Source organism: Carassius auratus, chromosome 9, assembly GCF_003368295.1.
Source record: "Carassius auratus strain Wakin chromosome 9, ASM336829v1, whole genome shotgun sequence".
Taxonomy (NCBI): Eukaryota; Metazoa; Chordata; class Actinopteri; order Cypriniformes; family Cyprinidae; genus Carassius; species Carassius auratus.
Genome location: NC_039251.1, coordinates 3,710,307 through 3,782,395, shown reverse-complemented (window position 1 = coordinate 3,782,395; position 72,089 = coordinate 3,710,307). Strand labels below are relative to the sequence as shown.

General features: G+C 37.4%; 1 protein-coding gene and 3 long non-coding RNA genes across 6 annotated transcripts; 3 read left to right on the top strand and 1 right to left on the bottom strand.

The window, feature by feature from the left end:
- Positions 1 to 38,926: 38,926 nt before the first annotated feature.
- On the top strand, positions 38,927 to 40,896 carry LOC113109245 (uncharacterized). The gene is made up of 6 exons (XR_003292898.1): positions 38,927 to 39,466; positions 39,776 to 39,806; positions 39,915 to 40,057; positions 40,157 to 40,207; positions 40,470 to 40,640; positions 40,871 to 40,896. It is a non-coding gene; the product is annotated as an uncharacterized LOC113109245 (long non-coding RNA).
- Positions 40,897 to 41,453: 557 nt separating this feature from the next.
- Positions 41,454 to 45,699, top strand: LOC113109249 (uncharacterized). Its single transcript, XR_003292902.1, has 3 exons — positions 41,454 to 41,749; positions 43,939 to 44,019; positions 45,275 to 45,699. It is a non-coding gene; the product is annotated as an uncharacterized LOC113109249 (long non-coding RNA).
- A 3,035-nt stretch (positions 45,700 to 48,734) lies between these two features.
- On the top strand, positions 48,735 to 55,191 carry LOC113109244 (uncharacterized). 3 transcript variants are annotated; one of them, XR_003292897.1, is made up of 5 exons: positions 49,637 to 49,816; positions 49,897 to 50,032; positions 50,170 to 50,291; positions 51,984 to 52,102; positions 55,087 to 55,191. It is a non-coding gene; the product is annotated as an uncharacterized LOC113109244 (long non-coding RNA). The 3 variants fall into 3 exon arrangements; XR_003292896.1 differs by having other exon boundaries at positions 49,637 to 50,032; XR_003292895.1 differs by lacking the exons at positions 49,637 to 49,816; positions 49,897 to 50,032; positions 50,170 to 50,291 and adding an exon at positions 48,735 to 48,883.
- A 4,070-nt stretch (positions 55,192 to 59,261) lies between these two features.
- Positions 59,262 to 61,198, bottom strand: LOC113109206 (uncharacterized). The gene is made up of 2 exons (XM_026272864.1): positions 59,879 to 61,198; positions 59,262 to 59,401 (listed from the first exon to the last, which is right to left on the bottom strand). Exon 1 carries the CDS (start codon positions 61,095 to 61,097, stop codon positions 60,129 to 60,131), a length of 969 nt encoding a protein of 322 aa, XP_026128649.1. The 5' UTR covers positions 61,098 to 61,198; the 3' UTR covers positions 59,262 to 59,401; positions 59,879 to 60,128.
- Positions 61,199 to 72,089: the final 10,891 nt, after the last annotated feature.

Sequence of the window (72,089 nt, the reverse complement as noted above, 5' to 3'; positions counted from 1 at the left end):
GAGCTGAAGTGCTGTTTGTGTGGTTAAAAACCCTGTTTCCAAAAGACTGTTGGAGTGTAAAGACTGTGTCATACTTTCTGTGTGAGCAATCCAGACACGTACACGGACAGCACAGACACAAACTACTTGTATTTATAATACTGAATGCGAATGTGAAGAGTATGTTATTACCTGCTGTTCTGTAAAGCACTGCAATACATTGAGGTGTAAGTACTCTCTGACACAATTTACACTAAATATGAATAATATCTCACAGTGTAGGAGATCTCAGGATTTTATATCTTGATTGATGGAGAAACACACACACACACACACTCTCACTCTCACTCTCTCTCTCTCACACACACACACTCTCACTCTCTTTCTCTCTCTCTCACACACACAAACACACACACACACTCTCACTCTCACTCTCTCTCACACACACACAAACACACACACACTCTCACTCTCTCTCACACACACACACACACACTCACTCTCACTCTCTCTCTCTCACACACACACAAACACACACACACTCTCACTCTCTCTCTCTCACACAAACACACACACACACTCTCACTCTCACTCTCTCTCACACACACACTCTCACTCTCTCTCACACACACACACACACACACACAAACACACTCTTACTGCAGATACACACACACACACACTCTCTCCACTACTCCATACATATTAATACAGATTGAAAAATAACACTAAAGCTCAGCTGTGTAATGAATAGTGTAATTAAATAGATTTGCATGAACTTCTACATAAGACATTAAAAATCCTGAGAGTGTAAAATAGTTGTTGTTTTTTTCTTTTTGAATGAGGCTTTAAATTATTTATAATATTTTGATTTCTTTTTGACATTTTAAATCTGAGTCCAATGATTCATCACACATTGATTTGTTCTTTCTCTTTACTAATGGATTCACAGCTAAACTGATCTGATCTGAGAGAGTGAAGAGTGTGTCATTGCTCTCTACAGGTTGAGATATTGTGGCGTCACAGATGAAGGTTGTTCTGCTCTGGCTTCAGCTCTGAGATCAAACCCCTCACACCTGAGAGAACTGAATCTGTCTTGGAATAAAATAAGAGATTTGGGAGTGAAGCGTCTCTGTGCTGGACTGGAGGATCCTCACTGTAAACTTGAAAAACTGGGGTAAGATTATATATGACACACTGTAAAATATTTGTGAAGTGAAAAACAAATCACCCAGAAAGTCAGACAAAATTAAACAAAATTAGGTATCGTTTGTGAATGTAATACTTCCTTCTGATTGGATGAGACTAGGGGTGTCGTGATATACCGGTATTGATGATAACTGTGATATTCAAAGCAACAATTATCGTTATCGTGTTAATGTAGTGTGTGACGATATATCGTAATATTAAAAATGAACAGTTCTCTTATGATAACAGCACATGTAAATACATTAAACATTTCTTCATTAAACTATAAAATGTTAAGTTCTTCTCAGTGCTATGCTTCAATAAGGTTCATTAGTTAACGTTAGTTAATTACATTAGTTAACTCTTATAAATAACATAAATAATAATGAACAATATTTCCACAGCATTTATTAATCTTAGTTCATGTTAATTTCAGCATTTACTTATGCATTATTAAAATCACAAGTTGTGTTTGTAAACATTAATGCACTGTGAACTAACATGAACAATTAATAACTGTTTTTATTAACATTAACAAAGATTAATAAATTGTGTAATAAATGTATTGTTCATTGTTCATTCGTGTTCGTTAAAGCATTAATGTTAACAAATGACATTTTATTGTAAATTGTTATCATTAATATTTATTCATCATACTGTTGAACTGACAGTATTTTCTCTCTTGTTATTTCATATGAGCTTTAAAGAAGTGCCCTATGATTATCAGTATCCTTGCTCAGCAGGATTGATTCTGATTGGCTGTCAATGTTTTTATCGTTCATCAGAAAAAGAAAAATCATTCTGAAAGTGATTCCAACTATATCGTTTCTCTGTGCCTTTATCGTTATAGCTTTGGTGTGGACTCTGATAATATAATACGAAAATATTCAAAACATGGAAATAAAACATCTAACATGTGTATAATTAAATATATATATATGTGTTGTCCTCGTGTTGATCAGATGTTCTGGAGAATCAATCACATGCAGCTCATATTGTTCCCAAACTCAGAAGCGTGAGTCTCTTCCTGCAGCTTCAAGAACAGCTTTACTGATCAGCAGCTTCAGTGTGATTAGGAGCAGGTGTAGGGGGCTTTAGGAAGAGACACAAGGAAGGACACTAGAAGACACCATCTGTTTATAATCAACAGAATCAGAGAAAGAATATGTTATTACCTACTGTTTAGTAAAGCACTGCAGTACATTGAGGTGTGAGTACTATCTGCAAGTATGAATAATATCTCAGTGTAGGAGATCTCAGGTTCTGATATCCTTGAGTGATGGAGAAACACACACACACACACACACACACACACACACACACACACACACAACACTACTCTGTACATATTAATACAGATCAATATAAAGCTCAGCTGTGTAATGAATTAACACTGTGTCATTGTTCTCTACAGGTTGAGTAATTGTGACGTCACAGATGAAGGTTGTTCTGCTCTGACTTCAGCTCTGAGATCAAACCCCTCACACCTGAGAGAACTGAGTCTGTCTGGGAATAAAATAAGAGATTTGGGAGTGAAGTGTCTCTGTGCTGTACTGGAGGATCCTTGCTGTAAACTGGAGAAACTGTGGTAAGATTATGTATGACACACTGTAAAATATTTGTAAAGTGAAAAACAAATCACCCATAAAGCCAGAAAACACAATAGTTGTATCAAGAGACAGAGATACAGAAAGTAAAACATTGTGTGTCTTTGTTTCTTGTTCATGTGTGGACTTCTGTGCTCATGTTAAAGCTGTTTCTGCATTAGCAACACCTTTAAATGGGGGCTAAGTGCTAATAGCTCATCCTGTTAAGTACTATCTGCAAGTATGAATAATATCTCACAGTGAAGGAGATCTCAGGTTCTGATATCCTTGAGTGATGGAGAAACACACACCCACACACACACTCTCTCAAACACACACACAGAGCACTACACACACACACACACACACACTCACTCACCCACACACACACACAGAGCACTACACACACACACACAGCTGTGTAATGAATAGTGTGGTTTAACATAAGACAGACTATTTGTAGGGATGTGATTTTCGTGTCAGAGTTTATAAAGACTGTAGTGTGACGCTCCATGTCTGCTGTTACTGTACTGTTTCTGGTTTTGATTCACTGTTAGTGCTGCACTTGGTTTGAGACACTTTAATTTTAGTGATGTCCGATTCTTGAACGAATCGTTCAATTTAATCGGATCTTCTTAGTTGAACGGTTGAACCAGTTCACCAAATCAAATTAAATCGTTTGAAACTGTTTGCGTCTCCAATAACCATTAATCCACAAATTACTTAAGCTGTTAACTTTTTTAAAATGGCTGACACTCCCTCTGAGTCAGAATAAACCAATATCCTGGAGTAATTAATGTACTCAAACAGTACACTGACTGAACTGCTGTGAAGAGAGAACTAAAGATGAACACCGAGCCGAGCCAGATAATGAACGAAAAGCCACCGAGAACCGTTTCTGTCTGACGCGTCCATAGACAGTAAAAGAAATGGACAAAGCGACCCCATTGGAACTCAATTGAGACAAGTGAAGCCCATTTTTAGCATTTTTTAGCACTTCCGTTTCTGACGCGCAGACTCAAACGAAGCTTGACGACGTCAGCAACCTGTCTGACAGATGTAAATCTTCTAGTAGCTGTGAGTGCAAACTGCCATCGTTAATCTTGCAGAGACAGCAAGCTTGAGCGGGGAGTTCTTTGGCGTGAGTGAGCAGGAGTAAGTATTCTGATTAATTATTTTGTACAGTATTTTAAAATGTAACGCCAGTATGCCATATTAAGTTAATTGCCTGCGAGCTTCTCCTCTTATCTGTACGGTAATGCGACAGAGAGCCGAGTGGTTATGACGCAATCGTTAGCCTATTTTTACAAAAACTGTTTCTACGGGGCCATAATGTAACATAGAAGGTAATGGAGCCCTTTATACATTGTTGTGTATCTTTAGAAATAAATAATGGACAAATGGAGTCTTTAAACGCCTCAGATGTAAAGTTATTCGCTGTCAAAGTGACGACAAAATGAATGCAAAGTCAATGGGATGCTAACGCAAGTGAAGTTCTGCTACAAGATGGCAGCTCGCGGCCGACTTCAACTTCCGGTCGACTTCCTTCCCGCCTGGACGCGTCCGATTTGAGAACCGATGAACTGATGATACTGCGCGTGTATTTTTTTAAGTATTTTGTTAAACATCGGAAAGTGTGATAAAATAACTTTTATTTTGCTTTTTTTTTTTTTTTTTTTTTTTTAAGATGAATGTTTCTAATCTGTATATTGTAGATAATGTATAGACCAAAAGGGGTTTTCAGGGAAGTTGGACAACAGTTAAGACTCTAAAGACTCTGTTTAATAGGAATAAGAGATGATTTATGAAATATCTGTACTGTATTTATAGTTAATGATGACAGATTCACAAATTGAGTTTGTAGTAAACAGAACATGAACACGAGCAGAGCAGCTGATGATACTGAACTGCAGCACGTGCTGGTTAGAGCGATTCTCGTTCTCGATTCAAGAACCGGTTGCATCGGTTTTCGGATCATCAGTACACTGAACTGAAAACCGTTTCTTTCGGACATATCCGATTCGAGAGCCGAGGAGCTGATGATACTGCGCATGCGTGATTCAGCGTGAAGGCAACTGACTCACAGCGCGTCTGAACCGAACTGATTCTTTTGGTGATTGATTCTGATTCTGTGCTAATGTTATAAGCGCGGGTAAAACGAGGGCTTGAATGAAGGGCAATCTGGCGACACATAAGTTCATTTAATAACAAATACATCGCAATAGATTATGTATAGTAAGTCGATCATGGTTTCGGCGCTGATGACACCTAATTTATTTACTTTATATCTTCAAGACTTAAATTCTCCTATGCACATTATTGCTGTTGTATTTGGGTGCGTTGTTGCAAAACTTAATTGTAAACGTTTCATGATTATGAGGTTTTTAACTGACTAAAGTTGATTACTGACTTTATATATTTGAATGTTTGATAGATGTGACGCCATTACGTCATCGAGCGTAAAAGAACCGCTGAACTGGTTTTTTCAACCGGTTTATTGAATCAAACCGTCCGAAAGAACTAGTTCGCCAAAAAGAATCGAACTTCCCATCACTATTTAATTTGCATTTGGGAACACAATATTCGTCATTAGAAACATTTATAAATCTGTTGTTGTTTACAAAGAAGTTTCAGTGTGACATAATCCTTCAGAAATCATTCTGATTTACTGCTGTAGAAACATTTGTTAAAAACCGTTTTGCTGCTTAATATTTTTGTGAAAACAATGATACCACTCAATTATTTGTAGAAGATTTTATAAAAGAGAGAAATTAATAATTGTATTCATTCATGAAAGCGACAAAAACTGAGTGAAGGCATTTAAAATGATTTCTATTTAATAAAAGACCTAAAAGATAATGTGACACTGAAAACTGGAATAATAATGAAGAATATTCTGATTTGCATCACAGGAATAACATTACATTTTATATTAAAATTGAAAACTTTTCTTGTATTTGTAATAATATTTCACAATATTTATTTTATTTTACTTTATTTTAATTAAATAAATTCAGCCTTGATGAGCAGAAGATAGTTTGTAGCTCGGCCACATAAGAGTTATACGTTTATAAAGCTGCTGATTAAATGTTAATCTGATTGTTGATGTGGCACAGCTGTTATTTATGTTTCTTTGTTTGTATTGCCCCGTTGAGAACTGTGGACTCTGTTTCTTCTCGCGAGAGTTCGCTCGTGACGCGGGAATCCCGTGACGTCACCTGGATCAGCTGAGTAACACGTCCGATAAAAGAAGCCGGTTAGCGGCGTTCAAGAGCGTTGCTCAATGTGCTCTCTTTAGGATTTAGCGATCGATCGCCTGATCCTTATTACCTGTTGTACAGGGGCGATTCTAGGATTTAGAATGTAGTGAAGTAAAAGTAAAAGTTACTCAAAATAAAACTGCTCCAGTAAAGTACAGATACTTGAAAAATGTACTTAAGTACAGTAACGAAGTAAAGCTACTCCGTTACTGTCCACCACGTTTCTCTTTACTAATGGATTCACAGCTAATCTGATCTGATCTGAGAGAGTGAAGAGTGTGTCATTGTTCTCTACAGGTTGAGTTATTGTGACGTCACAGATGAAGGTTGTTCTGCTCTGACTTCAGCTCTGAGATCAAACCCCTCACACCTGAGAGAACTGGATCTGTCTGGGAATAAAATAAGAGATTTGGGAGTGAAGCGTCTCTGTGCTGTACTGGAGGATCCTCACTGTAAACTGGAGAAACTGTGGTAAGATTATATATGACACACTGTAAAATATTTGTGAAGTGAAAAACAAATCACCCAGAAAGCCAGAAAACACAAACTGTGATATTCAAAGCAACAATTTTCGAATTTGTGTTAATTTAGTGTGTGATGATATATCGCAACATTTAAAATGAACAATTCTCTTATGATAACAGCTAGGGGTGCTCCGATCATGATCGGCCGATCGTTAATGCGCATCTCGTCAGTAAAGCCAGTTCTCTAATCAGCTGTTAATTCCCTCAGGTGCGTGATTTCACATAGAGCAGCTGTTACTACACAGAGCCATTGTTAACTGAGAAGATGCGCAAATCCACGTTCATTTTCAGCGTTTATTTGTGCATCTTCTCAGTTAACAACATAAATAATAATGAACAATATTTCCACAGCATTTATTAATCTTAGTTCATGTTAATTTCAGCATTTACTCATGCATTATTAAAATCACAAGTTGTGTTTGTAAACATTAATGCACTGTGAACTAACATGAACAATTAATAACTGTTTTTATTAATTATTATTTATTAATTTTTATTAACATTAACAAAGATTAGTAAATTGTGTAATAAATGTATTGTTCATTGTTAATTCATGTTAGTTAAAGCATTAATGTTAACAAATGACATTTTATTGTAAAGTGTCACAATTAATATTTATTCATCATACTGTTGAACTGACAGTATTTTCTCTCTTGTTATTTCATAGGAGCTTTAAAGAAGTACTCTGTGTTTATCAGTATCCTTGTGTTCGTTGGGTGAAAAAGAAAAACTTAATAAACAAAGTAAAAAATAATTTTGACTGATATCCTTTTCCCCCAAGGTTTCTATAGATATCACAGTATATCGATATTGTGAATTCTTATGGCAACAATAAGCGTGATATGAAACATCTAATATCGTGACAGCCCTAGATGAGACAACTGTCAATCAAGAGACAGAGATACAGAAAGTAAAACATTGTGTGTCTTTGTTTCTTGTTCATGTGTGGACTTCTGTGCTCATGTTAAAGCTGTTTCTGCATTAGCAACACCTTTAAATGGATTCTGTTACACTAAGTGCTAATAGCTCGTCTTGTTAGCAAAGGCTTACATTTACATTTAATCATTTAGCAGACGCTTTTATCCAAAGCAACTTACAAATGAAACAACAGAAGCAATCAGACCAAAAAGAGAACAACAACAGTATACAAGTGCCATGACAAGACTAAGTTAGAATAGTACAGAACACAGAGCCAGGGTTTTTTATAAGAATATGATAGACAAGAAAAGGTAAGTGCTAGTATTAGTTGGTTAAGTGCTGGTGAAAAACATGAGTCTTTAGATGTTTCTCAAAAATGAGTAAAGTATTGAGATTGGGAGGTCATTCCAGCAGCTAGGCACAGTCCAGGAAAAGGTCCTTGAGAGTGATTTTAAACTTCTTTGGCAGAACACAAACTTCTGGAGGACACATAAGACTGAACTAGTGAGTTTAGGTATGTTGGTGCCGTGCCAGTGGTCGTCTTGTAGAAGCATCAGTACCATGAATTTGATGCGAGCAGCTACTGGTAGCCAGTGTAACCTGATGAGGAGAGGAGTAACGTGAGCTGTTTTTGGCTCATTGAAGACAACCCTCGCTGCTGCATTCTGGATCAGTTACAGAGGCTTGACAGTACATGCAGGAAGAGCCAGGAGAGTGTTACAATAGTCCAGTCTGGAGAGAACAAGAGCTTGGACAAGAAGTTGTGTGGCTTGCTCTGACAAGAACAGCTTTACTGATCAGCAGCTTCAGTGTGATTAGGAGCAGGTGTAGGGGGCTTTAGGAAGAGACACAAGGAAGGACACTAGAAGACACCATCTGTTTATAATCAACAGAATCAGAGAAAGAATATGTTATTACCTACTGTTTAGTAAAGCACTGCAGTACATTGAGGTGTGAGAACTATCTGCAAGTATGAATAATATCTCACAGTGAAGGAGATCTCAGGTTCTGATATCCTTGAGTGATGGAGAAACACACACACACACTCACACACACACACACACACAAAAACTGAGTGAAGGCATTCAAAATTATTTCTATTTAATAAATGCATTTACCAATTTAATTAATATGTTGATAAATGCAAATAAATGCTGTTCATTAAACTTTATATTTATCAAAAAATAAAGTGCATCATTTCAACACAAAATATGAAGCAGCAAAATGTTCAACATTGATAATAATCAGAAATGTTTCTTGAGATTAAAATGAATTGTAATGACTTCTAAAAGATCATGTGACACTGAAAACTGGAATAATGATGAAGAATATTCTGATTTGCATCACAGGAATAACATTACATTTTATATTAAAATTGAAAACTTTCCTTGTATTTGTAATAATATTTCACAATATTTATTTTATTTTACTTTATTTTAATTAAATAAATTCAGCCTTGATGAGCAGAAGATAGTTTGTAGCTCGGCCACATAAGAGTTATACGTTTATAAAGCTGTTGATTAAATGTTAATCTGATTGTTGATGTGGCACAGCTGTTATTTATGTTTCTTTGTTTGTATTGCCCCGTTGAGAACTGTGGACTCTGTTTCTTCTCGCGAGAGTTCGCTCGTGACGCGGGAATCCCGTGACGTCACCTGGATCAGCTGAGTAACACGCAGAGGTGTGGACTCGAGTCATGAATTTGATGACTTCAGACTCGACTAGACAAAATGTACAAAGACTTGCAACTCGACTTGGACTTTAACATCAATGACTCGTGACTTCACTTGGACTTGTGCCTTTTGACTCGAGAAGACTTGCTACTTCTAATGAAAACCAGGGGGGAAAAATGTTCACACGGCCGCGCCGCTCTCAGAGTATCTGCATCTGTGAAAAAAATGTGCACCACCTGTATGTATGCAGAGAGCATGTGCGCTGCTTGCACGACATACAATCACTGTAGTCCCACGTTGGTTTGATTCGACAGCATCTAAGCAGGAACATTGCAAGACAACCACTGAAGCACAACAAGCAACAACGCACCAGTTGGCAAAATGATACCAAAGATAGTTTCGTTTGGCTATAAAATTTCGAGGTAGCAATTTGCAAAACATGCGGGCCAAAGATTACAGACGGAACTGCCACAACGTAAATTATATGAGGTACATGAGTGTAGCACACTCAAATGGAAAACCTCGCCAACATAATGTCAACGTCCGCTTTAAAGTACAATTTCTACCTTGCTGCTAGACGGATAAACACAAATGTATATCTCAGTCTCTCCAACAAACACGAGAAAAAAAACAGGCCTTCCAGTTTTACTCTTTCAATTATTCAATTTCAGAGTTGCTGGTGTCCACACATCTCTCTCTCTCTCTTTCTCATATCACGTTGGTACAGTTTTTCAGAAGTGATAATTTTGAGGAGTCAGGATTTTATTGATGACATGTTTAAGTTAGCCCTAAGTTTGGGCTAAAAGGACCCATGTCTATTTGAAAGTTAAATTGTTTTGCAATATGAGGTCAATACAATATAGGACTGAAGCCGCTCTGCATTGTTCTAGTGCAATATGCTGTTGCAAACATTTTTTGTGAAAATTAAAATGTTCTGTTTTTTACTGTATTAATGTCATTGTATAAAAATAGGTTTCAATAAATACAAATCTGACAGACATACATGATTTGTATACAATTTATTTCTGTGGTAAGAGGACTTGAAATGACTCGAAACTAAAATGTTAGGACTTTGGACTCGACTTGAGACTTGCCTCATCTTTGACTCGACTTGACTCGGGACTCGAGGGCAAAGACTTGAGACTTACTTGTGACTTGCATAACAATGACTTTGTCCCACCTCTGGTAACACGTCCAATAAAAGAAGCCGGTTAGCGGCGTTCAAGAGCGTTGCTCCATGTGCTCACTTTAGGATTTAGCGATCGATCGCCTGATCCTTATTACCTGCTGTATTTACCTGTGACTTTGAGTTGCTTCCTCGTGGAAATAACCTGACGCCTTTGGATTATTTTACTGAGGACTTCGTCACAGGACAGCGCTGTTCTCAACCTGCTCCCGGACTCCAAATATTGCACCGGTGAGACCGAACCGAACACACACACACACACACACACACACACACACACACACACACACACACACACACACACACACACACACACACACACACACACACACACACACACACACACACACCATTGGTCTTCCAAGGACATTACTCACTCATCCTCATACATTTATTGTATATATTGTGTATATCTAGTATTTTTCTTGTATAATACACGCTGGGTTGGCCTTCATTCTTTATTGCGGTGGTTATTTATAGTTCCTGCATTCCTTCAAACAATTAAGAGGTAACTCAAAAGTTTTATTTCTGTGTTGTGCAAATTACTTCCAAACTGTAAAACATTATAGATTACTTGTTACTGTCATTTAAAAGTAATTCCTTCCATTACAATATTACTGTCTCAGAATTGTAATGTGTTACATGACTCCAGTATTACTTTTGAGTTACTTTCACCAAAATAACTACAGAAATAGAAGTTAACGTTCTGAAATGTCAAAATGTACTGCAGAGTATTTTAGCTCCAGTAGAGGAGTAAAATAATGACTGTGGGCGATCCAGACTACTAACAATAGAGCTTATAATCGACAAAGTGAAGGATCAAGACAACACAAGACAGGATGACAGCCAGAATCACAAACGATCCAAGTCTGTTACAAGTATGGTAGAGGTAAAGAGATTATCTGGTAATATCTGTGAATTGCTTGGGTCTATTCATATTAGACACAACAGGACTATATGTAAACTCTAATGCCATATACAATTGTAAAATGACAAGATGCGCACACATCCATCTCGTGAATGTACAGTCTTCTGCTGTCTTCACTCATTAGCCTCTTTTCCACTGTCCAGTGTGAGCCGAGGCTAACAGCGAGCCGGACGGAGCTAATAGCCTCGGACCTCGAGCACAGAGGACGAGATCATTCTGTGTCATGACAGTATCCTCACACACTCCTGTAAACCCCGTCCTAAACACACCTTCACCGGACTACGTCACACAATACAGAGTTACACCAGCGAGAGAGAGATGAATGAAAAAACATCACTAAACAAATATATCAGAAGCTGACGTTTAGTCTTTATTTCCAAACGTGGACACCACACGCAGCTATTGACTGACCACAAACAGGAAATGGAACTAATTTGCTGCATCTTTGATTCGTTCATGTTTTGCTGTTTTATTCTTTTCTCTTTTCTTTGAACAATTCAATTTTGGGCTAAAAGTGTGTTGTAAAGCGTTACTGAACAAGTACGGAGTGAAATATTACTGAAAATTGATTAGTAATGTGTTACACTACTGTGTTACAGCTAAAACTAATCTGTTACTGTAATGCATTACTCCCATTACTGGTGACAAGTTATTTCAAAATCATTAATAATTGTACTGTTTCCAATCACATGCCTGTATTTGGTTAAAAATCCTTACAGTGTAATAAAGAATTATTTTCTTTTTTAATGAGGCTTTAAATGATTTATGATCATGTTTTTTTAATGTTTTTAATCTCAGTCCATTGATGCATCACACATTGGTTTGTTCTTTCTCTTTACTAATGGATTCACAGCTAAACTGAGCTGATCTGAGAGAGTGAAGAGTGTGTCATTGTTCTCTACAGGTTGACTGATTGTGACGTCACAGATGAAGGTTGTTCTGCTCTGACTTCAGCTCTGAGATCAAACCCCTCACACCTGAGAGAACTGGATCTGTCTGAGAATAATATAAGAGATTTGGGAGTGAAGCGTCTCTGTGCTGGACTGGAGGATCCTCGCTGTAAACTGGAGAAACTGGGGTAAGATCACTCAAATATATTACTGAATATTATAATAATAATATTTATAATAATACTAGATACTACTGAATTCATGACAAATATAACAAACTTAATGTATTTGTGTCACATATAAATGCACTTGACAGTAAAGCATTGATTTTGAGCTAGAATGCAGGAAATCTATTGATAAATAAATTCTGTCATCATTTCCTCACCCTCATGTCAATCCAAACCTGTGTGACTTAAGCCGGGCTCACACTACAGGAGTTTTAAAATCATAACCGATTTAGAAATCTGGTTGCAGCACACACATGAGGAGATTATCTTCCCTCAAATATTAAACATGCACACACTAAAAGATTTGAGCATCGTGGCACATCACACACTGTAAGATATTATTAAGATTATCACGCCAGAGGGAGCGCCTCACGTGATCTCACGCAGAAGATCGTCAAGGTTCTTTTTTTTTTTTACATTCTATCTTTCTGCACTCACCTGGTTTACTCCAGCACTTCTATATCTACTTACAGTTGTGATGCGTTTTCGCACACATTACAGACAGTTGTGTTTGTCCAGTACAGTTTTCTCTATCTCCACTATCTTACGAAGCCCTGCAACAGCTGTTTTGCAGTTTTGAGCATTGGCTGTGAAAGTACTGACGTAATCATATAGCCATCATCATCCTGATTTAAATCCTAAATATCAAACATGTTGATAATAATCAGGGCTGCTCCGATTAGTGTGCGAGCAGATCGGTAGGTGCGAGATTCGATCAGTGAACGCTTCACATTAGCAGATAATCTGCGCTGAACATCGGGACAGATCGAGGAGCTCGAAAAGATGTTTGCTCCGATTCTCAGGAGGGGGAAATTGGGGCTAAATTGGCTAAAAATCCTGTAGTGTGAGCCAGGCTTTAGTTTCTTCTGTAGAACACAACAGATATTTTGTAGAACAATACAATACCCTTGATTTCTGTATGGACAAACATTTCTTGAATTTCTGAAATTATCTTCTTTTATGTTCCACAGAAGAAAGAAATTCATACAGGTTTGAAATTACACGATGTTGAGAAAATGACCATTTTTATTTTTGGGTGAACTGTTCTTTAAGAGCTTGTTTACCGGTTATATTTAATATTTAAGCAGGCTAATAACAGTAACATTTATAATAAATATATCTCTATTGTACAGTGTTAATAACTGCAAGTTAAATTACTATGGTGATGAATTTACAAGTCTATGTTTTGTAATTTTCCAATTGACCTCGTCATGAAGTTTAGATTGTGGTGTGTGTTTTCAGCCAGCATCACTACAGAAGCTTTAATGTTCTCATATCACACGACTGTAAAACACAATTCTGTGTCACATCTGAATGGATCAAGACACTTGTGTTGTTGATCACTTTACTCCTGATGACCAGTACATCCCTGTCTGTGGGTTACAAGTCAGACTCTCTGACCATTAGACCACGACTGCCCCATATACAAAGCTGCCAACTCTCACACATTCAGGGTGAGACTCACACAATTGACCCAATTCTCACGCTCTCACACCCCCATATTCTCACGCAGACTCGTGCAGAAGTGAGGGGAAAAAATCGTGCCTCATGATCTCGCAAGTAACGTGCAGAGAGACCAGACAGACAGTATAGTGAGTTTTTTGTGACAGTTGTGAGGGAAATACACAATTTATTCCCATATAAACTTTGGCCAGCACTAGGATGGTTTGCAGTGGGCTCTATTAATTTAAATGGAGAATGTATATTCACAATAGTTTAAGTGAAAAAAAAATGCAGCACAGGCTGCAGCCACCAAGAAAGATTTGCAGATATTTGCTCCAACAGAGTAGCTGCCCTTTTCCCCCGTCCAATCAAAACACAGAGTGTACGCATACATCACGTGATGGTCTAGACTAGTGCGCATACGCATTTATAGTGTGTTTTTTCACTTGAAATTTAGAATTATAACATTTTTTCAAGATATGGGGCAGAAAATGTATAGGTCTATATAATTTATATCATTTCAAATGGTTACCATCGCACGAAGAGTGACGTTTTTCTCCATATAATTACAATTGTGATATAGATGTTATAGAACAGTTAAATAAACAACAAGTTAATATCAAGAGACTTATGTTTTAGACAACATATTCCCTGTTTTTGCTCTATTTCTAAAAACTAAAATCATTCCAAACACAGCACTGTTTTGTGTCTCTGAGCAACATGACAGTGATTCGTTCCTGAATGAATCAACAGTTTAAATGATTCGGTTCAATCGCAATGACTCACTTATTAACAGTGACTCGCTGCCAGCTACTGGTGGTTTTAATTTCACATTTAAGGTACCTTTTCATTTTTTTTACAATTTTAAACATCAGTTTTCAATGTTTTATGTTTAAAATATCAAGACATTATTTATTCATTTGTAACTTCAGGTTAAAGTATTCCATGTCCCTCAGAGCTGTATTAAACAGTGTGTAAAAACATCTAAATGGCTCTTCAGATGCAGCTTCTGTTTTCTCTGCATTGCAAAGATCAATTTTGTTGATACTGATTGCATTTGCTTGGTAACAGCCCAAATGCAAATATTTGTCCTAAAAGATGGTGCTCACTTAAAAAAAAAATGGCATAAATGTAAAAATAAAACCTTTAGGAGTCAGCTGTCAGCACAATTAGAAATAAGATATCAGCACAATAACACACTCAGCAAAATATTGTCTACTTATTGATATCGATAAAATCCCAGAAATCACGGAGATATCATATTGTCAATATTGCAAACCCTTTATTTATTTACTGTGGCCTCATCTGGCCACCCCTATTATAATTTTCTGGGGCTCCACTGCTCCCATCTGCACCGTGTGAATGGTGAACGCAGGCAGGTCAGTGACTTACAGGGCGCTCCGTGTCTCCGTCCAGTTCAGGCTAGTAACTAATAGACCTATGCTGTTATATAGTTTATATAGAATTAAGTTAGCATTAGCAGAGTTGATTGTGTTGCAGCACTGAGCAGTTATTTTACATATTTTTATCATAAAAAAAACAGTACAAAAGCATTTCCAGATGACAAATATCTGGACATACCTAGTAGGTAATTTTAATAATTGTTAATAATAATATGAATATTGTTAATGTTAATAAATGTTTGTGAAAATAAAATGTAATGTAAATCTCCCAAGAAATTATGTACAGATACCAAATACTTTGACAATCAATATATACTTAATACACTTCTGCTAATGTAAAGATTTTTTGTTTGTATTTTTCGCCACACCAGGCCACGCCCCTCCATAAGCCCCTCCCCATATCAAAGCCCCGCCCCCAAAATCACACTCTAATGCCGCGTTTCAACCGAAATTACCCGGAACATTTGTACCAGGAACTTTTTTCCTCCCAGGCCTGTTGCTTTCTGTGTTTCCACCGTGGTACGGGGAAGTCGTGGCCTAATGGTTAGAGGGTTGGACTCCCAATCGAAGGGTTTTGAGTTCGTGTCTCGGGCCGGACGGAATTGTGGGTGGGGGTAGTGCATGAACAGTTCTCTCTCCACCCTCAATACCACGACTTAGGTGCCCTTGAGCAAGGCATCGAACCCCCAACTGCTCCCCGGGCACCGCAGCATAAATGGCTGCCCACTGCTCTGGGTGTGTGCTCACAGTGTGTGTGTGTGTGTGTTCACTGCTCTGTGTGTGTGCATTTCGGATGGGTTACATGCAGAGCACAAATTCTGAGTATGGGTCACCATACTTGGCTGAATGTCATTTCACTTTCACTTTTTTCACTTTACCGGGAAGATTAGGCAAATAGACTGGTGACGTAGGTCTGCGTGTGTTTCTAAATACAAAGTACTCTGATTTTGGACGTGCATCCTCGGTAGTGCGGACTTTGCTCATTCGACTCGGAGTGTGATGTCCGCGACGACGCAAGTCTGGTAATTCTGCAAACAGCAGCGTACTTGATAACTTCAGTCAGCTGACCTTGACTACTGCAATTTTCCTCTGGATATTTACAATAAAACGAAATAGGATATCAAATACCACTGCCTCCTTTCGTTTTCATTTAAACATAATAACAGCTGCAGAAATGCACCTAGTTCAGGGATATGTGTATATGTACAGCCATTACAATGAAACAAAATATTTTTTATATTCATTTTAACATATAGATAAATTGAATACAGACCAAAGATAACCTGCTAGATTTACCCAAAACGAATTATATCTTATGTTTAACCACTAAAGAGACATCAGAGCCAGCGGCACACATCAGAAGATCTGCTCTCGGCGGATACATGAGGATTGATCTCTCGCTGATTGCGTGGAGCTCACTGTCTCCGAGATCGGTGAAACACAACACATTTTTAAATAGGAGCTGTCTTTATAAATAAACCACAGATTTGAGTTTTAAACAACTACATTCTCACTTGAAATACTTTCAAAATTACATTTCATGACACAGTAACAGTAATATTTTGAAAATGATCCGAATAAAAGGTGGTTGAACCCAACCAATGCTGCGTGAACTCAACCAATCAGGATGTTTAGCGCTCAAGTCCCGCCCCCGAAAGTTCTGGAACTTTGAAAAAGTACCACCTCACCAGCAGGGACTTTCTGAGGGGCATTTTTTTACCCGGAACTTCATTTAGTTCCTGAACTCAAAAGTTGGCTGCCCTGCCATATAGATGATTGATAGATTAGAAATATTAGACAGAATGGAAGGTTAAATGAGTTTGAATGGTCTAGAAATAGAACATAGAATGGCAGTTAAATGGAGTCTAAAGGCCTTCAGTTTGTTTACATTTGAATTTTGACAGTTGGAGTTTGAATAGTCTTGGCTCATCTGAACATTTCCTCAATGTAAGTCTGTGGGATTTTGATGATTTTTAATCTTCATTTTTAGGTAAACTGTAAGTCATAATTAGAGGAGCAAGTGAGTGTTTCTCCAGACAGATCTGTGCTTATATCACTATGAAACAATATCTCACATTCAGCTCTGTGTGTCTGTTCAGTCCTGAAGCACATGACAGTTTCAAACAGCAGCATTGAGCATCAACATGCAGAAATCTCATTCTATCAGCAGCAGTTTGTGGCAATGCTTGTCATTATATCTCCTCTCCTGCTCTGAGACCAGAGTCAATAACAAACTACACACACTTCAACTACAATTAACACTGTGTCATTGTTCTCTACAGGTTGAGATGCTGTGACGTCACAGTCGAAGGTTGTTCTGCTCTGACTTCAGCTCTGAGATCAAACCCCTCACACCTGAGAGAACTGAATCTGTCTCGGAATAAACTACTACTATCAGAAGTGAAGTTACTCTCTGATCTGAAAGCTGATCCACGTTATAAACTGGAGAATTTATACTTCTGTGAGTATATTATTATTTAAATCTTTTAAAATAGCCAAAGTTTAATAACAGACATATTTGGAGAATATAAGATAATAATTCAGCTCCACTTTAGTTTCTGTACTTTAAACTGTTTAATTCTGTGATGATCTATGAATATATGAATATGTTCATCTCCTCCAGTGTCTCTGTGTGTAAATGATAAAGAGAGAGTTGTTGATCGTTCACTGTTATTAATCTATGATCAGTTGTTCATCAGATCAGAGTATGTGAGCGGAGTGGAGCGTCAACAATTTCTCCTCCGCGCTCCGATCATTTAATTATCACTCCGCTCCGCTCCACTCCACACTCACTGATATCAGAAACACCGCTCCACCTTCACTCCACGTCTAAAGTATTTCAGCTAAATATGTTTAACATGTGATTTCTTGCTAAATATCCAGTTATATTACGGGCTGTTGGCATGAATTGTTCTCGTGACGGAGCGGTGCTGGAGCGCTCTTGGAGCGAGTGAAAACCACGACGCTCCGACTTTTAAAAGATCTGCTCCTCGCTCCAGTCAAAATCACACGCTCCACTCCGCGCTCCGCTCACATACTCTGATTCATATCTCTCTGACTGTAATATGAATATACTGTGTGTTTCTGAGCTGGATCTACTGATGTGATGTGACAGCAGTAATGTCTCATACTCATATCTGACTGTCTGTGTGTTTTATTGTAGGACTCTCAGTATTTAGACGTCAGTTCAGTTTCCTCAGGATCAGCTGATGGTGAATAAGAGCCGCTACAGGAATCAGTGATGTGAAGTTAAATGAATGCATGGAAGTGTAATGTGTGGAGCAGTGTTGATGAACAGAAGAAACAAGCTTCAAGGAAACTAAACTAATTCAGCAAAATAAGTTTTTATCCAAAGGACATTAAGAAAATAGTTGATATGTTTATACAGCACTGAAAACCAAGAAAATCAATGTGATATTTTCAGTGATGGGCTTATATCCTGAGCTGTCCAGATTTAATATAGATCATCATAACTGTGTATCCTGAAATTCAGAAATAGAAAACTTATCACTTGTACATTTTCTTATATTTTAATCCAGTCTAACATTTGAGTGTGTAACCTTTGTATGTATGTGTTTATTTTTATTAAAATATGTGTCATCTCGAGAAGAGGGATATCGTCATGAGATTTAAATACAATTCAAATACAATTTTTTTAATTGGCACGGTATGAAAACATATAAATACATAGTAAATGTAAAAGTACCTATTCAAATAAAATGACAATCAAAGCACAATATCAATTAGAAATGAAATACAGAATATAGACTTAAAATTCACCAAATAAATAAAACTGCAAACAGAAATGTAATTGTTTGATCAAAATGATTGCTACTGACAATAGTAGGAACTGGATATTGTTGGTTCAGCTGTGTTTGATCAGGGTTGGAGCCAGTGAAAACTTTTTGATTTGAAGTTCAAGGTAAATTGTACTTTATTTTGTGCGTCAGGAAACATGCAAGTATCTTCTGCTGCATCCAAAAAGTTTTCACGCCCCGGCTCTTAATGCATCGTGTTTCCTTCAGGAGCATCAGTGAGTGTGTGAATCTTCTGTAATAGTTGTGTTTGAGTCTCTCAGTTGTCTTCAGTGTGAAAAGATGGATATTAAAATCATACAGTCACTGCTGGAAAGAGTTCAGATACGCAAAAGATGCTGGTCAATTGAAGAATCTGCAGGAGCTGGAGGATTTTTATTATTTTTAAACGTAATTATCTATTATATAAAATATCTTACTCGGGTCAGTACTAATAAAATGACCATGCATTTTGTATGATCTCTTACTTTGTTAAAATGATTCACTATTTCTCAGATTCTGTAACATTCGTATGCCGCTGTAAATATCAGCATCTGCAGCAGATTACAGCATATATTTGCTGTGTTTGATTCTTTAAATCTTCCTCTTAAACATGTCTAATAAGGCTTTCAAAACAAAACTATTCTAATGCAAAAATGCTGATGAATTTGAAATGATTATGGGGATTTGTTTCTAACTGTTTAAGCAACGTAATTAATTATATATGGTTAGTAAACATTATTTTAAACATGCACTTTTTTTCAAAGATAGTAGTGTTATTTTATTGCTTTGCAGAAACGTGCATTAGTAATATTTCACTTGATGTGTCTCTTGTGTCCTCGGGAGAGAAGACAAAAGCATCCCGCCAACTGAAATTATGTCTTTTAAATTCCAATATTATTAGAAAATGTATTATATTTAAGAACAAAACTCGAATTAGGTTTTTCAGCTCTAGTGTCTAATACACTGAGTTCCAGTTAATCTCAAAGAGAGTTTCAATGTGGTTTACTGGAGCACTAGTGTGATCTTCATTTTATAAAATTATTATAATCACAACTATTCATTTTACAGTCCTGCTACTAGCATTTTATTCAGACTAAAATATTTATTTATTTTTTTCCTCAAATGGCTTTTGCACATAACATTAATACAAAACTATCTGAATTTTTGATTGTGTAAATTTTAATTATAAACAAGTGTAATTTAACAAAAATGAATATTATATGTGATTTCAAACAGTTTTTAATTAGATTTAGATTTTTTTGTTTGTTTTTTCACTTTAATATTTAACATTTGAAATTTAACACAATGGATTTTTAAGGCAAAGTTTTCTAGACATGTATTTTCAACAGATTTTTTGTTCTGACTTCTTAGACTGCAAATATCCAGTTTTTAAAAATACAGCTTTGAGTTTTCAAAACGAAGAAGAAATTCGGAACATCAAATCAAATTTTCTAAAATTCAAAGCGCAGAAATTCAGATCGTACAGAAAGTAGGTCAGAGGTCATTCACAGGGAGATCATCTCCGAAAGGAACGAAGCGTTTTGTCCAATCACAGAGCTGCAGCAGATTTCTGGCGCGAGCGTCCGGCTCAGGAGCTCATTCTTCTGCTGATCATGAATCCAGAGGTAAGTGATTTTTAAGCATTTATGGTTTATATTTAGATATTATGCTAGCATTCCCAGCATGTGACACATTTGTGTAAGCGGTCTCTGGTGTTTGTTTTAAAGTATATTTGGTGTAAAAGTAGCATCACGTGTCTATACGGGAACGCAACAGCTTGAAGTGACAAAGCGTCCTGTAAAGAGCTCGGACTCTGTCAGAAATAGAACAGGAATCCGTTTGCTGTTGGAGATTTCACATTCAGTGTAGACACTATCACTGATTATAATCCACAGGTTCTTCTGTCTTCAGTCTGGACGAGGTGTGAGCGTCATAACTCCAGGGATGAACACACGGCTCTACTGGACACGTACTCGGAGAACTAGACCAGAGGGACCCCGCCGAAATACTGCTGCTCCCAGAACCAGATTTCAGACAGACACCTCAGATTTCTGAGACAAGTGGAGCTTGAATGTAATTTACCAAAGACTAAAGAAAGAAAATATGACTCCTGCTAGACTAAAGGTCAATGATAATGTTCTTGACTTTGATGATTGATTCTTTGCTCTCTTTACTTACAATGTGGACAGATGGGAAGACTTCACTGAATGAGTTTAATCTATATTTAATTCACTGGTCTGCATCATGCTGTTACTTTAGAGAGACAAAGAAACGAGACGCATGTTGTGATGACACATTATTATGTAAAAATAGTTTGTAATTTTAATTTTATGAAATGATCCTTGTTTACAATTTAAGTGTTTGTATATAAATTTAATTTGAATCTACAATATTATAGTAATGTAGTAGCAACTAAGCTGCTATATACCACATACATATAATATAATAAAATTCAAAAAGCAAGACAAGCACAAGAGATGCAATTAAGTTTCATTTATAGTGCCTTTTTTCATAACTTCACTGCATTTGTTTATTAGTACTGGAAACTTGCTTTTTTCACAGAAATGATGGCTGTAATTGAAGAAAGATTATTTGAGGGAGAGAGCACTGGGAACAATCTGAAGTATTCAATTACAGACTTTCAGAAGGACAATTTCAGGAAGGTTTATTATCATTACAGCTGGGTAAAATAATATTGATGTCTCAATTTTAATCGAACCAGTCTCATCTTTACAAACTGATTGGTAAATCCCAAGGATGGATCGCCTCTTTACAGCTGATGAATGAACAGAACATTATAGCACATCTCTCATCCATTAAGCCACGATAGACTTTGTGCTTTGTTACTTTTGATAAGAAACAAAGTCTCAGATTTGAATTCTGTCCATATTATCTTGAAATGTAACCAATAAATCTGACTGTGGTGCTCTATATCTAATGCAGTGACGATCACGCAGTGTGTCTCAGGTCAAGTGAAGCGACAGCATCCAGCACACTTGAAAGATCACGTCTTCCTCTGTTTTTAACACCAGTTACGGGCTACAGCGCCAAATAAACATGAATGAATGCCAAAGGGTCTGTAAACAGATACAGGACAATTTACTGACATGAATCCTGTCACATGTAATCGCTCAATCAGTGCTTCAGCCGTACTTCAGAGACGTCACAAACAGCTCGTCAACAAGATGTCATGTTTCTCATCAAATCCATATTCAGGGACCATCAACTTGGTATTCAGCTACAAAATTACTTCTGGAGAGGAGCATTTTGATAAATAAATACACCATATTACATTCATTGTAATGTTTAATCAATATTGTTGTTGTACTTTAGGATAGTTGGTGAAATAATGGCAGTGAGCATTACTCAGGACGGACCTATATCATGGAGTGGATTTACAATTTCATTTCTTCCGGGAGATTAATAAAGATGAGCTGACATAACAGATGCAGACCTGCTAGATCTGATTGACAAGGTTTTCTAATTCAACTCAATTCAGATTTGTATATACAGTATTGTTCAAAATAATAGCAGTACAATGTGACTAACCAGAATAATCAAGGTTTTTAGTATATTTTTTATTGCTACGTGGCAAACAAGTTACCAGTAGGTTCAGTAGATTGTCAGAAAACAAACAAGACCCAGCATTCATGATATGCACGCTCTTAAGGCTGTGCAATTGGGCAATTAGTTGAAAGGGGTGTGTTCAAAAAAATAGCAGTGTCTACCTTTGACTGTACAAACTCAAAACTATTTTGTACAAACATTTTTTTTTTTCTGGGATTTAGCAATCCTGTGAATCACTAAACTAATATTTAGTTGTATGACCACAGTTTTTTAAAACTGCTTGACATCTGTGTGGCATGGAGTCAACCAACTTGTGGCACCTCTCAGCTGTTATTCCACTCCATGATTCTTTAACAACATTCCACAATTCATTCACATTTCTTGGTTTTGCTTCAGAAACAGCATTTTTGATATCACCCCACAAGTTCTCAATGGTCTGGAGATTGGGCTGGCCACTCCATAACATTAATTTTGTTGGTTTGGAACCAAGACTTTGCCCGTTTACTAGTGTGTTTTGGGTCATTGTCTTGTTGAAACAACCATTTCAAGGGCATGTCCTCTTTAGCATAGGGCAACATGACCTCTTCAAGTATTTTAACATATGCAAACTGATCCATGATCCCTGGTATGCGATAAATAGGCCCAACACCATAGTAGGAGAAACATGCCCATATCATGATGCTTGCACCTCCATGCTTCACTGTCTTCACTGTGTACTGTGGCTTGAATTCAGAGTTTGGGGGTCATCTCACAAACTGCCTGTGGCCCTTGGACCCAAAAAGAACAATTTTACTCTCATCAGTCCACAAAATGTTCCTCCATTTCTCTTTAGGCCAGTTGATGTGTTCTTTGGCAAATTGTAACCTCTTCTGCACATGCCTTTTTTTTAACAGAGGGACTTTGCGGGGGATTCTTGAAAATAGATTAGCTTCACACAGACGTCTTCTAACTGTCACAGTACTTACAGGTAACTCCAGACTGTCTTTGATCATCCTGGAGGTGATCATTGGCTGAGCCTTTGCCATTCTGGTTATTCTTCTATCCATTTGGATGGTTGTCTTCCGTTTTCTTCCACGTCTCTCTGGTTTTGCTCTCCATTTTAAGGCATTGGAAATCATTTTAGCTGAACAGCCTATCATTTTTTGCACCTCTTTATAGGTTTTCCCCTCTCTAATCAACTTTTTAATCAAAGTACGCTGTTCTTCTGAACAATGTCTTGAACGACCCATTTTCCTCAGCATTCAAATGCATGTTCAACAAGTGTTGGCTTCATCCTTAAATAGGGGCCACCTGATTCACACCTGTTTCTTCACAAAATTGATGACCTCAGTGATTGAATGCCACACTGCTATTTTTTTGAACACACCCCTTTCAACTAATTCAACTAATTGCCCAATTGCACAGCCTTAAGAGCGTGCATATCATGAATGCTGGGTCTCATTTGTTTTCTGAGAATCTACTGAACCTACTGGTAACTTCTTTGCCACGTAGCAATAAAAAAATATACGAAAAACCTTGATTATTCTGGTTAGTCACATTGTACTGCTATTATTTTGAACAATACTGTATTTATTTCTGAGGAGGGTCTCAGGAAGAGGCCCTAATATGTCGAGTGCCACTCGTTCATAAGGACGAGACGTTACAGAAGGAATAAGTGGGGCCCGAGGAACCGGACCGATTTCCTTATGAACCGCACATTCAGGACATTCCTGACACCATCGTTTCACATCCCTATACCATCCCGGCCAATAAAAACGATCCCTCACCTTTTCTTGTAGCTTTTGCACTCCCAAATGGGCTCCAGTTGTAATATTATGCAATAACCTCAACATTTCTGGTACCATAGACCGTGGAACAATAACTTGAGTCTTTGCGCTCAGACCAATTTTTGGAGGCAACACCCTCACCAACCTCTGCCCCTGAACCTCTATCTGCTCCCAGACTAAGGCATACTTCTTAAGGGATGGGTAGGCATTCACTATCTCCTGTCTACTACCTTTCTGGCTCTTCAGTTTTAGTATCAAACTCAACTCTGGGTCACTGTGCTGGGCTCTGGTCAACTCATTCAGTCCTCCTTCCACCTCCCCCATTTCACAATTCAATATCTCTCCCTGTTCCATAACACCACCCTGAGGTGAAGGTTCTACTTCTACATAGCTAACAGAGCTAGCCATAATCTCCCCAGAATAAGCAGGTAATCGTGATAGCGCATCAGCATTAATGTGCTCTTTACCTGGTCGGTGAACGATTTTATATTGGAAAACAGCTAGCTGTTCCAACCCCCGGGCCAACTGGCCTTCCAGGCCCTGGAAATTATGCAACCAACGAAGGGAATTATGATCTGTTCTCAGCAAAAACTCTTTCCCTAACAGGAAATGTTTGAAATACTTGGTAAAAGTAACCAGACTAAGAAGTTCTTTCTTGGTAGTGGCGTATTTACGTTCTTGTTTACTCAGGGTTCTACTGGCATATGCTACCACTTGTTCTAAACCATCAACTTCCTGTGACAAAACAGCCCCAATCCCCACGTCACTGGCATCTGTATCCAGAATAAATGAACGCTGCGGGTCTGGATAGGCTAAAACAGGAGCAGTAGTGAGACATGCTTTCAACTTCTCAAAAGCAACCTGGCAATCATCATCCCACTGAAATCGCCTTCCCTTTTCTGTAAGCCGATGCAATGGTCTAGCCAACTCAGCAAAACCCCTTACAAATCGCCTATAATATGAGGCTAAGCCCAAAAAGCTTCGTACCTCAGTCTGATTTTTAGGGATTGGCCATGATTGTACAGCTTCCACTTTACTGGGATCGGCCATAACCCCCTCAGCCGAAATAACGTGACCCAGGTATTGCACTTTGGTAGCAAACAGATTGCACTTAGATGGTTTCACTTTAAGATTGGCAGCCTGCAATTTGGACAATACTTGACCTAACCGCTGAAGATGTTCCCTAAAATCTTTTCCAAAAACTATAATGTCATCCAAGTAGACTAAACATGTGGACCACTGCAAATCTGCCAGAATCAAGTCCATAAGTCTTTGGAATGTACTTGGACTATTGGATAGTCCAAAAGGAAGAACATTAAATTCAAAGAGCCCCTGTCTTGTTATAAAGGCTGTTTTAGGGCGATCTATAGGGTCCACTTCAACCTGCCAGTAGCCACTAGCTAAATCTAAAGTAGAAAACCACTGTGCATGAGTTAGGCTATCTAATGCATCGTCAATACGTGGAAGAGGATATGCATCCTTTCTAGTAACATCATTTAACTTCCTATAATCGACACAGAACCTCAATGACCCATCTTTCTTTCTCACCGGAACAACAGGAGCAGCCCAAGGACTACAGGATGGTCGTATGATACCCCCTTCCTGCATCTGCTTCACATGATCTGCCACCTCCTGCTGCAAATGAAGTGGTACCCGACGAGGAGCCAATTTAATGGGCTTTGCATCCCCAGTGTCAATCTGATGTAGAGTCCTATGGGTCCGCCCTAAATCCGTGTCACTTTGACTAAAAACAGGAAGATAGTCATTCAATAATTCTTGAACAGCTTGTAACTGTGTCGGTTCCAGGCCCCTATCATTCAGCCCCAGATTTTGTAGCAAAACTTCAGCGGTCCATGGCTGCTCCACTAAATCTTTCAGTGAACCCAGAGAATTGACTGCACTATCCCCTATCTGAACATCGGTAAACAAAGCTCCAATAGTCATCCGTTTTCTTAGGATAAGTTCCTCACTGGTCACATTAATAACCCTTAGCGGCAACATTCCATTTTCCACTCTACATAACACCCGGGCCACCAGAACTTCAGTAACCAATCTATCCGAAGGTTCCAGCATTCCTTCCAACCACTCTTGCCCCACTCCTTCAACACTACCAGGAATTATAACCTCAGTTCTCGAGGGCACAATCCCACCGCTGCCACCAGTGTAATAAATTTTGCCACCGCTAGGGGCCACTGGTAATGCAGACTAACACCTATTCAGCCACCACCTTTAATTTCACCCCGGTCTGGTCCGGGAGGAGCACTCAAAACACTCAAGACCAAGAATTATCAAAGAATACACTTTTTATTAACAATAGCAGCCATTTGGCATTGTCTCACTTAAATATCCTGATTACACACACTGGTCATATTTCATTAAACCGTGACACACATTTAAAAGAGAACCCAAGTACTCACTCCAAATTCACAGCACACAATAAATTAGGTGAAATCAAATACACAGCACACTTAATTAGAAACTCCAAACCTAAATCACATGCTCTATGTGAAACAACCAGCACAGGTAATCAACATACTTCAGGAGGACAGTAATCACAAATGACTGAGTACAACCATAACCCACACAACTCCGTAATAATAAAATAACTTCGGACTTCTCTGTCCACGTCCAACGACACCCTGCCGTCACTGTGAGGACTCAACCTTCCCCTCCGCGGAAATGCTGAGAAGGTTTCTTTCAAACAGCCTCCCAAGTCCACCTACACTCGCTTCCCTGTCTATCTAAGTTTACCCCCCACTGTCTACCTCCGGGCCAATAAGTGGGACCCCGGTTTTCTTCACGCCGGTGGTGCTAGGCAACCACGAACGCAACGGATCCCTTGCTTTTGTGAACCCGGCAGGCTTTACAAACACCGCGTCTCAGTCTCTTTCACAGTTCATTATTAGGCATCAGCGCGCCCTCACCTTTCCCCGCCCCCGTATTTAAAAGCCTCCCAAAATTGTTCATTGTCCACAGGTGTACTCACAGACATCGTTCCTTCCGTAGCAATGACGTACCACCATCAATAGAATCATAATCATTACAGTATAATAATTAGCAAAGATGATTAATTTAGCGCTGTAAACGCGCGTGTCAGGGGCGGAGATGCGCCGCGGAGCGTCAGACGCGCGTGAGGACCAAACACAGCAGAACTGTAGGAAACTTCACTCCTCTTATTATTTATCTTTTACAATAGCGATTTATTTTTAGATACGTGGTCTGAGTCTTTCATAGAGTTGTAGAGTTATTAGAGTTATTAGAGAAATAGAGTTATTTTTTACATTCTTTGGTCGAAGTTTTCAGATCGGGACTTCGGAGCCTGTTCGCGACTCGGTTGATTCAGATCGGCACTTCGGAGCATGTTCGCGACTCGGTTGATTTAGATCGGCACTTCGGAGCATGTTCGTGACTCGGTTGATTCTGATCGGCACTTCGGAGCATGTTCGCGTCTCGGTTGATTCAGATCGACATTTCGGAGCATGTTCGCGTCTCGGTTGATTCAGATCGACACTTCGGAGCATGTTCGAGACTCGGTTGATTCAGATCGGCACTTCGGAGCATTTTCGCGACTCAGTTGATTCAGATCGGCACTTCGGAGCATGTTCGCGTCTCGGTTGATTCAGATTGAGACTCCGGGAACTGTTTGTGATTTTTTTTTTTTTTTTTTTTTAAATTCAGATCTGTACTTCGAAGCAAGAAGTGTTTGTCAAACAGTTCATTATATTTGGGCATGAGGCTTTTTTTTTTCTAACCTGTCGATTTGATTTTTAAATGATTTCAATGACAGGAAGTTGCATGTGTTGTGTTTTATAAATTGTGGATGGATTGATCAACTGAGAAATAAAGTTGAACAGAAATGATCATGAACTCTTAAAGATGATGATGAAAAGAAAAGGTAATATTGCATATAAAATTATATCCAAGTATGAACTAACTTGCACAATACTTTAAATATTCTTACTCTACCCTAAATCAGTGAAAATGTTTGGCTCAGTTTACAGAAAGTGTACGTCACACATCCTTTCATTATTATGCAACATAGTTTTCTCCTCAGATGAGTATTTAACATCTTTATTCTTGTGGGGATTAGTGTGTAAGTGCTAAACACACACACACACCGGTCAGAGTTTGGGATCAGATTGATTTTTTATGTGTTGTTGTTTTTTTACAGGAGTTTACTCGTCAAAACTGCATTTATTTGATCAAAAATACAGGAAAAAAGTGAAATATTATTATGAAGTAAAACAACTTTTTTATTTTAATATACATTAAAATCTATTTTATTTCTGTGATTGTCAGCATCATTCCTCCAGTCTTCAGTGTCACATGATCTTCACAAATCAGAATAATATGATGATTTATTATCAGAGTTGTGCTGCTGAAACTGTGATACTTCTTTCAGGATTCTTTGATGAATGAAATGTTAAAAAGAAGAGCATTTATTTAAAATAGAAGTATTTTCTAAAAATAAACAATATAGTTCAAAAGTTTATAAATCTTTTAGGATGTATTAAATTGATAAGAAGTGAAATCAAAGATTATTATTGTTAGAAGAGATTTATATTTTGAATAAACGCTGTTCTTTAAAAAAATATATATACATGGAAGAATCCGGAAAAAAGTATCGCAGATTCCAAAATAATATTTGGCATCACAACTATTAATAATTCTAATAATAAATCATCATATTAGACTGATTTCTGAAGATCATGTGACACTGAAGACTGGAGGAATGATGCTGAAAATACAGCTGCACATCACAGTAATAAATTATATTTTAAAGGATATTAAAATATAAACCATTATTTTATATATTTTATTTGGATAATTTTGAATTATTACTGAAATACAACCATTTTTGTATCAAACAGTTCAATGAACAATAATAAAGGAATTACCTGAAGCTGACAATGGAGTAAATGTATAATAATTAGCAAAGATGATTAATTTAGCGCTGTAAACGCGCGTGTGATGGGGCGGAGACGCGCCGTGGAGCGTCAGACGCGCGTGAGGACCAAACACAGCAGAACGGTAGGAAACTTCACTCCTCTTATTATTTCTCTTTTACTATAGCGATTTATTTTTAGATACGTGGTCTGAGTCTTTCATAGAGTTGTAGAGTTATTAGAGAAATAGAGTTATTTTTTACATTCTTTGGTCGAAGTTTTCAGATCGGAACTTCGGAGCCTGTTCGCGACTCGGTTGATTCAGATCGGCACTTCGGAGCATGTTCGCGACTCGGTTGATTCAGATCGGCACTTCGGAGCATGTTCGCGACTCGGTTGATTAAGATCGGCACTTCGGAGCATGTTCGCGACTCGGTTGATTCAGATCCACACTTCGGAGCATTTTCGCGACTCGGTTGATTCAGATCGGCACTTCGGAGCATGTTCGCGACTCGGTTGATTCAGATTGAGACTCCGGGGACTGTTTGTGATTTTTTTTTTTTTTATTCACATCTGTACTTCGAAGCAAGAAGTGTTTGTCAAACAGTTCATTAGTGATAACTGAATATTTGGGCCTGATATTTTTTTTTCTAACCTGTCGATTTGGTTTTTAAATTATTTCAATGACAGGAAGTTGCATGTGTTGTGTTTTATGAATTGTGGAAGGATTTATCAACTGAGAAATAAATTTGAACAGAAATGATCATGAACTCTTAAAGATGATGATGAAAAGAAAAGGTAATATTGCATATAAAATTATATCCAAGTATGAACTAACTTGCGCAATACTTTAAATATTCTTACTCTACCCTAAATCAGTGAAAATGTTTGGCTCAGTTTACAGAAAGTGTACGTCACACATCCTTTCATTATTATGCAACATAGTTTTCTCTTCAGATGATTATTTAACATCTTTATTCTTGTGGGGATTAGTGTGTAAGTGCTATACACAAACACACACACACACACACCGGTCAGAGTTTGGGATCAGATTGATTTTTTATGTGTTGTTGTTGTTGTTGTTGTTGTTGTTGTTGTTTTTACAGGAGTTTACTCATCAAAACTGCATTTATTTGATCAAAAATACATGAAAAAAGTGAAATATTATTATGAAGTAAAACAACTTTTTTATTTTAATATACATTAAAATCTATTTTATTTCTGTGATTGTCAGCATCATTCCTCCAGTCTTCAGTGTCACATGATCTTCACAAATCAGAATAATATGATGATTTATTATCAGAGTTGTGCTGCGGAAACTGTGATACTTCTTTCAGGATTCTTTGATGAAAGAAATGTTAAAAAGAAAAGCATTTATTTAAAACAGAAGTCTTTTCTAACAATAAACAATAGAGTTCAAAAATTTATAACTCTTTTAGGATGTATTAAATTGATAAGAAGTGAAATCAAAGATTAATATTGTTAGAAGAGATTTATATTTTTAATAAACGCTGTTCTTAAAAAAAAAAAAGTATACATCGAAGAATCCGGAAAAAAGTATCGCAGATTCCAAAATAATATTTGGCATCACAACTATTAATAATTCTAATAATAAATCATCATATTAGACCGATTTCTGAAGATCATGTGACACTGAAGACTGGAGGAATGATGCTGAAAATACAGCTGCACATCACAGAAATAAATTATATTTTAAAGGATATTAAAATATAAACCATTATTTTATATATTTTATTTTGATAATTTTGAATTATTACTGAAATACAACCTTTTTTTGTATCAAACAGTTCATTGAACAATAATAAGTGAATTACCTGAAGCTGACAATGAAGTAAATGTATAATAATTAGCAAAGATGATTAATTTAGCGCTGTAAACGCGCGTGTGATGGGGCGGAGACGCGCCGCGGAGCGTCAGACGCGCGTGAGGACCAAACACAGCAGAACGGTAGGAAACTTCACTCCTCTTATTATTTCTCTTTTTCTATAGCGATTTATTTTTAGATACGTGGTCTGAGTCTTTCATAGAGTTGTTTTATAAACGCAGTAACTTTGAAATCAGCTCTGAAAGTTCCTGTCAGTGTTTAAAAACTAATTATGATTTAATAACATGTTAAATGAATTTGGTAAGAATGGTATTCTGTTTTATTTACATAGAGGTTATTAATATAGGCTGAAATATAGTGTTTTTTATAGTGTAAAGGTAATATTATGGTGCATTGCTCGTTAAAAGTTAGGCTGTTAATATAATATAGAGAAAGATCGTTCTAAATTATTTTTACTATATTATTCAAATCGAAACCATTATTGTATATATTTTATTTTAAAAGGTTTGAATTATTACTGATTTTTGACTGTAGCATCACTACCAATAGCCGCGTGTCGACATGTATAATAATTAGCACAGATGATTAATTTAGCGCTGTAAACGCGCGTGTGAGGGGCGGAGACGCGCCGCGGAGCGTCAGACGCGCGTGAGGACCAAACACAGCAGAACGGTATGGAAACTTCACTCCTCTTATTATTTCTCTTTTACTATAGCGATTTATTTTTAGATACGTGATCTGAGTCTTTCATAGAGTTGTTTTATAAACGCAGTAACTTTGAAATCAGCTCTGAAAGTTCCTGTCAGTGTTTAAAAACGAATTATGATTTAATAACATGTTAAATGAATTTGGTAAGAACGGTATTCTGTTTTATTTACATAGAGGTTATTAATATAGGCTGAAATATAGTGTTTTTTATAGTGTAAAGGTGAAATTATGGTGCATTGCTCGTTAAAAGTTAGGCTGTTAATATAATATAGAGAAAGATCATTCTAAATTATTTTTACTATATTAAAACGCATTTATTTTTTACATTCGATGGTCGAAGTTTTCAGATTGTCACATCGGAGTCTGTTCGCTACTCTTTTGATTCAGATCGGCACTTCGGAGCATGTTCGCGACTCGGTTGATTTAGATCGGCACTTCGGAGCATGTTCGCGACTCGGTTGATTCAGATCGACACTTCGGAGCATGTTCGCGTCTCGGTTGATTCAGATCGACCCTTCGGAGCATGTTCGCGTCTCGGTTGATTCAGATCGACACTTCGGAGCATGTTCGCGTCTCGGTTGATTCAGATCGGCACTTCGGAGCATGTTCGCGTCTCGGTTGATTCAGATCGACACTTCGGAGCATGTTCGCGTCTCGGTTGATTTAGATCGGCACTTCGGAGCATGTTCGCGTCTCGGTTGATTCAGATCGACACTTCGGAGCATGTTCGCGACTCGGTTGATTCAGATCGGCACTTTGGAGCATGTTCGCGACTCCGTTGATTCAGATTGAGACTCCGGGGACTGTTTGTGATTTTATTTTTTATTTTTTTAATTCAGATCTGTACTTCGAAGCAAGAAGTGTTTGTCAAACAGTTCATTAGTGATAACTGAATATTTGGGCCTGAGGTTTTTTTTTCTCTAACCTGTCGATTTGATTTTGAATGATTTCAATGACAGGAAGTTGCATGTGTTGTGTTTTATGAATTGTGGATGGATTTATCAACTGAGAAATAAAGTTGAACAGAAATGATCATGAACTCTTAAAGATGATGATGAAAAGAAAAGGTAATATTGCATATAAAATTATATCCAAGTATGAACTAACTTGCACAATACTTTAAATATTCTTACTCTACCCTAAATCAGTGAAAATGTTTGGCTCAGTTTACAGAAAGTGTACGTCACACATCCTTTCATTATTATGCAACATAGTTTTCTCCTCAGATGAGTATTTAACATCTTTATTCTTGTGGGGATTAGTGTGTAAGTGCTATACACAAACACACACACACACACCGGTCAGAGTTTGGGATCAGATTGATTTTTTATGTGTTGTTGTTGTTGTTGTTGTTGTTGTTGTTTTTACAGGAGTTTACTCATCAAAACTGCATTTATTTGATCAAAAATACAGGAAAAAAGGGAAATATTATTATGAAGTAAAACAACTTTTTTATTTTAATATACATTAAAATCTATTTTATTTCTGTGATTGTCAGCATCATTCCTCCAGTCTTCAGTGTCACATGATCTTCACAAATCAGAATAATATGATGATTTATTATCAGAGTTGTGCTGCTGAAACTGTGATACTTCTTTCAGGATTCTTTGTTGAATGAAATGTTAAAAAGAAGAGCATTTATTTAAAATAGAAGTCTTTTCTAACAATAAACAATATAGTTCAAAAGTTTATAACTCTTTTAGGATGTATTAAATTGATAAGAAGTGAAATCAAAGATAAATATTGTTAGAAGAGATTTATATTTTGAATAAACGCTGTTCTTTAAAAAATATATATATACATCGAAGAATCCGGAAAAAAGTATCGCAGATTCCAAAATAATATTTGGCATCACAACTATTAATAATTCTAATAATAAATCATCATATTAGACTGATTTCTGAAGTTCATGTGACACTGAAGACTGGAGGAATGATGCTGAAAATACAGCTGCACATCACAGTAATAAATTATATTTTAAAGGATATTAAAATATAAACCATTATTTTATATATTTTATTTTGATAATTTTGAATTATTACTGAAATACAACCTTTTTTTGTATCAAACAGTTCATTGAACAATAATAAATGAATTACCTGAAGCTGACAATGAAGTAAATGTATAATAATTAGCAAATATGATTAATTTAGTGCTGTAAACGCGCGTGTGATGGGGCGGAGACGCGCCGCGGAGAGTCAGACGCGCGTGAGGACCAAACACAGCAGAACGGTAGGAAACTTCACTCCTCTTATTATTTCTCTTTTACTATAGCGATTTATTTTTAGATACTTGGTCTGAGTCTTTCATAGAGTTGTAGAGTTATTAGAGAAATAGAGTTATTTTTTACATTCTTTGGTCGAAGTTTTCAGATCGGTACTTCGGAGCCTGTTCGCGACTCGGTTGATTCAGATCGGCACTTCGGAGCATGTTCGCGTCTCGGTTGATTCAGATCCACACTTCGGAGCATGTTCGTGACTCGGTTGATTCAGATCGGCACTTCGGAGCATGTTCGCGACTCCGTTGATTCAGATTGAGACTCCGGGGACTGTTTGTGATTTTTTTTTTTTTTTTTAATTCAGATCTGTACTTCGAAGCAAGAAGTGTTTGTCAAACAGTTCATTAGTGATAACTGAATATTTGGGCCTGAGGCTTTTTTTTTCTAACCTGTCGATTTGATTTTAAAATGATTTCAATGACAGGAAGTTGCATGTGTTGTGTTTTATGAATTGTGGATGGATTTATCAACTGAGAAATAAAGTTGAACAGAAATGCTCATGAACTCTTAAAGATGATGATGAAAAGAAAAGGTAATATTGCATATAAAATTATATCCAAGTATGAACTAACTTGCGCAATACTTTAAATATTCTTACTCTACCCTAAATCAGTGAAAATGTTTGGCTCAGTTTACAGAAAGTGTACGTCACACATCCTTTCATTATTATGCAACACAGATTTCTCCTCAGATGAGTATTTAACATCTTTATTCTTATGGGGATTAGTGTATAAGTGCTATACACACACACACACACACACACTGGTCAGAGTTTGGGATCAGATTGATTTTTTATGTGTTGTTGTTGTTGTTGTTTTTACAGGAGTTTACTCATCAAAACTGCATTTATTTGATCAAAAATACAGGAAAAAAAGTGAAATATTATTATGAAGTAAAACAACTTTTTTATTTTAATATGCATTAAAATCTATTTTATTTCTGTGATTGTGAGCATCATTCCTCCAGTCTTCAGTGTCACATGATCTTCACAAATCAGAATAATATGATGATTTATTATCAGAGTTATGCTGCTGAAACTGTGATACTTTGAAAGTATCTCTTCTAACAGGATTATTTGATGAAAGAAATGTTAAAAAGAAAAGCATTTATTTAAAATAGAAGTATTTTCTAACAATAAACAATAGAGTTCAAAAGTTTATAACTCTTTTAGGATGTATTAAATTGATAAGAAGTGAAATCAAAGATTAATATTGTTAGAAGAGATTTATATTTTTAATAAACGCTGTTCTTTAAAAAAAAAGTATACATCGAAGAATCCTTAAAAAGATTCCAAAATAATATTTGGCATCACAACTATTAATAATTCTAATAATAAATCATCATATTAGACTGATTTCTGAAGATCATGTGACACTGAAGACTGGAGGAATGATGCTGAAAATACAGCTGCACATCACATTAATAAATTATATTTTAAAGGATATTAAAATATAAACCATTATTTTATATATTTTATTTGGATAATTTTGAATTATTACTGAAATACAACCATTTTTGTATCAAACAGTTCATTGAACAATAATAAATGAATTACCTGAAGCTGACAATGAAGTAAATGTATAATAATTAGCAAAGATGATTAATTTAGCGCTGTAAACGCGCGTGTGATGGGGGTGAGACGCGCCGCGGAGAGTCAGACGCGCGTGAGGACCAAACAAAGCAGAACGGTAGGAAACTTCACTCCTCTTATTATTTCTCTTTTACTATAGCGATTTATTTTTAGATACGTGGTCCAGGGCCGTGCACAGACCTTTTGAGGGGCATGTGCTGAAACTGAAAAAGGGCACCCCCCCCCCCCTTTTTATATCAAGATTATTTAGTAAGCCTGCATAAAAGGAAGAAATGGTCACATCTTCATGACAAATTCAATAACACAAAATAATAGTCTCAAAAGCTTTAGATTTATTCACGATTAATAACAACCATAATAATAATATTAGATAATATAGATAAACAGGGTTTTAAGGGCTTCTTTAAACCTAATACAACAGCAACCTTCTGTGAGCCATGTATCTGGCAAAAATTTTATACTGTGGTGGACCAGGGATGTTGTTCTCTCGAAGGTCTCTTATTCACTACACTTTCCCCTAAAATAAGCCAGCAATGAAATAATAAATAAAAATAGTGTGAAAAGTACAGTTGCAGTGAAAAGCATTTCTGAAGGATCACGTGACACTGAAGAGTATACTGGAGTAATGATGCTGAAAATTCAGCTTTGATCACAAAAATAAATTACATTTTAAAATATTCAAATAGAAAACAGTTATTTAAAATTGTAAAAATATTACACAATATTACTGATTTTGCTGTATTTTGGATCAAATAAATGAAGCCTTGGAATGAATCTCGAATTACATTCTGTATGATAAAATATAAAGATTTCAGTGATCTTCTGTAATTTTTTTTTTTTTAGTTACTACTACATTACTGTAGTAAAACCATGTTTTACAACATTTTATAAAGAGAGTATACAGAGAGTATACCATAACATGATTAGCCTAAATGTTAATAAATTAAGTGTATCAGCAATCATAAATCAAAGAAGAAATTTCTTAGAAATATATGTTAGGTGACGAGGATCACTCGTCGCTTTGTGTAAGTTCCAGTACGAAACAGCGGGGGGCGCACCTGTTATGATTTTCCGATGGTAAAAACAAATTATATGTTGTTGTATTACTTATCAATATATCGTTTTTGACCAGCGAATGTGTGCAAATGTGATTTTTTTTTCTGTCCGTCATTAAAACGGCGACGGCGCCTGCCGCTGCCGGCATCACATTACATTTTAATCTACAGGTTACAAACTAGTTTTTTTTAGCTATATAGACGGAGCGCTCAGTTTTTCCTGTGGTAAAATGCATTTGGCCAAATTAGCATTTTATAAAAGATGAAATGCTACTATCTGCACAGGCTATTTAAGTGTTGGCTATGTATTGGCTATGACTAGATGGCAAATGCTAGCCCTCTCTCTCAGGCGACGTCCCACATGTCTCAGTCAGTGAGTCAGTCAGACATCCAATAAATAAAATATGAGCCTTTATAGACAGTGTTTATTAGTACTTCTTCAAACAACAAGATATTTATTTACCCTTCGCAAAACTTTGTTCAGCTCAGCTGTTGTCTACTGTGCGGCTGCTGTGGAACTTCAGTTGATTCAATGAATATAGAGGGGGCGGAGTTATCAGCTTACTGACCGCTTGAGGATCGAATAAGATTTACACAAGCTCGTTTTAAGAACTTTCATTTGGTTAAACAGAAAGACAGACGTAAAGGGTGACCAATAGCAGTGATAAAAAAAAAAAAAAAAAACACCACCAAAAAAAGGGCACTTCGGAGTGTAAGGGCAAAAAGGGCATGTGCTCTGCACAGGTTGAGCCCTACCTGTGCACGTGCCTGACGTGGTCTGAGTCTTTCATAGAGTTGTAGAGTTATTAGAGTAATAGAATTATTTTTTACATTCTTTGGTCGAAGTTTTCAGATCGGGACTTCGGAGCCTGTTCGCGACTCGGTTGATTCAGATCGGCACTTCGGAGCATGTTCGCGACTTGGTTGATTCAGATCGGCACTTCGGAGCATGTTCGCGACTCGGTTGATTCAGATCGACACTTCGGAGCATGTTCGCGACTCCATTGATTCAGACTGAGAATCCGGGGACTGTTTGTGAATATATATATATATATATATATATATATATATATATATATATATATATATATATATATATATATATATATATATATATATATTAATTCAGATCTGTACTTCGAAGCAAGAAGTGTTTGTCAAGCAGTTCATTAGTGATAACTGAATATTTCGGCCTGAGGCTTTTTTTTCTAACCTGTCGATTAGTGTGTAAGTGCTACACACACACACACACACCGGTCAGAGTTTGGGATCAGAATGATTTTTTATGTTTGTTTTTTTTTGTTTTGTTTTTTCTTACAGGAGTTTACTCATCAAAACTGCATTTATTTGATCAAAAATCGAGCATCGCGTTAGTTCGGTCAGGTCACGTGAGTCACGCTTGCATCAGCTGACAGTCAGCTGTTCCTGACATGTACCAATCCAGTCTTGACACCTATCTCCTGCGGTCTATTTAAATTCCCATTTTACAGTGTCTCTCCATCGCATTGCTTGCAAATCAAACTGTTGCATCGGTCTTGCAAATCGAACTTTTGCAGTTTGTTTCAGAACATCTGAAATCTGCGTCTAAGATAAGTGAATGCTTTTTTTAATCCATATTGCTGTGTATGTTGCCTGGTGGTTAACATGGTTTTGCATCGGTTGCAGGAATTAATTATTAAGCATATTTGCAGCAGCATTTATACATCTGTGTTCATACAGCTGGAGCAATACGCAGCTAGAGCATGCAATCGCTCTAAGGACACGCCGATTAAGCCATGAGAACAGGGTTAAACGAGACCAGCATTCTCGTGTAAGCGTTTCAACGGGGGTTCGCTGTATTTAGCGGCGAAATATCAATGTCACTGGTGTTTATTTCTAAGGTTGAGGTCACATTAACTGTGTTTCAGATGCACGCAGCGTCAAAAGCAGGCATTTATCGCTCTATGGCTTCTATACATAGGGTTATAAGAACGTGTCAAAAATAGCCATGTTGAAATGCATTTTATTTCTTCATCCAGATTTAAAGATTTGGTGGACCACATGAGACGTTATCTAATCCGATGTGGTGTTTACATGTGCTCGTGCTTCAATTTTGGGACATAAGTGGCTACGATGACATATGCAAATTATCAGAGAGAGAGAGAGAGAGAAAAAAAAACGGGGTTGCATTCATATTTTTAATAACTGCTCGCACTTGCTTGGAATTAGCAGACATATATCGAAACCGTAGTGTTCATTCGTGTGCTCCGTGTGTAAGTGACCGTGTTCAGTTCACATGACCAATGCCGTCTTCTGTCGTACCACTGTGTGGTCGGGGCCATTAAGTGTATACCCACTTGTTTTGTTGCTTCGCAAAATCTGTAATGTACTATAAGGAATCGTTCCCTTTAAAGGTGTACGCACTGCATCCGCCAGCTGAATGCAAGAGCAGAGTCTTCCGCGCAGCACTGCGTTTGCGCAACAATTTAAAGTGATAAACCGCTTCATCCATTCAGATCCCAGACAGCACATGTACGTCTGGCCGACGTCGGCCCAAAATCGAAACGTCGGCCTCTATACCTAAAACATCTATAAAACATCGGCCTGGCGGAGGCCGATATAATTTGGTCAGTGCTCTGTTCTCCAGCTCATCAATCGTCGGCCCTGAATTGGTTCACGACCGCGGGCCGATGCCGCGCTTATCTGTGTGCGCGTGCCCAGTATTCGTCTCTTTTAGCCACCCAGAGAGAGAGAAGAGGATAATCCCAGCGACATCTGTGGCTCTGAGGTAACGTTACGATTTCACTTCAGCTCAATTAGACAAAAATACTACTTTGTTAATTCTGTGACACTGAAAAAGTACTAGTAAGGCACACGGTGTGTTTTATACAGTCTATGGGCAGCTGAAGAGTCTGGCTCATTTTCAAATAATGTTACCGTTAACTTTTTGAGCCAACGGTCACGGTAGCGATTTTTTTTAACATTAATGTTAACGCCTTAATGCGTTTTCAGAAGTTTCTCGGAGGGAAAATGTAAAAGCGGGTTATTAAATAGAAGTCCTGACTGCTTTTTCACCGTGTTTTTCACTCTTTTACAGGCTTCCAGAAATAATCCAGTGAAATAATATGGTGAGCTATTGTTGCTGTTGCTTCTGAACTACAAAATGATTTTTAAATTAATTATTGAATGATTATTGAATGAGACTGTACTTTATAAATGTAATGTTTTAACTCTAGATGTTTGTTTGTGTAAATGCTGTGTGCGCGTTGAGTCCTGCGCGAGCTGGGAGCAGAGTTGCCATGGAAACGGGGCGTCAACACAAAAACCGTTACTGGCAAGCAGTAATCTCCGTCTCTCTCTGCAGTTTACACTGTTTTGGGTAAGTTTAGTCGCTAAAATCACATAAATATTACATACAAATGTTCCTGACACGTTTCTTGCTTGTTATTGACATGTTTCAATTAAATTTATTTTATAGAAACGGTTTAGTTTCTTCGAAAAAGTCCGTTAGCATCTTAGCAGTTTTCAGGTAACGTTAGGCTAACTATATAGATTGAGCTCTTGTTGATGAAACTCTGGGCTTTTAATCAAATCTTCGTGTGTGTATGAGATATTTTGATGGCACTTTGAATGTTTTGCTGGTGATTTGTCAGTATGTTATTGGAAAAGGCTGATTTACTGAATCGATGACGTCACTTACAGTGAGAGTGTAATCGGCTGAAATCAAGTTCACATTAGTTTCGATATTTCATGATAAACAGATATTAATACAAATTGTTCTGTGATTTCAGGAGGACAGAAAGAAACTCTACAGAACAGAAGTGAAGCTCCAAGATTTCAAAATTTCTGAAGGGAGATTCCGACTTAGAAATACAGGTGACCTGAAGAAGCTCATGAAAAACATGAATATGCCTTTTTCAGAATACATTTCACCAATTTTAAGAAGTCCCTGACATCATAACGTAAGTCACACTCAACCTAAAACTAAAAATATAGATTGTGTTATTTTAAGATTATATTTTTAGTAGTAGAATATGTATATTACATGTTATTATAATTGTTATATATTATTCTGTCTTTTATCTCCATTTCACCTCTACTCTAGCTTGTTTCCTTCTAATGAACCTGGAACTGCAGAGTAAATATTGTTGTCTCTGTGTCAGATTGCTTGTTTTGTTCCTGGACTCTTCAGTGATGATGAGCAGAGTCTGAGTGAACCTGCTGTCAGACAGTGAGTACCGTGGGGTTTCAGTCAGGGCCTTCAGTAAACAACCAGTAAAAAATACCTGTACACATCTTACACATCTCTGTTACAGCTAACGCAGCCGTATGTATAAAGGTGCGGTCACACTAGCCTTTGAACGTGCAAAATTATTTCGGATGCCGCTGCGAATATGGGCGGGAGCAATATATAACGGTTTCCAGGTCAAAGCTGTAGGTCAAAGTTCACCAAACTTGAACTTTCGAATGCAGCGAAATGCGAAAATTTTCGCATGAGCCTGGGTTTCCGGTCTGACGCATTCGCATGTGTATGAATGGAAGTCAGTGGAACGAAAAGTGCAGTGTGACCGCCCCTTAATGCACCTATTATGCCCCACACAGGCTCTCAACAACAATGACGGGGCTGATCAACAACTTCAGCAGTAGGCTAGATTAGTGTGGGTTAAAGGGATAGTTCACCCCAAAATGAAAATTTGCTGTTAATTTACTCTCTCTCAGGTCTTCCAAGGTGTGGGTGACTTTTTGGTAACAATTTATAATATATTTATTGGTGGAAGCTGTGCATTTGTTTAGCTAATAAATTATAAAAACTGTGTACAACAGTTGTGTACAATTGTTTAATTATGTCATCCTGGTTAGGGTTGGCCTGATTGACGGTGCCATCGTCCATCGCCGATGGCTGATAGACATCACGATGCTGCGCCGGAAACAGCGTCATCAGCTCCAGTATCTCGCCCGTGCATCTGTTGTCATGCGACAGAGAAGTCACGTTCTATAGAGAGTTTCTACAGACAGTTGTGAACGTGCTGACAGCTGGTTGCCCAGGCTATGGATTAAAGGTAATACTGTTGTAAGTAGTGTTCATTTTCTCCTAAATACCGATCATTTCGCTTCATTAGACCTCAATGTATCACCAGTAGCCACCGGTTTTGATTTGGTCTTTTTTTTTTTCTGGACATCCACACAGCACCACAGTATTATCAACTAGAGATCAACCGATAGTGGATTTTTCCAATACTGATAGCTAGTTTGGACCACACTGGCCGATACCGATTTATAAACCAATAGTTTTTAAAATGAATACTGAACAAAATGGATATTGAATGAGAGCAGCGGTCTGCGGTCGCGCTGTGGGTTCCCGGGTTTGTGTCCATTCTCGGACCATTCCATGTATTTCAACTGTAGAAAAGGTTGTTCCGAGCCGAAACTGATTTCTTTCATATTTGTTGACCAATATACAGAAAATTACATCAGTATATCATCATAAACACAAACGTTTTTGTCTTACGTGAACGTAAACAGATGAACAGATGAGAAAGAAACATACACGTACAGTATTTTTGTTTAAAGAGACAACAGCCTAATAATCGCGCTGCCTGTCATTAATGTTAATCAAAGAACTAAAGAAAATCATTCACTGATCACGACTGAATATATTTAATAACTTTAATTGATTAACCTTTATTTTATTTATAAAAAAATTATGCAGTGTTTTTAAAATTTTAATTACAGTTTCTGTACCTGAAATTTTGTTTAGTTGTATTTATGATATTGCTAATTGATTTGTTTGTTCATATCTTACTACTGACTGGTTACTTGTCTTTAACACTTTAATATTTGTATTAATTAATTGTTTTTGCTATGGCATTTTTTTTTTTTTAAGCACAGGCAAAATTCCTCTTGCAGTGTTTTGTAAGCTGCTGATTTTTGCTTGTGTTATTCAGCTGCAACAGAATGCTTTGTAAAAAGACAGAAACATGTTTGACATCTAAATGTTTGACTTAATTTTTTTATGTTGGATTTTTTATCTTATTGGAATCGAAACCAGGAATCGATAAGCAGAATCGGAATTGGAATCGATAAAATTCAACGATACCCAACCCTACACACCGAACGCATCACATTTTATTTGCTGCTATTTTAGAACAGTGCATGATTATCTAATCATGCGCAGCGTCTTTGAGAAGTCACATTTATCACACACACCGGATGCGTCACATTCAATTCAAGCAGCGGTCTAAAACGGTTTATTTAATCACCAAATGGACATAAGTTTGCTTCAGGAATGAACTATGTGCTTTCTATATGAAGCATACAGACTGTATTAGAGCCACAGAAAGACCAACGTTTTTGCTGTAAAATGCACAATACATAATTTATAGCCTCGGGTGAAGTCATTATGTAAATTTACAATGATTTGAGATTAATATAATGTTATTTAATAGAAAACTATGTGAATGGCTGCATTTAAATTCGCGTTTGAAGTTTCCCACTCACATGGCAAAACAAACGCAACACGGAAAAATATCTCCATGGATTTTGGCGATAACCGATAGTTCTACAAATCAATTATCGGTGCCGATTAACCAGCAAAACCAATGAATCGGTCGACCTCTATTATAACAATGTGCATGATACAATACTCATCAAATAATAAAGAACTCATTTCATGTCCCTTGACTCAGATTAAAAAGTAATCACGGCCAACAAAATAACTTGTGCTTGGTGTTAACTGTTAGCCACTTATAGCACTCATAGCTGCAATCTTTGAAATGGTGCATAAAAATGTTGCTGGCCTTCAGTTTAGGTGTAGGTCTTCCTTTCTCAGTTATTCTATTTTGTCTGCAAAAGAGCACCTTAAAAAAGCATTTTAGTAGATTGGCAACCAGGTCTGTAGGCTGTATTTTCTTTTCATTGAATTTCACTTTCGTTCTTTGGAAATCCCTGACTAAAAGGGCAGTCTAACGCTGGGGGTAGCACTGGGCATGTCTCTAGACCCAGAGGGTGTGCTGTCATTGAATGTCAAAATTTTGATTGGCTGATGATTCTGTCACTAATGCTTGTAACAAATCAGATGTGACTTCTTTCATCAAAAGGGGAGCACAATCTGTAGTTCTGGCCATAGACTTTTTGTAATGTAGGATATTCCAGGTCAACCTCAACTAAACTAATCACAAGCAATTTGTGAACATTACACAAATGTAAATGATAACTAAATAGTCTGTAAAAGCATTTTTCACACAATTTTGTTTTTTATAGGGCCAGCAGAGCCCTGCTCACCCTGACGGCCCACCGCTGCTGTCTGACAACATCTCAAAGATGCTATAAACTGCAGGACTAGTAAGTACAATCTTGAACATGCACAACTGTTTCATAAGTTTGGGAAGGTATGGTTTTTTGTGTTTTTGAAAGTCTTTTATGGCAACCACGGTTTAATATATGAAATGAATACAATTCACTAGAATTTAAAATGATAGTTTTCTATTTGAATATATTTAGAGAAGTAATTTATTCCTGTGATGGTAAAGCTGGATTTTCAGCATCATTACTCCAGTCTTCAGTGTCACATGATCTTCAGAAATCATTCTTATATTCTGATTTGCTTCTGAAGAAACATTTCTGACTATTATCAGTGTTGAAAACCGCTGTGTTCCTTCATTTATTCAGGATTCTTTGATAAATAAAGTTTTAAAACAGTACAGTGTTTGAAACAGAAATGTCTGTTTTAACTTTTGATAATTGATAAGACAGTGATAATAATTAAAAATGTTTATTGAGCAGCAAATCAGAATGATTTCTGAAGGATCATGTGACACTGAAGACTGGAGTAATAAAAATTAGCTTAGATCACAGAAATTACATTTCACAATATATTCACGTAGAAAACTGTTGTGTTAAATTGTAATATTTCACAATATTACAGTTTTTTTACTTGCTTTTGATCAAATAAAGGCAGCCTTGGTGAGCAGAAGAGACTTTTCTCAAAGATCGTACTGACCCCAAACTTTTAACGGTAGTATAAATTACAAATATGATGTTCCACCCACTGAAATGTGTATTCCATTCTAAAGAGATGCCTGTTGCACAAATATTACATTTACAGGGATCACATGAAACACTTCATCAATAAACTGATTTTTGAGAGCATTAGTGGCAGTGTGTTGATTTTTGTTTATTGATTGGTGAATTGGAAGTGGATGTGCGTTTATTAAACCTACTTGTGATTAAATCAGATATATAGAGCAAAATAAGCTCAAATTGAGGCAGCAGCATCTATGGTCCATGGCCTGTAGTGAGGTCACTAAATTCTAACACCAAGAATTTATCAAAGTCCACTAAAGGAAGCAAAACCTATTGGTATTTTACTTTGAAAATAGCCTTCCAAATAATATTTGGGGCTCGGACACACTTTTTTTTTAGTTTAAATTAGATTAAAATACAGTTTATAAATATAGTTTAGTATTCACACAACACATCTAATAACCATGCACTCCAGTTATATGTGATTAAATAAATAATATTTTGTCTGAAATAATATGAACAGCAGCAGCTATGCTAAACTTTATTTTCTTTTTATTTCCTGTTTCTATCACAGGATGGCCACCGCAAGGTTACTAGAGATTACAGCAGCTCCAGACTGAATCCAAACTCACTCGTGAAGACTTCACATGACGCCAACGCTCACAAAGACTACAGACGACAACTGTACATGAACACACAAGATCTTATCCTTATTTTGCCTATAAGGGTAAATTTGGTGATTTTCAAACTGCTTTATTGTAACGTCTCTTATATCTGTAAATGAACAATATTTACTCTCTGAGTTATGTGGACCTACATGTCCCCTTTTATTTGTAAGCAGCAAAATGAAATGACGAGTTTTGACGAAATGACACAATGCAGCATCTAAATAAAAACATGCTGTTTTGTATTAGTTTTGCTGGCAAATAAACGGTATCTAAGAGAAAGAATAAACATTGTTCTTTTACAAATGCTACCAACAATATAACAATACAAAATGGATTGATTTTTTTTTTTACCTTTTAAAAATGTTGAAAGATAATGTTAATGTTAACTGAATACAAAACTAGAGACTTGTTTAGTAAGATTTTATCAGAAAATATTTTTGAACTTTTATCATGCAATTTAAAACATTTTAATTGCTTAATTAGTATTGTTTGCCTGGTTTTATTTTGTGTTTATGCAACTCTTTTTAAAAAGTTCTTGGCATAAAGTTAGCATGCGATGCTGACAGCACTGAACACATGACTTTTTATTATGAACTAGATGGTCTTCCCAGTGAGTCTCAGTCATCTCTGGCTTTTTAAACTGTAACCTTGAAACATGCATTTCCTGTAAACCTAGTTTGAAATAAGTATTGTTAAAAGGTGCTATACTCATACAGCATTTAACCATGCAAGTACTGTAGTAATGGTTCTTTTTGTTTTTACTATGGGTTTACTGCAAAAGCTGTAGTAAAATCATGGTTAATGTTCAAAAGACTACAAATAATCCCGAATTATCCACTTTTGATCAAAGCATCTGGTAAATGTTATTGTATTTGTACATGTTATATGAAATAAATGAAAATATTAATAAAGTTGCGTCTGTTCTTGAGAGTGGTGTGTATTGTTTTATTATAAACCAGCGGCGGTAGCCGCGGGTGGTCCGTAACGATGAGCAAAACGCCGGTGAACTGCGTCCACGCAGAGCGGCCGGGATGTATCGTCTCAGCATCGGCCGGAGAGCATTTCCGATCAGAGGCCGATGTCGCCGAGACATCTTGCCTATTACCAAACGCTCCCTGGGCGATATCGTCCCGATGGAATTTTGTAGGTCGGCTCGACATCGGCACAACGTATGTGTGCTGTCTGGGATGTTACACATAATTATTGATCCTGTCTTGTGACGCATGAGAACATTAACATTATTCTGGATGTTTTCAGCCAGCAACATTACAGAACCTTTGATGACATGAAAAGGGAAAACTGGGAAACACCAAGGCATGTCAATTCAGCAAGGGGAAATAACTGCCAAGACCTTCTTTAATGCAGCTCTGAAATGAATTGTATTATGATATTTAAAAAAAAAAAAGGGTAAATTTTAATGGTAAAATGCATTATTTAAGTTTTGTTTAAAACATGAACTAAGGTTTATTTTTTACACCAGAGATAGATCGAGTTTATTAGTTCTTTATGTATTTCAAGGTAATGGTGAGGTGAAAATACGTTGATTGATTTTATTAGTTGCTGCGACCAATATGATCCGGTAATGTCACGTCCTCATAACGTGCCACTGTAACGTCGCCACGACGGATATGGGAATCACAAAGTTACGTCGCTGGAACGTTATTTGGGACGTCGCTGCAACGAATATGATCTTGGTCCAGTTATGTCTACAAGAGCTGGGCGGCACTTCGGAGCCTGTTCGCGACTCCGTTGATTCAGATCGTGACTTCGGAGCCTGTTCGCGACTCCGTTGATTCAGATCAGCACCTCGGAGCCTGTTTGAGGTTCGTTTTTTTTTTTTTTTTTTTTTTTTAATTCAAATCTGGACATCAAAGCAGGAAGTGTTTGTCAAACAGTTAATTGGTGATAAATGAATATTTGGACTTGAGGCTTTTTTTTTTTTTTTTTTTTTTTTTTGTTTTTTTTTTAACCTATCGATTCAGCATGTACATGGACCCACACACAAAGGTGGACACCCTCTAGCCTTAATCATCAGTAGGGCTCTAAACTTTTCATCCATTGTTATTAAGGACGTAGTGTCACGGATAGCAAGAGGCGAAGTGCAATGATAGCAAATGCAATGAGTTTGCATCCTCCTTTTCTGAGAAGATTATCAATATCAGGAAGGCGATTAGCACATTCTCAAGTAATGCAGAGGTCAGACAGATTCAGCCACAATATCAAAAAGATACTATGTCTATTTCTGAAGCAATTGAAAGCAACATTCTGGAAGACAGTGCAGCACCTAAAATTGTCAACCTGCTATCTTGACACACTTCCCATATCTTTTTTCAACAGTGTGCTTAACTGCTTAGAAGCAGATCTCTTAGAAGTGGTGAACGCCTCACTACTTTCTGGGACATTTCCAAACTCCTTAAAAACTGCAGTTGCAGATATGCTCACTGAATATAAACCTAACAGAGCACTCAGATCATTAGGATCGAGTCAGTTAGAAATACCAAGGGTTCACACAAAACAAGGGGAATCTGCTTTTAGTTTCTATGCCGCTCTCAGTTGGAATCAGCTTCCGAAGATATCAGATGTGCTAAAACACCCGATTCGAACGTTATCAGTCGATTGAATGGGGCGTTATCAGCGGTTATCAGCCCATAGAAATGGGCCAGGAGGGGCCTCCTGTAACCAGTGTTGCCAACTTAGCGACTTTGTCGCTAGATTTAGCGACTTTTCAGACCCCCATAGCGACTTTTTTTCCAAAAAAGCGACTAGCGACAAATCTAGCGACTTTTTTTGACAGACCTTATTTAGTCTCTGAGACTCTCCGGTACTGCCGCACGAGCTCTCTCTCTCTCTATTTCTCCCAGCGTGCGCGCACGCCTCACTCTCTCTGCATCTGCTATGTTCAACGAGCAGAGAGGAGCAGCACTTTCAGTTAAAAAAATATATTCTGTTGCTTCTAACTCTATTTTACATACAAGTATAGCCGAAATCACAGTACAATCATTATCTTAATCTTATTTGTATGTGATTTCATTAGACAATGTCGTGAATAGGATTTTAGTGGCGAGATTAACATCTTTGAGAGCTGGTTATGTATTCTTAATAGGCGCGTTTCAGTCATTATAATATTAATTCCATTGTCGGACAACAGAAACATTCAAATATAATAATAAAAAACTTTTATTGAGAATTTTGGCTGCCTTAAAATGCAGTACATGAGCACAGAAAGGGCAAGATAATATGACGCACTTACGTCACGAATATGCTAATTAGCACATGACGTCATCTAGCGACTTTTCAGGCAGGGTTTAGCTACTTTCCATTGAAAGAAGTTGGCAACACTGCCTGTAACTACTAGTAGGCTCAGAAGGCCGTGATTATCCATTCAAATGGTTGATCACCCACAAATATACAAGAGAAGACTCCAGATCCAATCCCAGAATTCCTGCTCACCGGTAATCGGAAGTCTACTGGACGAAAGCGGCAACGTTGCGATATTTCCTGCTTAATATTTTCAGGTAAGACTATTAAAATTATAAAACTGAGCATTTAAACTGTAATGGAAAACAATACGAACACTCGTATTGCGTGTCATTATTGTTGACATGAGATAACCGCGATGTGTCTGCAAACGTTATCGCTAGATCATATTACGTTATTAGCATGTCGTTATGTTAACGTTGCATGCTTTATGTGAGCATTAACGTTGCTAATATGAGTGTGTATTTACCTCTGAAGCTAATGGGGGAATTAAGTTTCTAGTTAAACTGTCAACATGACTTTTGCTATTGTGTATGCTCGATAACTTCTCACTGAAGCCAGATCATAGGACTAATGTAACCCATATTGACTTGAGAGAATTATTAAACACAAGACGTATTTTACGGCTGTTTGGAAACCTTGGGATCTTGACTAGAGTGTAAAATAAAGTTCTGTGGTTTGGATGTCTGTCTATCTGTCTGTCTCTCTCTTTCTCTCTCTCTCACTCTCTAAAGCTTGCTAGCTGTGTATATATATATATATATATATATATATATATATATATATATATATATATATATATATATATATATATATATATATATTTATATTTAGCTAGCTATCTATCTTGAACTTGAAAAATAAAACCCAAAGGTCTGTCTATCTGTTTAGCTGTCTCTCTGCCTGTGTTACATTAATGTCTCTTTACCTAACTTTTTTGTCTCCCTTTACAGCATACATTTCCAGCTGGTTGCAAGGACTTCTGTGGCAAGTTTGTTTTATTACTTCCGTGCTCTATGTCTTTGTTGAACTATCCAAAATTTGGTTTTGGGCTGTTTAGAATTTATTGTTCACAAATCTGTCTTGTGCAAGTTTCTCTCTGTTTATGTTTTAGGTTGAAGATGGCCCAGAGAGGTTAGCCTTACAGTTGCTGATCTAGAAGCATTAGGCAAGAGTGTCTGAGAACGATGGTGTGATCTGCAACACTGTCTTTTTTTATTACTGATTTATTACTGACTATCTATTTCTTTCTTTGTTGTTATTCAACAAGAGAGAACTCCCATTAATGGGAATCAAAAGGAAACCCTGAAATCATGTTTTAAGGATGGAATGACATGAGTTGGTTCAGAATTATTACCAAGAGCTGCATCAACTACTGGTTTGGACACCAGTGTCGTAGAAATAAGGTTTACTTTTGTGCCACACTAACAAACATCATGTCAAATAAATAAATCATTCTGCTGCACTGCTTGTATAAACAAAGTGTTTTTTAACATTCGGTTTAATTGGTGTAATACCCTTTTGCTATTTTTTTGTTTTTCAGAACTGGATTGGTGATCACAAATGACTAATGCTTCGTCTGAGCCCCGTCCATCAAAAGCCAAAGTTCACATTAGAGAGCTGTGCCTTACAATCTTTTTTGTAGGGACATATTCAAAAACAAAGGTGAGAAACAAAATTTAAAGACCGTTTTTATTTTTTTATACTGAATTGTTTCTTTTCATACATGATGGCCTTTTTGACATAAGGTTTATGAGTGTCATGAAACGTCATGAAACAGATTTTCATGATAGTATTTGGGAAGTACTTCACTCACACAAATTGCATTCATCAGTTTAAGAATGCTGAGTGTATTGAAAAGAATCATCAGGGCATCTACTTTACACGTTATCTTGTTTTTACAGAGTTGTTTACATTTACATTACATTTACATTTAATCATTTAGCAGACGCTTTTATCCAAAGCGACTTACAAATGAGAACAATAGAAGCAGTCAGGTCAACAAGAGAACAACAACAGAATACAAATGCCATGACAAGTCTCAGTTAGTCTAGTATAGAACGCATAGCCAGGTATATATAAATTTTTTTTTTTTTTTTTTTTTTTTTTTTAAATGAAAAAAGAGACAAGAAAAGGAAAAGTACTGGTGTTAGTAGGTTAGGTGCAGGCGAAAAAGATGAGTTTTTAGATGTTTCTTGAAAATGAGTAAAGACTCAGCTGTACGAATTGAGATTGGGAGGTCATTCCACCAGCTGGGCACAGTCCAGGAAAAGGTCCGTGAGAGTGATTTTGAATTTCTTTGGGATGGCACCACAAGGCGTTGTTCACTTGCAGAACGCAAACTTCTTGAGGGCACATAGGATTTAACCAGTGAGTTTAGGTAAGTTGGTGCCGTGCCAGTGGTCGTCTTGTAGGCAAGCATCAGTACCTTGAATTTGATGCGAGCAGCTACTGGTAGCCAGTGTAACCTGATGAGGAGAGGAGTAACATGAGCTTTTTTTGGCTCATTGAAGACAACCCTCGCTGCTGCATTCTGGATCATTTGCAGGGGCTTGACAGTACATGCAGGAAGGCCCGCCAAGAGAGCATTACAATAGTCCAGTCTAGAGAGAACAAGAGCTTGGACAAGAAGTTGTGTGGCTTGCTCTGACAGGAAGGGTCTAATCTTCCTAATGTTGTATAAGGCAAACCTGCAGGACCGGGTCGTTGTAGCAATGTGGTCAGTGAAGCTTAATTGATGATCCATCACAACTCCTAGGTTTCTGGCTGTCCTCGAAGGAGTTATGGTTGACGAGCCTAGCTGTATAGAGAAGTTGTGATTAATCAATTGGTTAGCTGGAATCACCAGTAGTTCAGTCTTTGTAAGGTTAAGCTGAAGGTGATGGTCATTCATCCAGCTATAAATGTCACTCAGACAGGCTGAAATGCGAGCAGCTACCGTCGGGTCATCAGGCTGGAATGAGAAGTAGAGTTGGGTGTCATCAGCATAGCAGTGATAAGAAAAGCCATGCTTCTGAATGACAGATCCTAAAGATGTCATGTAGATGGAGAAGAGAAGTGGTCCAAGTACTGAGCCTTGAGGAACCCCAGTAGCAAGGTGGTGTGACTTTGAAACATCACCCCTCCAAGACACACTGAATGATCTGTCAGAGAGGTAGGACTTAACCCACAAGAGAGCAGTTCCAGAGATTCCCATCTTTCTGAGGGTGGACAGGAGAATCTTGTGATTAACAGTGTCAAAAGCAGCAGACAGTTGTTACAGATCAATGGTTTTCACAACCCAAGTACTGATTGTCGTTGTATGAATTTACTTTAGAAAGGAGATGCTGACTCTAATGCGTTAAGTTTTTTCTTCAGGCACAATGAATGATATTAAGGGCAGGTGCGCCACATTGGGGGAAGATGCAAAGCAGAAATACATTCAAGAGGCAGCAGCACTGAGGGCACATGGGCAGGCGCAGGACCTAAACCCTGAGGTGAGGGATGCCCGAATTACAATGCACTTAAAGAAGCTGAAGTTAGAGGTTCATTTGCTAAGCATTAGTGGTATTCTTAATAGTGATCGACCGATGTATCGGTTTACCGATATTTTTCCCGATATTTAAGCATTTTTCCATAATCGGGTATCGGTTTTGTAATATCGGATTCGCCGATTTACGGCGCCATCTTGTGGCCGTTTTGAGATTTCCGCCATTGCACCCCGGGCGTCTGAGGTGATCAGTCAACAACAACTCAGTGCACAGGTAAAGTATATGTTCTACTTGGTTTGCTTTAATTAATCAACTTTATTTAACATAACAGACATGCACAAATGAGATCTGAGACATAAATTCCTGATATAGTTAATTTATGCAGCTTGTTTCTAAACAATTGAGACGAACTCATCGAGTTACGTAGTGTTCGTCATGTCCTGCTCCAATAAAGACGTATCTTTAAATGAATTAAATAAAACAGACATGAATGAGTGCATGTTGAAAATAAAAAAAATGTTTTTTTTATTCTTTTATTATGTGTTTTATGTTCTGTCGCTGTTATTCTGTTGTACTGCGGAGCTTCTGTCACGAAAACAAATTCCTCGTACGCTATGTGTAAACATACCTGGCAATAAAGCTCATTCTGATTCTGAAAAGCGTTGAATTTAATTCTCTATCTGTTGTATTTGCTCACCATTAGTCTAGAAGAGAAAGTTTGTTCATATTGCTTAGCAACTGACGGATGATCTGGAGGCTTAAGCACGGCCACTGAATGAAACTTTTGACAAGATTATCTTGTTTAAACACCCTAGATTATATTTTAATTTACTACATAACAAATATTTCGCTAATACACATATAAATATAGCCTACCGCTTTGTGGAAATTAATTATTTATTATCTCCATGCGCGATCGCGGTTGATTAAGTTATAATCAAACAGCACTTTGTCAGTTGGCATTTCATGATTAAACATTAGATTAAATTTAGATCATAAAATGCCAACTGACAAGTGCTGTTTAACTTTATATAGTCTCGGGAAAAAAAGTTCGTTCATATTGCTCAGCACCTGACTGGGTTGATGATCAGGAAGCCTCAAGCAATGCCACTGAATGAAACTTTTGACAAGATTATCTTGTTTAAACACACTAGATTATATTATCATTTACTACATAACAATTTTTTCGCTAATACACATATACATATACCGCTTTGTGGAAATTAATTATTTATTATCTCCATGCGCGATCGCGGTTGATTAAATTATAGTCAAACAGCACTTTGTCAGTTGGCATTTCATGATCTAACGTTAGATTGAATCTAGATCATAAAATGCCAACTGACAAGTGCTGTTTAATTTTATATAGTCTCGGGATAAAAGTTCGTTCATATTGCTCAGCACCTGACTGGGTTGATGATCAGGAAGCCTCATGCACGGCCACTGCATGACATTTTTGAAGGAAGCAGGCTTACAGGGCAGAATGCTGAAAGACTCTGTTTTCTACACTAAAACCTAGTTCTGCTTAACTGGGAGTATTAAGTTACACTACTAAATAGCTATGCACTCCTAAATAGCCCTCCCGCCCCCACCAATATGTTAGAATCATTTTTGTGCTTTATTTTTTTACCCGTTTTTATTTTTTTACCTCATCAAAGCTTTTATTTTAAAACAAAGACACTTGCACTTGCACAGTGCACTTAAATTTTTTGGACTCAGACCCCTCTATTTATTTGTGTATAAATATAAAGTTTTTTTTGTATGCAAGGAAGGAGTGATAGTTATAAATAAAATGTTTTTTTTTCAGCTCATTTGTGTTGTAATAATTGTCAGAAACAGAAGTATAACAGTAAATAAATATCGGTTCTGCATATCGGTTATCGGGTACATAAACATGCAAATAATCGGTATCGGTATCGGTTATAAAAAATCAATATCGGTCGATCACTAATTCTTAAAGTATTAGATGGAAGGATGATCAACAGCAATTGTGGTGTGAGCAAAAAATTGTGTTAGAAAACTGGATTGTTTATCTCTAGTTTTTATCATAATTTCAAATGAGTTTGTTACAAAAAAATATTCCAAGTGATTTTTGTTTACAAGGCTATCAACATCAAATATTCTCACATTGAAGAAATTGTCAAAGACTCATACCACCATCTCAAACTGGAAGCAGCTGAAGAAAGTGAAAGTGAAAGTGACATTCAGCCAAGTATGGTGACCCATACTCAGAATTTGTGCTCTGCATTTAACCCATCCGAAATGCACACACACAGAGCAGTGAACACACACACACACACACACACTGTGTGCACACACCCGGAGCAGCCATTTATGCTGCGGCGCCCGGGGAGCAGTTGGGGGTTCGATGCCTTGCTCAAGGACACCTAAGTCGTGGTATTGAAGGTGGAGAGAGAACTGTACATGCACTCCCCCCACCCACAATTCCGTCCAGCCCGAGACTAGAACCCACAACCCTTCGATTGGGAGTCCAACCCTCTAACCATTAGGCCACGACTTCCCCTTCCACGACTTCCCCTTATCCAAAGCGACTTACACTTGCTATATATGTCAGAGGTCACATGCTTCTGGACCAACTTGGGGTTAAGTGTCTTGCTAAGCGGCACATCGGTGTCTCACAGTGGATTCGAACCCGGGTCGCTCGCACCAATGGCATGTGTCTTATCCACTGCGCCAACAACACCACTACCAGAACAGTTTCAGGTTTGATTTACATCCATTTCTGAAACGAAAAACCCAGAGTTTTCCTAAAGCCGCTTTCTGAAATGGAACCCAGGAAAACCGGCTTTTATCTTATGATTTATTATCAGCAAGATCTGAGATCAATTGATGTGCAATACCCACATATTCCTTTGGCAACAGTTCAAAATGAACAAGCTGCCTTTGAGATGTTGCTTTAAATATAGTGATGAGTATGATTTAAACTAACTGGCTTGACTTTCAAAATATTTGTGTTTTTCCTTTGGTAGATGGAGGCAATTTGTGCTGTGTCTGCCACGTCCATGATGATGATAAGAAATATAGGACTTATGTGGGGACCAATAAAGTTATATTGTACTGAATTGAGTCTACATGTGTTTTTTTTATATATATATATATATATATATATATATATATACACACACACACCTGTTTCATCATTGGTTCAGTAGGGCTGGGTTTTAGCAAGTACCTCACTGGTACTTGTAGAAACTTTGGTATACAGCTGAACACTACACTTTATTTATTTTAAATTTAAATGGTTTCCATGGCATTGCTTACTTCCACTCTGAAGCATTTTCTTCATAATTACTGTTATGCTTTTATTTTAATGATAAACATTTAAGAGAAAATGTGAAGGGTATAATTTTATCTGTGTTAAGGATATCAATTGTTTCTCCTTGGATTCAGATAAATAAAGTTTATTGTCAGTTTATGTGAGGGAGGACTGGTGTGTTCTACTTTTGTTTGCAGTTGTCTGCCGTGGGTAGACTACATTTAATTCAAAGTGCTGTCGGTCACAATTATGTTTATTATATATAATTAATTATACATTTAAAATCTGATTAGTTTATCTGGTTTGCAAATTAGGGTTGTAAAATTATATATTTACTGAACATATAAAATATCTAGCATAGCCAAACTATTAATTACATTGCATCTAGATGAATGCAAAGAAATTAATTGACATGCTTTTTAAATGACACATGAGTTTTGGTAACATGGACTGAGAAAACATTTAGCCATCTTCTGCTCAGAAACCTTGTAAAAACTTTAACTTTTACCAGCAATCTTCAAATTATCTTATTTTATGTACAACATAAGAAAGCAACTCATACAGGTTTGGAAATACATGAGGGTAAGTAAATGATGACAGAATTTTCATTTTTGGGGGAACCATCCCATAATTAGATAGCATATATATATATATAAGCCATGTGTGTACCAAACAGAAATGCAAAATGAGTCTCTCTGTGTGTGTGTGTGTGTGTGCGGACAAGGTATTTGTCATGTTGTGGGTTCATAAATCTGTTTACAAAGTCAGAAACAAACAAACAAGCAAATAGCTTCTTTTTATATAGGCTATGGCTATTGAGCCTTCAAATAGCTCTCTGAAACTACACCCGAGATGGCTTGTGCATGTGAAATGAGAAAATTAAAACTTTGTTGTAGAGCTAAACCACATACATTGTTAGAAAGGTCTTGACCCAGAGAGTAACATATGTAAGTATGAAGATTCTACAGTATTGTTCAAAATAATAGCAGTACAATGTGACTAACCAGAATAATCAAGGTTTTTCGTATATTTTTTTTATTGCTACGTGGCAAACAAGTTACCAGTAGGTTCAGTAGATTGTCAGAAAACAAATGAGACCCAGCATTCATGATATGCACGCTCTTAAGGCTGTGCAATTGGGCAATTAGTTGAATTAGTTGAAAGGGGTGTGTTCAAAAAAATAGCAGTGTGGCATTCAATCACTGAGGTCATCAATTTTGTGAAGAAACAGGTGTGAATCAGGTGGCCCCTATTTAAGGATGAAGCCAACACTTGTTGAACATGCATTTGAAAGCTGAGGAAAATGGGTCGTTCAAGACATTGTTCAGAAGAACAGCGTACTTTGATTAAAAAGTTGATTAGAGAGGGGAAAACCTATAAAGAGGTGCAAAAAATTATAGGCTGTTCAGCTAAAATGATCTCCAATGCCTTAAAATGGAGAGCAAAACCAGAGAGACGTGGAAGAAAACGGAAGACAACCATCAAAATGGATAGAAGAATAACCAGAATGGCAAAGGCTCAGCCAATGATCACCTCCAGGATGATCAAAGACAGTCTGGAGTTACCTGTAAGTACTGTGACAGTTAGAAGACGTCTGTGTGAAGCTAATCTATTTTCAAGAATCCCCCGCAAAGTCCCTCTGTTAAAAAAAAGGCATGTGCAGAAGAGGTTACAATTTGCCAAAGAACACATCAACTGGCCTAAAGAGAAATGGAGGAACATTTTGTGGACTGATGAGAGTAAAATTGTTCTTTTTGGGTCCAAGGGCCACAGGCAGTTTGTGAGATGACCCCCAAACTCTGAATTCAAGCCACAGTACACAGTGAAGACAGTGAAGCATGGAGGTGCAAGCATCATGATATGGGCATGTTTCTCCTACTATGGTGTTGGGCCTATTTATCGCATACCAGGGATCATGGATCAGTTTGCATATGTTAAAATACTTGAAGAACTCATGTTACCCTATGCTGAAGAGGACATGCCCTTGAAATGGTTGTTTCAACAAGACAATGACCCAAAACACACTAGTAAACGGGCAAAGTCTTGGTTCCAAACCAACAAAATTAATGTTATGGAGTGGCCAGCCCATTCTCCAGACCTTAATCCAATTGAGAACTTGTGGGGTGATATCAAAAATGCTGTTTCTGAAGCAAAACCAAGAAATGTGAATGAATTGTGGAATGTTGTTAAAGAATCATGGAGTGGAATAACAGCTGAGAGGTGCCACAAGTTGGTTGACTCCATGCCACACAGATGTCAAGCAGTTTTAAAAAACTGTGGTCATACAACTAAATATTAGTTTAGTGATTCACAGGATTGCTAAATCCCAGAAAAAAAAATGTTTGTACAAAATAGTTTTGAGTTTGTACAGTCAAAGGTAGACACTGCTATTTTTTTGAACACACCCCTTTCAACTAATTGCCCAATTGCACAGCCTTAAGAGCGTGCATATCATGAATGCTGGGTCTCATTTGTTTTCTGACAATCTACTGAACCTACTGGTAACTTGTTTGCCACGTAGCAATAAAAAATATACTAAAAACCTTGATTATTCTGGTTAGTCACATTGTACTGCTATTATTTTGAACAATACTGTATATATATATATATATATATATATATATATATATATATATATATATATATAAGCCCACTAACACACTAGGCAAGGCAAGTTTAATTATATAGCACATTTCATACACAATGGTAATTCAAAGTGCTTTACATAAAAGGTAAAATAATCATAACGAAAAATTATAACAAAAATAAAACAATTAAAAAAAATGTACTTAATTAAAATGAATTTAACAACAGTTACAAAATTATTTTACATTTAAAAAAAAAAAAGTGAAAATATAGTGCAATCAGTTCGTAGTACATAGTATCTTTTTGATATTGTGGCTGAATCTGTCTGACCTCTGCATTACTTGAGAATGTGCTAATCGCCTTCCTGATATTGATAATCTTCTCAGAAAAGAAGGATGCAAACTCATTGCATTTGCTATCATTGCACTTCGCCTCTTGCTATCCGTGACACTACGTCCTTAATAACAATGGATGAAAAGTTTAGAGCCCTACTGATGATTAAGGCTAGAGGGTGTCCACCTTTGTGTGTGGGTCCATGTACATGCTGAATCGATAGGTTAAAAAAAAAAAAAAAAAAAGCCTCAAGTCCAAATATTCATTTATCACCAATTAACTGTTTGACAAACACTTCCTGCTTTGATGTCCAGATTTGAATAAAAAAAAAAAAAAAAAAAAAAACCTCAAACAGGCTCCGAGGTGCCGATCTGAATCAACCGAGTCGCGAACAGACTCCGAAGTGCCGATCTGAATCAACCGAGTCGCGAACAGACTCCGAAGTGCCGATCTGAATCAACCGAGTCGCGAACAGGCTCCTAAGTCCCGATCTGAATCAACGGAGTCGCGAACAGGCTCCGAAGTGCCGCCCAGCTCTTGTAGACATAACTGGACCAAGATCATATTCATTGCAGCGAAGTCCCAAATAACGTTCCAGCGACGTAACTTTGTGATTCCCATATCCGTCGTGGCGACGTTACAGTGGCACGTTATGAGGACGTGACATTACCGGATCATATTGGTCGCAGCAACTAATAAATCAATCAGCGTATTTTCACCTCACCATTACCTTGAAATACATAAAGAACTAATAAACTCGATCTATCTCTGGTGTAAAAAATAAACCTTAGTTCATGTTTTAAACAAAACTTATATAATGTATTTTACCATTAAAATTTACCCTTTTTTTTTTTGTTTTTTAAATATAATACAATTCATTTCAGAGCTGCATTAAAGAAGGTCTTGGCAGTTATTTCCCCTTGCTGAATTGACATGCCTTGGTGTTTCCCAGTTTTCCCTTTTTGTTGGGGATTGCCCCACTGAATGCTGGTTAATATTTATTGACCGCTGCAGAACTCTTGTCAAGGAGTCGGAGTCATCATATTTATTTGATGATTTATTGCACAAGATGTGACCTAACACACATGTTAGTGTATTTGAGGTAGTTTCTGAAATAAATAAAACAACAGATATAAATACTCATTGTTCACATATTACCAATAACTCAACATATAACAAACTCTATAATAAACAACTGTGAAATGCGCTGATATATAGAATATTAACTGAGAAATGTATCAGCAATATATCTGTGAGAATAGTCTGCTTAGTAAAATTACAAACATCGAAATATAAAATATATATAGAAATGAGAATGTATCATTAATACAGAAGTTAGTAATAATAGCTGCTGGAAGGTATTATCACCATGAAATGTCACTTCAATGTAATAAAATTGTAAACATGAACAATGCACGCTGCGATGCTAGCGGGCTAAACCGCTCGTTAAACAGGATCAAATTACACTCAAAAAGATCGCTAAACATCAATAACATCAATAACATCATAAACACTGTTAAAGTTAACACGATCGTGGTACACTGTAATTATCTAGGTAATTAACAATATATATTGAAGTAACTTACTTCATCACGCACTTTCTCTTGCACATAAACACTGCACCTGAGTGAGAGCGCGCGGCGGGTCTGCCGTGCTGAAGCAACAGTGAATAACCGGTCACGTTACAACCGTACATACTATGAATCCTGCACTACGTTATTTACGCAAGTCATTACTGAAACATAACGCAGATCGCAACTCTTAAACTTAAAAAGGAAAGAATTCACAACAGCCGCCCCCACATTTGAGCAGCAAATGGGTAATAAAGGGAATTCTCTAAATGTCTTTGGTATTACCTTCTAAAGCAGGTAACTCTATCAGGCGGGCAACTGGTCTGGTGTAAACTTTACCATTAACGACGATTTCAGCAGTCCGCACACATCCATCACTACTGGGCAATGTCTTTCGAACTCTGCCTATGGGCCACTGAGCTCTTGGGAGCTGCGGATCCACAATCAGTACGACAGAGTCAACTTCCAGGTTCTTTGAAGCCTTATGCCACTTCTGTCGGGTCTGGAGCGTAGGCAAGTAGTTTCTAGTGAAGTGAATCCAGAACTGGTCCACCATGTTCTGACAGTGCCGCCATCGCCGCCGCCCCATGTCTCCTGGAGCGTATGCCACCTGAGGCAGCGATGCATCCCGCCGCCCCATAAGGAGAATATTAGGAGTAATCGGATCCATGTCAGCAACATCTGATGAGGCATATCCTAATGGTTTCGAATTGAGGATCCCTTCTACTTCCACTAGGACTGTGGACAGAACATCTTCTGTGACAGCTTGCGTTCCGAGAGCCACCTGGAGAGCATTCTTTATGGAACGGACTTCACGCTCCCATATTCCGCCAAAGTGTGGAGCACTAGGTGGATTGAACATGAAGCTAATTTGATAGTCTGAAAGCTGAACTTTGAGTTCTGGCTCCATAATTGAGAAAGCTTCCCGTAATTCTCTGTCAGCTCCCCGGAAATTGGTGCCACAATCCGAACGGATCTCGTGTGGTTTACCTCTTCTGGCTATGAACCGGCGGAGCGCAAGAAGGAAGGCATCTACATCCATTGAATTGAGGAGCTCAATGTGTACTGCCTTAGTTGTAAGACATTTGAAGATTAGTCCCCAGCGTTTCTCATTTCTTCTCCCAATTTTGACCAGGTATGGGCCAAAGCAGTTGAGTGGAAAGGTGGACAGAGCAATCAGAGGCGTTCTGGTGGCAAATCTGCCATCTGTGGGACCTTTGGCTGAGCTCTCCATCGCTGACAGGACAGACAGTGTAGCTGATGGTACTTTATGGCCTGACGCCCTCTAAGAATCCAGTACTGTCTCCTTATTTCAGCGTAGACTCTTTCTGCTCCTGGATGTAACAGACGCTTATCAAATTCTTTGATAAGGAGCTTCGTTATTGTGTGTCTGGAGTCCAGCACAATTGGGTGGATTTGTTCTGGGTCTGAGTTTGCTAACCTTCTTAATCTGCCTCCAACTCTTATCATGTTTTTCAGTGGATCCCATTCTGGAGCAAGACTGACTAATCGGCTGTGTGCAGGAACTGGTTTCTTTGCCTTGAGGGCAGCAACTTCTTCAGGAAAGCTCTGGAGTTGGCATGCTCTTATCAGGACAGATTCTGCCTCTTTGCTTGTTATAGGCTCACTGGAAGCACAATCCGATGTGGCCGCCCCATGACAGGCCCGTCGAGTTGCTTCTACTAATTCACACCATGATTTGAACTGGGTAGAATCAGGGAGGTTGGAGACAATGTCAAATGCTATTAGGCAGTAGCTTGGAAGTCCTTTTAATTCGGATACTCCCTCTGACTGGGTGAGTTCAGGTTTTTTAGGCCAGTGTTCTTCGTTTTGTTTCAAGAATGGAGGTCCTTGACTCCAGCGACTAGGCTCAGCCAGACTTTGGAGTGATTTCCCTCGTGTTATGTCGTCAGCGGGGTTGTCCTGTGTATTCACGTACCTCCATGATCTGTGATCAGTTAGCTCCTGTATCTCGGATTACCTTAGCCCTTGTGGTAAATGGTAGTATAAACCCCAATGGATCATACTGAGATGCCAGCACCTGGTAGGCTGTTCTCATTGTCAGGGCTGCATGCTCAATAGGCCGGTAATGATAGCCAAGGCTATCAGTTGCGCAGTTCCAACGAAGCCCCAATGTAGGCTCCATTGGTTCAACATGGGTTTGGACCAACCACTGCTCTGTAGCGGAGGAGCGGGCTTCAGTAGGAAGATGAGCAATCACGGCTGGGTGACTACTAGCCCACTGTCTGAGGTCGAATCCTCCTTTTGCTAACATGCTGCATAGTTGATCCTCTTTTTGTTTGGCTGTAGCAATAGTACGAAAGCTTGTGAGACAATTGTCCACATAGAAGCTCCGGTGTACTATTTCTTGTAACCCTGGATATTCGGCTTCAGAATTATGAGCATGATGTTGCAGAGCGAAGATGGCACAGCATGGACTGCTTGTTGTACCAAATGGTAGGACCTGCCATTCATATACATCTGGAGGGTTCTCTCTCTGCAGGTCTCTCCAAATGAAACGGAGAAAGGGTCTGTCCTTTGGTAGGAGACGAACCTGATGGAACATGCCCTTAATATCTGCACTTACAGCCACATGATGCTCTCTGAATCTCAGAAGGACGCCCAACAGTGATGGTCCAAGAGCAGGGCCAGGCAGGAGTTGATTGTTAAGAGAAAGACCCTGGTGTTTGAATGAACAGTTAAAAACCAGTCGTGGTTTATTGTTATGGCTCACCAGATGGTGGGGCAGGTACCATGATTCTTCTGCCTGGGCTGCTTCCCTTTGGTTCAGTTTGGCTACATAATCTGCTTCAATGAGTTTAGCAATCTCTCCTGAGTAGATTGAGGCCTTCACATGGTCTTTCTGGAGTCTCCTTTCAGTACTTCTTAGGTTTGCAAGAACAGATTGCATAGATCCCTTGAGCTTAAGGGCACCTGTCTTCCACAGAAGTGGGGTGGCATAACGTTGTACACCCTGTACACTGACTTGCTGCGTTTGAGACTCAAGCAGCTGCATAGCCTCGTTATCTTGTCTGGACCGGACCACCAGCTTCTCATTGCGAAGGGCAATACGTCCAATTGCCATAACCTTTCCACATTTCTGTAGAGAAGATCATCTGTGTGAGCTGTGGAGATAAAGAAACATTGCTGCACTGGTGCCTGGTCTGTGGTACCCATTACTGCTCCTTGGAGAGCCCACCCAAGAGCTGTATGGACTGCTACTGGACCCCCTTTGGTGCCTTGACGAATTGGCTCTTTGGCTGTAATGAGATGAACTTGGTCCGAACCAATGAGTACAAGCGGATGCACTTTGTGAAATGGCTGTAGTGGAACTCCCCTTAGATGTGCATACCGTCTCCGAAGAGCCTGAACTGGGTATGTTTGTTCTACCAGATCAAGACCAGAAGCTGTAAATGCTCCTAACACCTGATAACGTTTCTCTGGGTTATTTCTCGGAGAGATTTCAAAGGTGACTTTTGTGCCACTGAGGTGAGTAGTGTCTGGTCGGACGGTACGAAGGGCTAGAGTCTCAGGTTCGCCTTTCAGCTGCAGTTGCTGGACAGCAGTGGGCAGGATCATGGTGCGCTGTGCTCCATCATCCAGTATAGCATAAGTCTCAAATGTCTTTGATCTGTGATGTAGCAGCACTGGTACCACCTTCAGAAGGACTCTGCCTGATGCAATGGATGGTAAGAGGTAGATACGGCTCTCAGAGTTAGCTGATGCTGTGTTAGTTGTATAACTTTGGGCCACGCCATGAAGCACTTGAAGGTGAATACCACCACAGTCACTGCAGGCTTTCTTTAGATTACAGGTCTCGGGGGCATGGGAATGAGCACATTTCCAGCAGCGCTTTTCCTCCGAAATCCACTTGCAAAGTTCAGCAACAGGCTGCTCTCTGATACTACTGCATCGAGTGATGTAGTGATCTTTGCTGCCACAGAATAGGCAGATAACTTTGGGTGATGTTCTTTTCCAAGACACCTTAGAACTGGAGGATGGTTTAGTCTCTGTGGGTGATACACCATGATACAAGGTTGTACTTTGGCTTTTCGATTTAGCTGCATTCTTCTCCTTTGAACTACTGGGTGCTCTTTCATACTAGTAACGTTGCACTAACCTACTGGAAAGTCGCTGTTGCTGAGCCTTGACTTGGAGCCATCCAGCAAAGTCTTGTAGGTTGTACGGGTTAATACTTGGGGAGTTTAGCTTCCCTCTCAGCTGGAGAAACTCTATGAAGCCATCTCTTAAGTACTTGGGCAGCTTACTGAGTAAACGATCTACATGTGAACAACAGTTCAACTCCATCCCTCTGGTACCCTCCAACGACAAAAGCATACTCACTAAGAGGTGTACACGAAGAGCGAAACTCTGGAAGCTGTGAGCATCATTTGGTTTGACCTCTGGGGCTGTGAGGATTGCTGCTATTTCGCTCTGAGCCAGTTGGTGTGGTTGACCATATTGCAACTGAAGGGCTTGCATAGCTGCTGAATATGGGTACAAATGATGGCGACAAGACTGGCCAATCATCTGTGCTTCAGGCAATTTGAGGTGCTCCAGCAAAATATGGTACTTGTATTTCTCATCTAGCTCTGCATGTGGTTCAAGAAGGTTGTCCAGTGCTAACTTCAGGTTAGCAAATTCCCTTTCATTGTCATTCACAAAATCAGGAATCTTTGGTTGTGGGGCAGCATGCAAAGGGCGTTGAGGCACAAAGTATTCAGTTGGATTCAGTGCTTTATTAAATGGCTGCAGAGAGGGGGTATTAAAGGCAGGAGGATTTAGTGTCATAACTGGAACTCTAGGCTGGGTTTGAGAGACTGATGCTGCTGGAGTCATAAGAGTATAATGAGGAGTCGCAAAACTTGCTGTAGGCAGAGCAGTAAACTGCTGTTGTGAAGGTGACCCTGTCAAATGGCCATAAACTGCATTAAGGTGCTGGTAGACTGGCTTAGGTGCCATAAAAGGTGGCTGCACTTGAGGTTGAAAAGCCTTTCCAGCATCATAAATGGGGGACTGCTTCGTAAACAGTGGTGGCACAGTCTCTGCTCTTGTAGCAGGTTGTTGTTGGTGTGAAACAGTAGGTATAGTTCCAGAAGATACTGGTGAATACAAGGGGATTGAACTGACTGGACATATTGGAACAAATCCAGAGTTAAAATCCTCAGCCTCCGCAGGAGATTTACTTGCATTCTTTTGCATGTCACTCACACATCCTTGGGTAGGTAGCTCAATGTCAATGTCACGTTTTTCATATTGTTGAAGTTTACTGTGAAGTGCAGCCATATCAGCAGCCTCATCCTTCTCTTTGTCAGAAATAGTCTTCAACATTTTCCTCAATGAACTCATGCTCAACAAATCCATGGAGCTTGTGTCTGGATGCTCACCTTGTCTGGAGACTGTTCGTGACTGACTAGCTAGGCCCACTGCGGCTGCTGCTCTTCTCTGCTCCACTTGCACCTCTTCTGTGGGTGGGGAGGAGAGAGCAGGTCGGTGATGGCCATAGTCAACATGATACTCTTCCAGATGCCTGGGTGTGCGACGATGCCGTGAGGGTCTGTCTGACGTCTCAGTTTGAGGGAGAGAAGTGGCTTGCTCTTTCAATGACATCACTGCAGTAGTCAATAGATCCGGCTCGAAGGACCAATGTTGGGGATTGCCCCACTGAATGCTGGTTAATATTTATTGACCGCTGCAGAACTCTTGTCAAGGAGTCGGAGTCATCATATTTATTTGATGATTTATTGCACAAGATGTGACCTAACACACATGTTAGTGTATTTGAGGTAGTTTCTGAAATAAATAAAACAACAGATATAAATACTCATTGTTCACATATTACCAATAACTCAACATATAACAAACTCTATAATAAACAACTGTGAAATGCGCTGATATATAGAATATTAACTGAGAAATGTATCAGCAATATATCTGTGAGAATAGTCTGCTTAGTAAAATTACAAACATCGAAATATAAAATATATATAGAAATGAGAATGTATCATTAATACAGAAGTTAGTAATAATAGCTGCTGGAAGGTATTATCACCATGAAATGTCACTTCAATGTAATAAAATTGTAAACATGAACAATGCACGCTGCGATGCTAGCGGGCTAAACCGCTCGTTAAACAGGATCAAATTACACTCAAAAAGATCGCTAAACATCAATAACATCAATAACATCATAAACACTGTTAAAGTTAACACGATCGTGGTACACTGTAATTATCTAGGTAATTAACAATATATATTGAAGTAACTTACTTCATCACGCACTTTCTCTTGCAAATAAACACTGCACCTGAGTGAGAGCGCGCGGCGGGTCTGCCGTGCTGAAGCAACAGTGAATAACCGGTCACGTTAAAACCGTACATACTATGAATCCTGCACTACGTTATTTACGCAAGTCATTACAGAAACATAACGCAGATCGCAACTCTTAAACTTAAAAAGGAAAGAATTCACAACAGAATGTAAAAAATAACTCTATTTCTCTAATAACTCTACAACTCTATGAAAGACTCAGACCACGTATCTAAAAATAAATCGCTATAGTAAAAGAGAAATAATAAGAGGAGTGAAGTTTCCTACAGTTCTGCTGTGTTTGGTCCTCACGCGCGTCTGACGCTCCGCGGCGCGTCTCCGCCCCTCACACGCGCGTTTACAGCGCTAAATTAATCATCTTTGCTAATTATTATACATTTACTTCATTGTCAGCTTCAGGTAATTCATTTATTATTGTTCAATGAACTGTTTGATACAAAAAAAGGTTGTATTTCAGTAATAATTCAAAATTATCAAAATAAAATATATAAAATAATGGTTTATATTTTAATATCCTTTAAAATATAATTTATTTCTGTGATGTGCAGCTGTATTTTCAGCATCATTCCTCCAGTCTTCAGTGTCACATGATCTTCAGAAATCAGTCTAATATGATGATTTACTATTAGAATTATTAATAGTTGTGATGCCAAATATTATTTTGGAATCTGCGATACTTTTTTCCGGATTCTTCAATGTATATATATTTTTTTAAACAACAGCGTTTATTCAAAATATAAATCTCTTCTAACAATATTAATCTTTGATTTCACTTCTTATCAATTTAATACATCCTAAAAGAGTTATAAACTTTTGAACTATATTGTTTATTGTTAGAAAAGACTTCTATTTTAAATAAATGCTCTTCTTTTTAACATTTCATTCATCAAAGAATCCTGAAAGAAGTATCACAGTTTCAGCAGCACAACTCTGATAATAAATCATCATATTATTCTGATTTGTGAAGATCATGTGACACTGAAGACTGGAGGAATGATGCTGACAATCACAGAAATAAAATAGATTTTAATATATATTAAAATAAAAAAGTTGTTTTACTTCATAATAATATTTCACTTTTTTCCTGTATTTTTGATCAAATAAATGCAGTTTTGACGAGTAAACTCCTGTAAAAACAACAACAACACATAAAAAATCAATCTGATCCACACTCTGACCGGTGTGTGTGTGTGTGTGTGTGTGTGTGTTAATCCCCACAAGAATAAAGATGTTAAATACTCATCTGAGGAGAAAACTATGTTGCATAATAATGAAAGGATGTGTGACGTGCACTTTCTGTAAACTGAGCCAAACATTTTCACTGATTTAGGGTAGAGTAAGAATATTTAAAGTATTGCGCAAGTTAGTTCATACTTGGATATAATTTTATATGCAATATTACCTTTTCTTTTCATCATCATCTTTAAGAGTTCATGATCATTTCTGTTCAACTTTATTTCTCAGTTGATAAATCCATCCACAGTTCATAAAACACAACACATGCAACTTCCTGTCATTGAAATCATTTAAAAATCAAATCGACAGCTTAGAAAAAAAAAAGCCTCAGGCCCAAATATTAAGTTATCACTAATGAACTGTTTGACAAACACTTCTTGCTTTGAAGTACAGATCTGAATTTTAAAAAAATAAAAAAAAATCACAAACAGTCCCCGGAGTCTCAATCTGAATCAACGGAGTCGCGAACATGCTCCGAAGTCCCGATCTGAAAACTTCGACCAAAGAATGTAAAAAATAACTCTATTTCTCTAATAACTCTACAACTCTATGAAAGACTCAGACCACGTATCTAAAAATAAATCGCTATAGTAAAAGAGAAATAATAAGAGGAGTGAAGTTTCCTACCGTTCTTCTGTGTTTGGTCCTCACGCGCGTCTGACGCTCCGCGGCGCGTCTCCGCCCCTCACACGCGCGTTTACAGCGCTAAATTAATCATCTGTGCTAATTATTATACATTTACTTCATTGTCAGCTTCAGGTAATTCATTTATTATTGTTCAATGAACTGTTTGATACAAAAAAAGGTTGTATTTCAGTAATAATTCAAAATTATCAAAATAAAATATATAAAATAATGGTTTATATTTTAATATCCTTTAAAATATAATTTATTTCTGTGATGTGCAGCTGTATTTTCAGCATCATTCCTCCAGTCTTCAGTGTCACATGATCTTCAGAAATCAGTCTAATATGATGATTTACTATTAGAATTATTAATAGTTGTGATGCCAAATATTATTTTGGAATCTGCGATACTTTTTTCCGGATTCTTCAATGTATATATATTTTTTTAAACAACAGCGTTTATTCAAAATATAAATCTCTTCTAACAATATTAATCTTTGATTTCACTTCTTATCAATTTAATACATCCTAAAAGAGTTATAAACTTTTGAACTATATTGTTTATTGTTAGAAAAGACTTCTATTTTAAATAAATGCTCTTCTTTTTAACATTTCATTCATCAAAGAATCCTGAAAGAAGTATCACAGTTTCAGCAGCACAACTCTGATAATAAATCATCATATTATTCTGATTTGTGAAGATCATGTGACACTGAAGACTGGAGGAATGATGCTGACAATCACAGAAATAAAATAGATTTTAATATATATTAAAATAAAAAAGTTGTTTTACTTCATAATAATATTTCACTTTTTTCCTGTATTTTTGATCAAATAAATGCAGTTTTGACGAGTAAACTCCTGTAAAAACAACAACAACACATAAAAAATCAATCTGATCCACACTCTGACCGGTGTGTGTGTGTGTGTGTGTGTGTGTTAATCCCCACAAGAATAAAGATGTTAAATACTCATCTGAGGAGAAAACTATGTTGCATAATAATGAAAGGATGTGTGACGTGCACTTTCTGTAAACTGAGCCAAACATTTTCACTGATTTAGGGTAGAGTAAGAATATTTAAAGTATTGCGCAAGTTAGTTCATACTTGGATATAATTTTATATGCAATATTACCTTTTCTTTTCATCATCATCTTTAAGAGTTCATGATCATTTCTGTTCAACTTTATTTCTCAGTTGATAAATCCATCCACAGTTCATAAAACACAACACATGCAACTTCCTGTCATTGAAATCATTTAAAAATCAAATCGACAGCTTAGAAAAAAAAAAGCCTCAGGCCCAAATATTAAGTTATCACTAATGAACTGTTTGACAAACACTTCTTGCTTTGAAGTACAGATCTGAATTTTAAAAAAATAAAAAAAAATCACAAACAGTCCCCGGAGTCTCAATCTGAATCAACGGAGTCGCGAACATGCTCCGAAGTCCCGATCTGAAAACTTCGACCAAAGAATGTAAAAAATAACTCTATTTCTCTAATAACTCTACAACTCTATGAAAGACTCAGACCACGTATCTAAAAATAAATCGCTATAGTAAAAGAGAAATAATAAGAGGAGTGAAGTTTCCTACCGTTCTTCTGTGTTTGGTCCTCACGCGCGTCTGACGCTCCGCGGCGCGTCTCCGCCCCTCACACGCGCGTTTACAGCGCTAAATTAATCATCTGTGCTAATTATTATACATTTACTTCATTGTCAGCTTCAGGTAATTCATTTATTATTGTTCAATGAACTGTTTGATACAAAAAAAGGTTGTATTTCAGTAATAATTCAAAATTATCAAAATAAAATATATAAAATAATGGTTTATATTTTAATATCCTTTAAAATATAATTTATTACTGTGATGTGCAGCTGTATTTTCAGCATCATTCCTCCAGTCTTCAGTGTCACATGATCTTCAGAAATCAGTCTAATATGATGATTTATTATTAGAATTATTAATAGTTGTGATGCCAAATATTATTTTGGAATCTTTTTAAAGATTCTTCGATGTATACTTTTTTTTTAAAGAACAGCGTTTATTAAAAATATAAATCTCTTCTAACAATATTAATCTTTGATTTCACTTCTTATCAATTTAATACAACCTAAAAGAGTTATAAACTTTTGAACTCTATTGTTTATTGTTAGAAAAGACTTCTATTTTAAATAAATGCTCTTCTTTTTAACATTTCATTCATCAAAGAATCCTGAAAGAAGTATCACAGTTTCAGCAGCACAACTCTGATAATAAATCATCATATTATTCTGATTTGTGAAGATCATGTGACACTGAAGACTGGAGGAATGATGCTCACAATCACAGAAATAAAATAGATTTTAATGTATATTAAAATAAAAAAGTTGTTGATCAAATAAATGCAGTTTTGACGAGTAAACTCCTGTAAAAAACAACAACAACAACAACACATAAAAAATCAATCTGATCCCAAAATCTGACCGGTGTGTGTGTGTGTGTGTGTATATGTTTGTGTACAGCACTTACACACTAATCCCCACAAGAATAAAGATGTTAAATACTCATCTGAGGAGAAAACTATGTTGCATAATAATGAAAGGATGTGTGACGTACACTTTCTGTAAACTGAGCCAAACATTTTCACTGATTTAGGGTAGAGTAAGAATATTTAAAGTATTGCGCAAGTTAGTTCATACTTGGATATAATTTTATATGCAATATTACCTTTTCTTTTCATCATCATCTTTAAGAGTTCATGATCATTTCTGTTCAAATTTATTTCTCAGTTGATAAATCCATCCACAATTCATAAAACACAACACATGCAACTTCCTGTCATTGAAATCATTTAAAAATCAAATCGACAGGTTAGAAAAAAAAGCCTCAGGCCCAAATATTCAGTTATCACTAATGAACTGTTTGACAAACACTTCTTGCTTCGAAGTACAGATCTGAATTAAAAAAAAAAAAAAAAACACAAACAGTCCCCGGAGTCTCAATATGAATCAACAGAGTCATAATTTTAAAATGCAGCTCTTTACATTTAGGCTTGACAGGAAATGTAAGAAAATTATTTCTAATTTCAGACACTCTTTTCCTATCATAATGATAAAATATATAAGATCTCCTTACTTGACCTGGAAAACAACGTTATAATAGACAATTCCTCAAAAATCTGTGAGAACATTTTCTATCATAAGATCATGTATTTTGGGAAATATTGTTGAATATTTTACTTGTTCCTTAACTAATTTAATCAACTGCAATGGTATATTCTTATTTATTTTATCAAACATTTTAGAGGAACTAACTTACATTATATTTAACACAAATATCATCATAACTCAGTATATTCCTGAGTTGTCCATAACATGTGTAAGTGACCATCTGCCTTTCTTCCAGCACTCATCGATGAACAGAGATGATCTATTCACCAAAATACACCTGTTATTCCAGATAGACGTTATGTGCGCTAAAATTAGTTTCAAGGGTAAAGTACAATTGTCTAAACTTGTAAAATGAAACAAAGTTCAATTAAACTTAACTAATCTGTAGTTAGCTTTTCAGTGTCTCTTAACTGCAACCAATTATGTATTAATATTGATTAAAATATTTTTTCACTGCATTGCTTTTCAACCTGAATTATTAATAATTTTTTTTTTTTTTTTGGATTTCAATTTGTATTGTTTCTAACAGGATTGAGCGTCTCTGGCGTGATGTCAGAATCACGGTCACCAACAAGTCCTCAGACACGCTGCACTCGCTGGAGGCAGAAGGATTGCTCGACAGATCAGTGATTGAGGAGCTTTTCAGTGTGCACTACACTTTTCTCCCAAGACTTCAGGCAGACTTGGACACATGTTCAGAAGCCTGGAATCATCATTCACTCTCCTCAGAGGACAATCGAAGTCCCGAGCAGCTGTGGCAGATTGGAGTGATGCACACAAATAATGAGCGATCTGAGAGATACGAGGAATGGTAATGCTGTCTTAGTCAGTAGCCCTCACTGCAGAACACACAAGATCCAGCGAGCAGAGACGCTCGGTTAAG

What these genes read in the sequence shown, in the direction of transcription:
- LOC113109206 (XM_026272864.1), bottom strand. Translation starts at nt 61,097, where the DNA reads ATGGAGAGCTCAGCCAAAGGTCCCACAGATGGCAGATTTGCCACCAGA.